We start from the raw sequence: 72,089 nt of genomic DNA, 5'->3' as shown, positions 1-72,089 counted from the left end.
TTTCTTTTACTTTGGATATTGGCATATTTCTTCTTTTTTCAGGCTCATTATCTTATATCCATAACTGTGATATTATTACCCACCCTAAAACTACGCTAAAAACCATTAAAAGTGACTACAATTTCTTTTAGCAACACTGTACAATATGTATTCCCTGTTTCTGTGTTACTGTATAAATATTTTATGCATAATAAGATTACTGTTGATTCATCCATCAAAATACACAAGTGTAGGTTTTATATATCTGAATTTATCGAATATGTGATGCCTTGTACATAAATAGCTTCCGTTTCACATCACAAGTTGGGGAAACGTGGCACCATTGTACACAGGTGCGGGCCACACCACAGCCGCAAACGTGCGCGAGTCCTACTATAGACAGTCTACAGCACAAGATGGTGAGTCCAGCATGTCCTTCTATTTCCTTAGTGTGATGTACAGTAATTTTTTTTTTTTTTTTTTTTTTTTTTTTTTGAGATAGAAAGCGGAAGGGTGAAACAGGGAGAGAAAGTGACAGGGGTGTTATAGGTACTGATATGAAGTAAGACCACGAGTATAAGTGTGAGGTTAAATGAAGGATTGCACAAAAATTTCAACGAATAGCAATGAAAAGCAGACAATGCTTGATGAGTATATATTCAGAGTGAGGATTACTAAGACACTTTATCATAGAAATGTCTATGGAATGACGTGAAAGTATATAGGAATTGTGAAGAATGGGGTGTATACGATAATGTTACTCAATTCATCTGACCAAAGGAAGTGAATGGAGAGTTGCAAGCTGACTGGGAGAGTATACTAGAAAACAAAAAGTTAATATAAAATTATTATTAAAATGGTGGGACAGAAAAAAAAATGGCAGTACAAGAAATGAATAAAGCACAAAAACAAGAGACAATCTGGGATGAGAGGAGATTCAGACTTCTCTGCCCATTACTCCACATTCTACTCACAAAAAGTTTAACTGGTGGAATGTAGTAATGAGCAGAGAACATTGAATCTCCTCCCATCCCCAGTGTCCTCTTGTTTCTGTGTTTTTTCATCTCATGTTCTGCTTTTTTTCCATCGTTACATAACATAGTAATTTTATGGAACATCCATTTGAACCTGCGCCAACCCTACGTAATAATCGCTACTGCATTTACTGATGAGTATAGGATGATGGCAAGAAAAGGAAGATCGACAGAAGGGGGACAGATAGGGTGAGGGTAATGGGAGGTGGTGTGCTGTGGGAAGTGGGGTCTATACTATGTGGGGCGAGAAAATGCCAGGAAGTCACTTTGCCTAGGCACTTACAGAGCACGGCGTCAGGCAATACTGTAGATGGGTGGACTGAGAGAAAGTGTCAAGTTTCATATTTAGTAACTTTTTTAGTGTTGTGTCCAGAGGTTTGAGAAGAGATGTGTTTCCAAAAGAAAGTGGGAAGAATTCCAAGCTGTGGCAAGGAACAGTATGTTTATCTGAATTTGTTTAAAAACTTTCTTCGCTGATCTCCCACGAGACACATCAGCATGTCCTAACACTCCGCTAATGTAATCGCACCAGTCCCAAGTAACTCAGCCCCAAAATGAATTAATTTAGGACCACAGTTATTAAAGCCAAAATGGTAATATGTGAAGGTGGGTGGCACATATCAGGACTACTGGGCTTCAGGGATGGGGCCATCAAGTCCATGCCAGCAGTAGGGAATAATAATAATAATAATAATAATAATAATGACAAGCACAAACATGACTCACCACTGCTGTGGTGAGTTATAATAATAATAAAAATAATAATTATACGGTAATAATAATAATAATAATAATAATAATAATAATAATGACAAGCACAAACATGACTCACCACTGCTGTGGTGAGATAATAATAATAAAAATAATGATTATACGGTAATAATAATATTAATAATAATAATAATAATAATAATAAGTAGAACGCCGTAAAAATGTCCAAGGACAATTATGATAAAATCTCCCCACAGTCATTGCTTACTAGAAGCCGAGCTATAAGGGGACCTTGAGGTCAAGGTTACTGATTCTGTGCTGGTCACCGTAGGTCATCACTGTCTGCCAGGCCACCAGGTTTGGTGGCTCTAGCATTGTTCTTTCATGGATAATTAGGTGACATCCGGAATATTCGGGAAAATCCCAATATTTGACCCAAGGCAATCTCGGAGGATATGCATCCGATTAAGATCCTACTCCATCCAGATCTGCTCCCCGGCAAGGGGAATATGCTAAAAAAATTCAGCTTTCTATCTTACCTGGATTGTGACATAGTGTCAACAATTTGGTTTCTATGTTGCGGATAATATCCTGAGATCCATATAACCGATTTCCTCCCAGTTTTGTCAGATGAAGCGGCCAGCCTGGGACTCAGCTGACAGAGTTGGAAGGCCTTCAACTAAATAACCTCCAAGTAATGGCCATTTACGTTTTAAAAAAAAAGATATAGACAAAAACAATAAAACTTTTCACGGGGATGTGGGAAGTTTTAATAATAATAAAGAATATTGACAAACCCAGTAAAGCTTCCCACAAGGATGTGGGTAGTTTTAGCAATAATAATAATAATAAAAATAATGCTGACCAGCTTGAGTCGTCCCACTCCAGTACAAGTGCAGCCGCCTCACTGGCTAATGTACAGTAGGTGCAGTCACTCATACACCAGCGCTAACTTCATTCCGAATATTTCATTTTATTCCTGTTGTCAGACGATTTTATTTCGAGTAAGGAGTGCAGTTGGCAGTAAAGAGGTTAATAATGTCTATCAAATCCTTCCAACTAGAAAACTCATCTCTAAGCCGGTAAAGTCCTATGGAGAGAGAATAAATAAAAATTGACGACCTCATCCTGAAGGGGCTGAACACTATTTCGATAACGTTGTTCTTATTTTATTCTCGTTTCTTTCAGGGATTTTTACTGACACTTAGAGGAGACTTTTCAAACTGGAGGGGAAAGTTGGAGACTTCTTTAACTCCTCCATCACGAAAGGGTTTTGCGTACGCGGATCACAAGCAGCAGGTGGTGGGAAGAAAGGAGTGGGAAGTAGGTAATTTTGTGGCAAGGGCTATGAGTCAAGAGTCAAGAGGTAAAAACTCGTTTCTTAGTATTCCTTATTAGTCACTGTGATGTGTGGAGAGTAAGGACAGTCGGTCATAGTTACATCCAGTCCTTATCATAAGCCAGAGATGTATTTTAAAACTATACCGGTAGCTTTCTTCTTAAAACTGGTTTCGTTAACTGACGGACATTGACAAATCTCTATTATGGGTAGCAACAGAATTCTAACAGGTAATCTTTGTGTAACTTACTGCTGACTTAAAAAATAAAACACCAAAAAAGAATACAAATGAGGATACCTTGCTGTAAGCTCCAGTAGTGCTCATCATCACCACAATAATGTTTTTATGTGTCCGACTCTAGGCATAGGTTAACGAGTCTGTTATCTGAGAACCAGCACTCCATCAACGTTCAACATTCAGTTTTGTGTCACCACTTCGGCGCTAACACACAACGTCCATATTGAATACACACTAGGGCTGCCTCACTGTGGACTGGTTTTGATTGTCTTCTCTGCCCCCTCACCTCCACATACACTGTATATATATATATATATATATATATATATATATATATATATATATATATATATATATATATATATATATATATATATATATATATGCAAAATAACCACAGGAGAAATGAAAGGAGCGACAGTGAGTATTTTCGTACAGCCTACTCGTATTACATCTTATTACATCTTCAGAGTGATACAGAAACGTAATGGGCAGAGGTCTTATATGCACACCCGCAGCAGGGAGTGACACACAGAACAAAGGATGACCTGAATTAAAACTGATCGATACACAGAACAATAGGTACGTGACTTTTTTCCTTAGCGATGCACCTGACAAAAAGGGGGTAAATGCTGTGGCTTAAGACCTACTGTAGAGGCTTAATGCTAGGTGAGTCCCACACAGGTGTGACTGTATACCTGGAGACGACAAGGAACAATCAATTGTTAGCCTGGGGGATACTGCTTTAAAATTAATTCAGTTAACAACTAATCACACTTAGAATGACCATAGCTCATCCTTACATTCTTTTCATATGTGCCAGAAAATAGGCAAGACTCTATCACATTTCTTTCATCAAAGCTTTTTGATCTTGCTAGAATCTTGGAGCCTGTCCAGTCAATATGGTGATCACTGGATGCTTTGTGCTGAAATAAACCACTAGTCTATTGGGCTGTCCTTACACTTGTGTTGTGATATACGAAAGTACTCACTGTCGCTCCTTTCATTTCTCCTGTGGTTGTTTTGCATACATGTCCTTGCGGTGAAGTAAAGTTTCTACACACACACACATATATATATATATATATATATATATATATATATATATATATATATATATATATATATATATATATATATATAATTACGTACCGGATTATAAAACATACAGTATAAAATAAAGTATCACCGTTGCAAACCAATATACTACTTTGCGTCCACTACGTTAATCCAGTCCAGTTCAGGAGCTGCCTAGCATGGGCCAGGCGGCCTACTACAGTTCTCCTCTCTTCTCATGTTCTTATGTTCTTATGTTCACATGGCAGGCATTAGAGTTACCGACCTGGGAATTAAATGTACATGTCGATATTTTCAGGAAGAGACCGAGTCAAGACGTTCTCCGGTATGTAGGTCGGAGTGACGTCATTTAGTATTTCACACACACACACACACACACACACACACACACACACACAGGTTAAAAAATACGCCCATTCACAGCTGTAATATGAAACTAGCATGTATGATGGTGCTAGGGAGGGACACTACATGGAGGCACTGATATCACAACAGGCTGACCACACTGTTCGATTTTTACAGCAGCCCCTCAACTCCCTTCCTATCCTCTGCAAGGAGAATGGTGAACTGCAAGAGAAGGACAAGTTCAGCATGCAGTCCAACGGGTGTGCCTGGATAACAACAACAATAACAACAACTGTGTATATGGTAGATAGAGTATTATGGAATGCACTTGATATTTTGAATACAGTTCCATTTACTTTATTGATGCGTGAAGCCTGAATGACAGCGGCAGGATAAGAGGTGAGGAAAGTGAAAGTGCAGACAGAAGATGGAATGTGTCACGAGTCCTCAGTCCAGGGGTTACTTAATAAGGCAGGAGCCGTCTCGAAGTTGGCGTAATAGTGAGAGGAGAAGTAGGGTGGTAACCTTAATGACGAAGGAACTATCCCGCAAACTGTTTCCTTAGCTGATTACAGGAGTCCAAGTGTGAAGAAAACCTGTACTGATAATGTACATCGATGCAAGAATCTTAGGAATACGTTAATTACCTCCACTAACGGAGCTGGAGGAGGGTATGTATTCACCTTTGTTTATTTGTCTACAAGATATCTTTAAAAAAAAAAAAAAAAATGATGGATTTCAGTGAAGTTTTGTGGATATGTGGGTCATGAGCCAAGGAAGAGTTTATTAAATATTAGTCGTGATCTCAGTTTCTGGTACAGGCGTTGGAGGAGGTATGCGCTGTCTGAGTGCTGCTTAGTAATAGTTTGATGCCGATTGAGTTTAGTATTCACGTGCTTAATTTTGATTAATCAGCAATCTTTCTTATACAACAACAAATGCCAAACAGTACGCAGTGCAAGTAGGTGAGGAAAATCTGGAATTAAGTATGTTAGGCGGTAAGACAGGCTAAAAAGTACTGTGTATTTGTTAATACATGGCTAGAGCGAACAACTACGTCGCCAACAGGTGCAGGCCACAATGATGAAAATCAAATATCAACAAACTGCAAGTGCACGGAGAAGAAAATAGAAATTAGTGTGTAATGTGTGGTTTATTATGGGCTATGAATGGATGAGTGATTTTAACAGCAGATAAACCGTCGTAACTGAAACCGTTAAAGTACAGTGAAATTCAACTGTATTAGGTCACTAAATTACACATTTTTGTACAGTAAACTTGCCTGAATGCTTCGCCATTACTTCTTAGTGAAATCTTCCACTCCAAACATTTAGTTACGCTCCTCCTAAACTGGACTGATTTAGTTTCGCCGATATTATAAAAATAATAATAATGAAATTAAAGAAAAACTGTTTTCGTCCCCGCTTCCTATGGTGTCCCTTGCAGGCTCACATAATTTACTCCAACCTCCCTATATAGTTAATACCAGGACACACACACACACACACACACACACACACACACACACACAGAATGACAGATAGATAGACTGAACAGTATATGGTGGTCCGTATGTGCTCCCCTCTCTCTACCTGCCAATTTCTTGTGTCTTGCGTGGACGGCTCAGTCATTGTTACCCATGTCAATCCTCCATTATTTACTCATTCCCCCCTTCCACGTCCACATCCACGCCCACATCAGCAGACTAAGCCTTCCAGGTAACACACATGATACCGCCCAAGGTCTATTGAGATACTAATTGAACCTTGAAACTGCCATGAAGAGCCACAACTGAAAAAATCCCTGATAGGAATAGGTAACATCATGGCTGAGATTCAACGGCAGTACAGGGCAGATCATTCACTTGATTAGCTCTCTAGTCGCTCTAATATACAAGCTACTGAACCTGAAGAGAAACAGCAAAGACTATCAGCAATATCACAAAGGCTTTAGTTCAACGTAGAACCTTATTCCCATTTGCGCAGACTTTGAACCACGTCTTCTTTAGCCATTTATTTTGCATATCACAGGTTAACATTGTTAACAACATAATTTGTATCAATAACGTACTGTACTTGAGAATATTAATCCCTTCAGTCTAATTATGCTTTATGCCCTTCAGTAAGAGAGGGTTTTCTTACTATTCATAAAATCATCTGGAAGTAACGTTAATAAAAAAGCACGTTATCGGAGTGATAGGTGGAAGATGTAATGAGTCGAAAAAAATACAGAGGAAGACTCATTGCGAAATTTCCGATTCCAGCGAGAGATCAACCCACATAACTGACAGCAGAGAGGTCAGGCAGCCAAGGCCTTACCCTCTGCCACCTAGACCAGCCAACCTATCACATGCAGTCATTAGCGCCTTCGTAGAAATTATTTCCACTTCACTTCTTCGGTTCGATGACGAATTTTCTATTATGGTCCAGCTCAAGACGACATTGTTTACCCTAGAAGAGACTTGGAACCACACTGGTTAAGTATGGTCTTCGTCCTTGGTAATTTCACGAAAATCATCAGGAGGCAGTGATAAGTAACTAATAAAAACATCTTCGACTTCAAGAACTCAGCTATAGAATAATTCACAGGTTGCATATGCAGTACGAACTTACACCTAGGAAGCAAGATGCAAGTATAATTAGTTATGCTTACCGTCACAGTGCACTGCTGACCTAAGTACTGATTCACCTCACTGAGATAATTAACAAGACTACAGCAACTTACTTACAAAACAGTGTGATGCAATCCTCAAGGCGCACCAGACTTTCCAGAATATAATGAAAGACTTGTATAATATCTTGAATAAAAAGTGGAGTGATAATTTTGTCTAACTTACTGCTCTGATACCACTGTTGGACTAATTGGTGGAGTCTCACTGTCAAATACTTGCCTACTTGTACACCAGTTTTGTATTACACTCAGCGCTCCATCGTATATTTACTCCAAGAGATATTCCCACCAGTCGCCAGCTATCCTACATGAATGGTTAGCAGACCGTGCCTAGAGAGAGAGAGAGAGAGAGAGAGAGAGAGAGAAGAAGAAGAAGAAGAAGAAGAGAGAGAGAGAATATGAATGTCCTCTAACTACACGAAGATCACTAAGTCACAAAATACCAGCCCCCAGTCTTTGCCTTAAACACTACTAGCAATGTTATGTTCAGGTCCACAAATCCACCACTGGGTAAGCATGGATACAGGGGAAATGCACTATATTCGACCCCAAACAAATCAAAATCGACCTCGGGTTCTTCCAGCTGCTAGCTGGACATGTCAACCCATAGATCCCAGTCTCCCTTCCGCGAGTAGCAATCATAGCAATTTCTTTCTCGCCTAGTTTAGCAAATTTCGTAGCGCCATCTTAAAGCTGGATAACAAGCATTTTTCCTTGCCTACTACCTTTTCTCAGAGGTAATATTAAACTGTAAGCAAAAATTTTAATTATACTCATTTCACGTTAACTTGGCCCAGATTTTTGTCCTTTTGCAGCTCATATTAGAAAAAGACAATGTTGCAGCTCTACATCCTCTTCGTAGCACTTCTTCATAACAAGGATCATATATTAATGTTAATGTCTTGTTTTAACTCAGCATTCAAGATTAGGTAAGGGCAGTTGTAGGTCAAATTAGAGTAAAAAAGGTATAACTAATGCACAAGCACCCTCTGGCACTGACACGGGTGACGGTGGTGCAGAGGTGACCACGGTAACTGGCACTTGCATGACGACCGACTGACCCCCATCCTCCAAGTGCCACTGTTTTTACATCATATTTAATTACACCGTTTAAGCTGATGATCTGTGTTTTAGTTTATTTTCTCCCATATCAGACGATTTTATCCAACAAAAGGACAGCCACCGGGTAAAGAAGGGATTGATAAAGTTTGAAAAGTTTATTCTTATCTGAAAATCATCTAGAAATAGGAAGAATATGATAAAAGTATGTCATTGTGTTGAAGGGGTTACGGCCATATGCAAAGACTTCCACAGCTTAGAGTATTATATTTTAAACACTTCAGCAAATTATACCCTTCAATTCCTTCTGCGATGATGTGGAAGGGATTCAAGCAGACATTTTACAAGAAAGGTGATCAATAAAACAGTGATAGTGTAAGGGGAAATGACAGCAACAAAGCGACTAAAAGAGAGACAGGTTGAAGGGAGTCAGTAAAAGGAGTTCATGAAGCGAGTTTCCTTTAACTCTGCACTGTTCAGAGGAGCTGTAAGTGGTGAGCCCCTAAACACGTGAGAGCTGTACCCCAAACACACATGGTCCCTGAGCAGTTTCAGCAAATGTGAAAGGTAAAAAAAAAAAAAATGCCTGAAATCAGTACAACACACGCAACATGCGGGAAACGAACTTTGCAAGGGAAGTCATATGATCTTTGCACGATAGGTCCCGAGTAAGAGAAACAAGAGAAACCTCGCGGATGTTGAGAGATGATGGAGTGAGTTCTGGCTTTGCACTAATTTAATCTTATTACTAGGGAACATGTTGTCCATTTGAAAGATTGAAGAGATAAGCTATGAGACACTAAAATAACAATCTTTTACTCCTTTCAGAAATAATAGACCAGCCTAAAATCAGGTGTGTCATGACCTCGGCCAGCGACTATTGATATAACTGATGTGAAAGACGCTGAAAGAAAGAGGTGAAAAACTGAAGGGAGGAATCATCAGTGAGTCAATGGTTAGGGTTAGATGTACAGCTCAGAAAATCACAGAGTTGGTGAAAGGAAAGAAACCTTACGAACACCACTACTGATTGCGTTGGAACGAAAGTCTACAACAGTAGCTACAGAATGACCAGAAAGGTGAATATATATGAAGGCACAGAAAAAAGATATAAACTTCAGGATGGCACTTGGAAACTAGTCAACTGTGCCAGGCCTAGTCGAAAAGCCCGTGAGATGCCGACTGCAATGGCAATCGTTTTACCAAAATCCCGAAGGAGGGTGACAAGGAATCCAAGAATGACAGAAGGTTCCATGGCAGAACCCCTACTAATGGTCAGAAAGATTACGACAAGAAAGGTACCGTAGAATCTTCTTACTGAAGATAGACCTGAAAGATTTGGAAATGCAAGAAATTATAGTAATTGGACGATATGCAGAGATTTGGGAGGGTGCCTTTCTTCGGAGCTGCCCGGTTATATCGGTGCCACCGCGTGAAGGGGTCCCTCTCAAGCACTCTTTCTATAATTCTTCAAATGGAGGGAGTAAACCCAAGAGGGAAATATTGTTGCAGAGGGAAGGTAAACCCAAATTCAGTACGTGAATATAATTCCTCCATGCAGGAGAATGTTAACGTGTCATGTAGGCATAAACTGGTAAGGAACAGGTGCTACAAATTCTCCTAAATCGAAGAGAATATGCGACCATGGGACACCTGACAAGGCAACTTCACACGTCGCTACCATTCCCTGACCAGACAGGATTATGAGCAAAAACTTAAAGTTTAAAGGCAAGTGCTTGCTAACATTTGATCCACAACCCTGGTAGAAAACTTACTTTCACCACAAAATCAGGTGCTCTTGCGAAGTTTATGATTATAATTGACGGTAAGATCTGAACAGACCCACCGTGCTCTAACCTAGATGAGGAATGGAAATATCTGTACACTCAAGTTATTCGTACTACTGCCAGGACACTAACTTTTTACACAGTGTACATCGGACTGTCTAAGTTAGCAATATATTCCTGCGAAAGTATAAACTACTTTAGCATAAATACTGAGCGAATGATTTAACGTCATCCATCACCATACCCACATCAGCTCTACGTCGTCATTTTCATTCTGCTGCAGTAGCTAAAGTCAGTACATTTTGGGATTTAGAGGACGATACTTAGCAGTGACTGAGTTGATGAAAGCTGACTCTAACACCTTCAGTTGGAAATGTCCCTGCTGAGCTAAATAAAATGCCTAGAGATAGCAGAAATAGAATGCAAAAAAGTATAACTACTGTATTGGCCACGTAGCCTTTTTTTTTTCTTTTCGTTCGTGATTATCCAACCTCCGTAACTCCTCTAAAAATATTACAATTCCATTTCCCTGAGGGCAAGTTTTTCCTTTTCTTTTTTCGTCCCTGTGTTTCTGGTGACTTAAATCTCTCATTGTCACTTTTTCTCTACTATTAAATTCCAGGGAATGCAAGACGATTTCATTCAACCGTAATTAAATAATGGAAGCTTGACTAAGTTACCACCGTCACTATTAGCCCTCTCATGGTAGCGACAATTCTAGCATCTCATTCTCGCTAAAGCCACACAATAAAATTCAAATAGGAGACAGTCATAGAATCCTTTGTGGTAGGTGGTGGCGACCATCATCCACTCACTTGATGTAGTGCTACCTACTTCTTCCTTAGCCTTTATCATTCTTTTTCTGTGCCTGCCCTCCTCTCTTCCTATTTTTCCCATCTTTCCTGTCACTTCTTATTGTTTTTCTTTCCTTTACAAGTGGCTTTACATTGAGTGACAAACCAAATGGTTTCCTGTAAGCCAGGAAACCATTTACAACGCTGAGTGGTAACCATATAACCAATTCATACGTGCTCCCTACGTGTCAACAAGTGGATTGGTGGAGGGTTAGTGCCCCTCCCCGTAAAACAAATAACTCAAAGTCAAGTGGCCATCCCTTACGGGATTATGGCGTCTGACAATAGATAGATAGACATAGAATCCTGAAAGTGTAAATAAAGGCTCCAGTTATTTGAAAGTGTGAATTCAGATGACTTATCAATATAAATGTATGGTCTTGCTGATGCAGTCCTTGATTCAATTAGTAACTGTAGGCCAAACTCTCATACCGTGGACTGTATTTAAAAATGACATGTTGCACTGCAATGGTACGTAAATGAATTATATTAAAGCCATGTACCATGTGACAAAACGTGACATAACTCACAATGACAGCTACAGACGAGAAACACAGACAAGTACAGTACATCGTAACGAGGTAACTGTTTTCATAATCGTTCCAAACTGATGTGAAGATTACTCAATTTCTTTGGTGTTCAAGTGCTGAATGTTCATAATATAGGTGACCTCCAATACGTTTGTCACAAGCCTGTAAAAACTCGGCTAGAGTAGGCGAAGAGCAGGAGGGGGACGCGATGACGAAAGTGTGGCAGGAGAGGGACCAGTGTGGGTATATATGAGGCTGAGGGAGGCTGTCTGATCAGTGACGTCTCCGCTTACCTACAGTCAACAATGAACGCCAAGGTACAGCTTGAGGTGTTCAGTCGAGTGTTTGGCTTGATGCACGGACAGGTTACTAGTGTGTGCCTGAACTGGCGGATTCTGCACCGTCAGGTTCATTTGAGAAAGAGGTTTCTGTGATTAGGACTAGGAAGACTGGATAAAAGAGTTGATAATTTAAGTCATTTTGAGTATATTACCAATGATTTTGTTAAAGATAAGTTTTGTTCTTAGTTCAGTGATACAAGTGGCAGGGAGAAGGTATCTTTGTGTGACGGTCTGTGTAGACTCAATGCTATACTTTAACTTTTCGAACAGTGTGCAATGCTGTCATCAAATAATGCAATATCTTCCTCTCCTCTGTCCGCAGATCCTCATCCTGCTGGGCCTGGCTGCCCTGGCTGCCGCCGGGAGTGTCGAGCCCTACGGCTCCCGTGTAAGTCAAAAAGGCCTTCCTGAATTTACTGGACATGAGAAATAGACTTTTGTTTATGATAAACTGCATGTCAGATATGTGCCTATGCACCGCAAAGGAGATTTCTTGCTGAATATTACAGTTTATAATTACTTCCATCAATGCAACAAAAATAAGTTCAGTAATTATTCCAGGAACAGTCTCGTGAGTATCGCGATTCTCGCGAGTCTTACGAGTCCGGTGAAGCCAAGTACGAATTCGAATGGTCCGTGAAAGACGACTCCTCCGGCAACGACTTCGGTCACCAGGAGGCCCGTGACGGCGAGCACACCCAGGGGTCATACTACGTGCACCTCCCTGACGGTCGCCTGCAGAAGGTGGACTACCAAGTGGACGGCGACTCTGGCTACATTGCTGATGTCCAGTACGAAGGTGAAGCTCGCCACCCTGACTCCTACGAATCAGCTTCCGTCGAGTCCTACAAGCCTCCTCGTAGGTACTACGACTCCAAAGAATCAAAGTAAACAATACACTGGACTCCATGGCAACGGAATGAAGGGGTCACCTGTATCGAGTGACCCATACTGACCTGATTCACACCTGGCAACTACAAAGCGTTGATGTATTTATTGTATTCTAGTTACATTGTTTATAAAACTCTAAACACCCTACATTCTCTTTTAACTGAGTTCCCATTACGTCCCACCTTGTGTATAGAGTTTTCATTTTTTTTTTTTTTTATTCTCAGCCGCCCGTTTTTCAGTATATTCAGCAGTACCTCTAATTTGTAAGTCTTTCCTCTATTATCCATGTCTAAGATTTTGTTTTGTAATCGCCCCAGCAGAAGAGAAACGTTTAATATAGCATCATGTTATAATTAGAACAGTACGGAAAAATGGCATTCAGTAATTAGTACCAAAAAAAAATCTATAATGTCTTATTTACTCATTTATTTATGTATTTTTTATTTTAGTTCTTAGAGGAAAAGTGCAACCAACACACGCCACTTTGCTATATATGTAAGTTCTAAGTGGGCGCCACGAATTTGATATAGCGGAAAGGTATTACCCGCGTCCCGGAAAGGAAAGGTCGTTGTTGTTCTCTCCCGTTCGAACAGACCCGTCAACAGCAGGAAGGCAACCGCCCCTGCAGAGTTATCCCGTCCAGCGACCGGATGTTGCCCTCCGGCAGAAAGCGCAGTGCTACAGCAAGGAGCGTGGAAAAGTGTGGAGATTTGGTTCCTAGATGGACGCCGCATATGCGTTTAACCACCCATTTATCAGGGGCACCATCGTAGGTGCTACATTACCCTGTAATTTGGTTATATGGTTACCACCCAACGTTGTAAATGGTTATCTGGGCTACAGAAACCATTAGGCTTCTCATTCAGTGTAGAGCAGCGTTTCTTAACCTTTTCCGACCTCAGCACCCCCCTTGTAATAAGGTCTCAGTCCAGCACCCCTCTACATCTGGTTACTGGGACTGCAGTTGCTGCACTACTGCAGGGTTAAAGTAAAGTGAAGTACTGCCTGACAGTTTATTTTATACTGTCTCAAAAAAAAAAAAATCAAGGTTGCCAATACTAAGCAAATCCAGTAAGAAAAAATATAATGCAGCATTTTCCAGCACCCCCTAAAATTTATTTCAGCACCCCCTGGGGGTGCTAGCACCCCAGGTTAAGAAACGCTGTGTAGAGGCACCTGAAGTGGAAAGAACAGTAATAAACGACAGGGAAAAATAGGAGAAATAGAAGAGAGAAGGGCAGATACAGAAAAAGAATGATAAAGACAGATTAAGTAATAGGCAGCACTATATCAAGCGAGTGGATGATGGTCGCCGGGGCAAAAAAAATAATCTTCTGCTCTTAGTCTGGAGGAATTTCACTGAACCTCGTTCCGAGACATATGTACAAAGTTTTATTGCATTTTTTGGTACATTGGATCCTACTAATGAAAATAAGAAAGTGCACCCAGTTGGCACACTTGAGCATTTTGTTATATGGGCCGAAATCCAAAATGACCGCCCGAAAAAATGAAAACATACAATATTTGATTACTATTGTCACTCGATTTACTAATATTACATTATTTAATTGTAGAATTATTTCAAGAAATTCTAGGCATAACAATGTATATTATATATGTGTCAGTCGTGAAAAGAAAAATTACTCAGTTTATTATAATTACTTAAAAAAGGCACCAAATGTGATTACCGTACCCTGTTAGACTATCACCAGGTATTACCACAATATTTCATTTTCTTAACAAACTATACAGGGAAAGGTTGGAGAATTAGGCCTTTCTGTCAGTAAACATTTTTAATTATTTAACATGTCTATTCTAACAAACATATTTAAACCATAATCTTTTTCACAACTAAAATGTCCATATCCCTTATATCAGAATGTTAGACCAATTACGCCCTTCAAAATTGATCAAAATGCTTTACATAAAAAATATGTTGCTTATAAATATAAAAACACTGATAAACTAAACACATTTACTATTAATATATTAAGTGTGTCATTTCCATGTCCATACTTTCCTCCATACTTTCCTCTTCTTCAGCTGACACTCTTGATTTACTTTGAGGATTGTGGCAGTCAGTTCCATGGCAAACACAGAACACTGAGCACGAATGTTGTGCTGCAGCACAGCTGCAACGGGCAGTCGAAAATATGGGATGCGGGATTGACACCCACACATGATCAGTTTTAGGATATCAAGTGGTGCAGGAGAAACATCAGGTGGCAAGCCATTTGGAACCAACATGTTTGAATCATGGTCCTTGGTCCACCCATAATGAAGAGGGTTATTTCTGGTGGCTCTGGATCAAGGGAGCTTCTTCAAATTGCTGCCTGTAAATGGGCTCTGCAAACATGTTCTTCAAATGCTTCTGTTGTTGGTGGCAAAGCTTTTATCTCTGGTGCTGTGGTGAGCCGAAGATTGACCATCTTTGATTGCCACACAGTATATCTTAAAGATGTCATGTTGTTTTCATTTGGAAAGCCATAACATGCTGCAATGAATTTTGTGGCTTCAGCAGTAACATCAGTCAGCTCTTCTTGTTGCCACCCTAATCTAGTAAGTGTCTTCCCACTCTTTATTGCCTTTAACATTGCTCCTTTACCAATACCCCATAAATATGAAACACTGTCACATCCTGTAAGAACATGGGCGGGTAACAGACTATTGAGAATATCTTGATTTTTCTCAACTGTTGCTTTGATATCTGCACTTGATCTTGAAGGGCTTATTCCAACCATTACAATATTGCAGGCAAGATTTTCTTGCTTATAGAAGTGGCATAGCAGGACAAATATGTGTGTCATCAGAAACCTGACAGAATCAACAGATCAGGGGAAAGTTTCTCTGAAAGTTTCTGAATCAGTTTTCTTTGTGTGAGCTGATTTCCACCATGTGAAATGTACATTTCATATACTTCATGTGCATTCCAAATAGATGACTGGTCTCCCCTCAGGATTTTAATGACATTATCAAATGCTAGGTCTTCTGGTGGTGTGGTATTAGATTTGGGAATATTACATCTGAAGGCTGACATACTGTCTTTATGGTACTGGGCATCTACAGCATGAAGATCACTCACAGCGGATTGGATTCTGCGTTGAACTTTTTCAGCCCATTCATCATTTCTTTTTTCACATATATCAATAAGTACATCTTTGAATGATTTTTCTGAGTATCCATGATCAGCTGTTTGACATTTAACAACACGCCGCCACCTACTTGGATTTTTTGGGTCTAACTCAACGCATTTTTCCCCACAGAATATACAGTGTTCCTTAAAGATAAATGTAGGCTTATCTGAACGACGACTTCTTTTGGCCTCTGGTTTATTACTGAGTTCCTCATCTTGCTGTTTAGATAAATGGTGCTTTATGTGATACTTGGATGTGTAAAAGGAAGCACATTTTCTATGACACTTATATCTAGTTTCACTATCATGAGTAAGCTTTTCATGCAGACTGTCACCTCTATGCATGCTAGCTACTCGAAGTCTTTCTACTCCTACATTAAGAAAAGCACCACCACCACTATCAATACAATTCATATAGTCTTTAAGAAAGCAGGTGTCTTCCATCATGACTTCTTTTCATAGAAACCTGGAACAAAAAAGCTTCTGTTGGATAAAATCTACTCAACATTACTCTATAATGGAATCGTGGGTAAAAGAAAAATGCAAGCTCCTCTGAAATTTTAATAAAGCAATATGTATAATTTGATATAGAAGTTTGCTCTCTGAATCTGTAATTAAGATATGTCCCTAAAATATACAGTAAGTAGCATTGAATAAGGAAATAGCACTCAAGTGATATCTTTATTATTTTATTGACTGATGATAGCAGTTTATTAACATACAAAAAAATCTTCTCTCGGCACCTGAAAATGATCATAAAAACTTAAAAATCGTTAAAATAAAATGTTGCAATGTGTAGTTTACAGGTGATCATTTTGTTTAGTGCATATTCTGATAGGAAAAGTTAATATTATTATTGTATGAAGAAAATTAGAAACTGAAAAAGATAGCTAAACATGTTTTATTAGCATCATCATTCATGCAGGCGACCATATTGGATTTCAGCCTCCATTTTGAAACGCTCAAGTGTATCACCTGGGTGCACTTTTTATTTTGATGGTTACATCCCCAAGTATCAGAAAATGCAATAAAACTTTGTATATGTCTCGGAACGAGGCTCACCCGAAAATGACCATTCTGCCACCAGACTGTCTCGATTTGTCTCTACATTTTCATTTGCGTCAAACTTGTTTAAAAATATAAGCTTCAACATATCAACATATTTCTTCAGTATATCATGTACAGTACCTCCAGTATATAAAAGAATGGACGTTGCTTTCATTTAAGAACTGTGAAACAAAACATGGGATACCGTTGATAGCCGCACTCACCCCTGCAACATTGTAAGGGGAAAAAACTATTTACAGGAAAGGCAGAAGGGCGAACCCCGGAGCTCAACCCTCTATAGACTCTGGTACAGGTAAAGGTCTACTACTATGCAAAATTTAGTGTGTCTATGTAAAAACTATGGCGATGGTCCTACTGGGGGTGGACATCTTGGGTCCCACCCTGCGTATACTATTCGAGCTTTTAAGTTAGAAACCATGGTCGTACATAAAAGTTTTTGACTAGGACCACCAGGGGCTGCCCACCCCTCCTGTGGGGAGTGGCTGTTGGGGGTCTCACCCTTCCTAATATGTGGCCCCAGGTAAGATTTACCACTACGCAGTTTCATGGTCTTAGGTAAAAAGCTATGCCCCGCCAGTGAGGGTTTATCACTGGAGGTCCAGCCCTGCCAAAAACATGGCCGGGGTAAAAGCCTACCAATATGCAAAACTTACTACTCCCAGGTTAAAAACTATGGCCGTCCATAATGGTTCTGCAGGCATCCACGGGGGTTGCTCCCTCCCCCGTGAAGGACAACCCTCCGTGGTTCCACCCTTTCCAAAATGTGGCTAAGAACATCATTCAGTATGCAGAATTTCATACTCTTCGGATAAAAACTTTGTTCGTACATAACGACTTTGGGCGAGACCACCGGGGGGCGCCCCTCATGTGTTGGAGGGGGGGGGGAATGAAAGTGGTCTCACTGCGCTTCTTGCCTGGCACGAGTGAAGCTCGCGCGAAAAAATTGTTTCGTAAGTTTTAAAACATTGGCCGTGTGTAATGGTTTTGGGTAGGACAATCAGGGACCTCCTCTCACCCCTCGTGTATCCTGAAACCTGGCCTAAGGGGAGGCCTACCATTGCGTAAAATCTCGTTTCCATAACCCTTCTACCATAAAACTTGGACCCCATTAGTCAAGAAAGTACATTAACTCAGTAACTGAGGGAGGGAGTGACACAAGTACTATGTCTGTCCATTCCTGTGGCTGCAGAAAAAATGGATGTGTCAAAGACTTCGTAAGGAACAACAGATGGCTGCTGCATAATTGATCAGCTGTGCATATACAGTATATACCAATCAGGTATGAAATTATATTCTTGTGGGGAAATGAATGTGTAAATACCGTATGCAAAATGATGCCTTTTATTAAAAACCCGACAGCATGCACCCAAACAGGAGGCATGTACTAAAATTGTATATTGTCAAATATATGTCACTTTCCTAGACATAAAACTTATTAGGCAAGATAAGAAAATAATTACTGACATTCACTATAACAAAACTGATACAAAACATTACCTAACGTACAGTTCTGATCACCCCAGGCACATAAAAACAACATACCATTTAATTTAACATGAAGGATATGCACGATAGTTTCAGAACCTGAGTAAAAGGAAACAAGATTAAGTGAACCGAAAAATTTTCTTCTGCAACGTGGATATCCTAAAAGTAAAACAGAAAATGGCATAGAAAGAGCAAAACAAATACCCATAGTCCACCTTCGGGGCTCGAGTAATAAAGAAACAGCCAGTGATACACATATAATACCATATATAACAACTTATAACCCAAATTATGATGACCACCTTAAAGAAGTCTTATGTACAAATATTGTTCTCAAAAAGGCATCTGAAACAGAATATATTTACAGAGATGTCTCACTAATTAAAGCAAAGCGACAACCCAATAATCTAATTTTAACATGGGCTAGATTTAATAATATATCTAGTTTCAAAGTAAAGAAATGTGAAGACAAAAAATGTAAACTCTGCATGGAAGTAAATGAAGACAGCCAATTTACTTTTCCCCTATGCCAACTATACATTCTAAATTAACGAAAACATGGGATACTCGACACAAAACTTCATATATGTAATTCTCTGCAGTGGATGCAAAGAGATTTATACAGGCGAGACCTCAAATCTTCGGCTCCGTACTAACCTCTCCCAAATTTAATATTATGCCCTTCTATAAGGTAAAAAAGGATAATCCTACATTAAGAAAGTCAAAAGAAAAATACTTCATAAATAAATTTAAACCATTATCAACTAGAGATGTATGAAATACCGACCCAATTACAGCTTCAAGCAAACGAACCTTTTTCGAATTACGACACAGTGTAGCAACTGATGCTTCACACAGCTAGAAAAGAAACTGACAACAGCGGACAATTCATATCAAATACCAGTGGCCATCAATCACTTACAGGAAGCACAACGCCTCCTTGGGCCACTGTATTTATATCTGATGATACAGGAAACTAGACAAATGCATTTTAACTAAACTTGGATTTTAGTACATGCCTCCTGTTTGTGTGCATGCTGTCGGTTTTTCAATAAAACTCATCAGTCTGCGTATATATATATATATATATATATATATATATATATATATATATATATATATATATATATATATTATAGACTCATAAAGAAAAAGAGTATTCTGAGTAGGCGAAATCCGAATGCGCGCAAATCTATACATATAAAAAAGCAGCGTTGTTTGTTTGTTTGTTTGTTTGTCCTTCAGTCACGCCCAAACCAAGGGCCAGAGACCCCCAGACCCATATATATTCTCAATCAGGGTGGCCCAAGGATAGCTTCAGGGGGGTCAAAATTCAGAGCTGGCCATTTTAGGTCACTGGTAGTGTTCACCCTTTTGGCCCTGGCAACGCCGGTTACCCTTGCAGCCCAATTTTTGGCATGGAGACTCACATGACCTCCAGTTCGGACACAGGCTATGTGAAGTTGACCCCCGAGGCCATTTGAGGTCACCAGTCGGAGGTCGTTTGAGGTCACCGGCAATAGTAAACAAGTGCTCACAATTTTTTTTCTTTATGCAAGAAAGAACCAAAGGCAAGGAGCTTGCATTACCGTTCCTTCCAAGAAAAAACAAAATCTATACAAACGTAAACCAAATTCAAGCTCTGTTCATTTCGAGATGCCTGGACACACTGCGTTTGAATGACTGGAGATAATAGGAAGTAGGAAATACAGACAGAGGGAGACAGTTCCAGAGTTGACTTCTTGCATAAATGAAGGACTGGGAGTAACGGTTAACTCTTGCATTAGAGAGTTGGACAGAAAAAAGATGAGAGTTTGTTGTCAGACCGGTGCTTCGCACCCGTTGTAGAGGTGGAGGAATGCATGCAGACAGTTCAGAGAAGCAATGACCATTGACTTAGCAATAGAAAAGAGATAAAGAGGCAACAGTGCAGCGTAGAGACAGAGGTTGAAGGGAGTCAGTAAGAGGAGGAGAGTTAATGAGACAAAAAGCCTTTGATTCCACTCTATTGAGAAGAGCTGTATGTGGGGAGCCTCCCCACACATGATAGTTTTACTCTACATAGGGACTAATAGAATCCGTGTATAAAGTCAACAACAGTGCAGGGGTAAAGAAGGTACGCAGTCAGCTTAGCACACCCAATCTCTTGGAAGCAGATTTTACAAGAGATGTAATATGATTTTTCCAAGATAAGTCCCGAGTGAATGAAACCCCAAGCATGTTCAAAGATGATGCAGGATTGAGCTGGATATCATTAAACTTTAGAGGGTACTCCTGTGGAAGATTTTGATGGGTTGATAGGTGTAAAAACAGAGTCTATGATGCATCAAAAACAACAAGATTATTTTTACCCTAGTCAGAGATACGAGCCAAGTCAGACATTAGGTGTGCCATAGCCTCATCCCTTGTTTGTTGAAGTAACTGCTGAGTTGGACGCTGCAGGAACCGAATGGAAAGGTGAAGGGTGGAATCATCAGCGTACGAGTGGATAGGGTTCGATGTAGAGCTTTGAAGATCATTGATGAATATAAGGAAGAGAGCTGGTGATAGGACAGAGCCCTGAGGAACACCATTGTTGATGGATCTAGGAGAAGAATGATGGCCGTCTACAACAGCGGCTATAGAACGACCAGAAAGGAAGCTATACAGTAATTGAAAGCACAGATAGAAGTATAGAAACAGTAAGAGGGCAGTTTGGAAATTAAAGATTAAAGCCAGACTCGATCGAAAGCCTTTGAAATGTCAAGTGCAATGGCAAAACTTTCGCCAAAGTCCCGAAAGGAGGATGACCAGGAGTCTGAAAGGTAGGTGAGAAGATCGCCAGTGGAGCGTCCCTGACGGAACCAATAGTGACGATCAGAAAGAAGGTTGTGATAGGAAAGATGCTTTAAAAAATTTCTGTTAAGGACTGACTCTAAAACTTTTGAGATACAGGATGTTAAAGCAATTGGACGATAGTTAGAAGGTTGGGAATGTCACCCTTCATTGGGACAGGCTGAATGAGAGCAAACTTCCAGCAAGAAGGAAAGGTACAAGTTGAAAGACAAAGGCGAAAGAGTTTACCTAGGCAGGTTGTATGCAGAGAAGCACAGTTCTTGAGGACAACAGAAGGGACTCCATCAGGCCGATATGCTTTGTTAGTATTAAGGCCAGTGATGGCAGAAAATACATCAACTGAAGAAATTCTAATGTCAGCCATGAGGAAGTCAGAGGGGGGAAGCGATGGAGGAACAGCGCTACAATGATCTAAGGTGGAATTGGAGGAGAAAGTCTGACCGAAGAGATGTGCTTATCAGTAGAAGAAATAGCTATAGAGCCATCAGAGTAGAAAAGACGAGGAAAGGATGATGAGGTAAAGATGTTAGAAAGGTTTTTGACGAGGTGCCAGAAAGAGTTGAAAGAATTCGAGTTGGAGATGAAATTATTTTTAGCAGAGCAAAGAACAGACTTAGTACGATTCCGGGCAGAAACATAAACAAGATGCGATTCAGGGGTGATTTGGCTCTGGTGCCTTTCATAGGCCCTCTTCTTGTTGCGGACAGCATTAGAACAAGCGTGCATAAACCAAGGCTTTTTTGCATTAGTCAAAGGATGTGAGAAAGGAATGTATGCTTCCATGCCCGAGAGAATAACCACCGTAATGTGCAAGGCACACTCATATGGCTCCCGCCCATCGAAGCAATAATCATTCCAAGGAAAATCAAAGAAGTACTGCCTGAGGGCCTCCCAGTCCTCAGCTCCAAAGTGTCACAGTCGACGTTTCTTTGGAGGGTCCACAGGCCGTACCGGAGCGATAGGACAGGTCAAGGTAATAAGGTTGTGATCAATCCGTGAAAGCTAAAATAGAGTTGCTGGACCTCTTATAATCCCTCTTCAAAAGCACAGGAGGTACTCTGGAGTAGAAAGACAGATTCAACTAGAACAAATAGGATTACAGTGTTCGCCTTTTTGGCCCGGCAACACCTAATACCTCTGCTAGTCAGTTATAAAATGCGAGTTATTTGACTGCCTACTAGCGTGCCGACCTTGCAACTCTCAGAATTATAAGATTCAAAGTTATTCTTTTTCCCGTCCTATATACGAGAAAAATGTCTACCGTTTTTCGAGTAGCAATGTTTTGATCCATACATCAAGTTAGTTCAGGCAGATTCAGGTGCAACTGGGTTAAGATAGACCACTTCAGGCTTAACATTTTTTTTTAATGTGTCCGACTCTGAGCGAAGGCATCAGGGGCTATTTCTCGGGGGTAGTGGCCTATCTCAAGGCCCAGTAGTCCTCCTACACCTCCACATGTCACCACGTCGGCGCTAACACCCACCGTCCATATTGAATACATGCTAGGGCTGTCATACAGGACTGGCGTGCTGGTATTAGCGGGAGTGTTTTTACATGTCGGCGGGTCTTCTGGTAGATCAGTATAGTCTGCTTTTATGAAATTCAATTCCTTAAACTCTTCCCTGCCCCAGCCGGGATTCGAACCTGGGTCCTCGAGGACTGCCGGCTGCCTCTCTACCGATTCTGAGATATCAATTCAGTTTCAGTTAGGTTCCTTTAAACTCAAAACTAGCCAGATTCAAATACATCATTTCAGGCCAGTTCAGGTAAAAGATCCGCAAATTCATTTAGTTCATCCAGGCACAGATACAGTCTTTCTTTCAAACTCTTTCAGCTTACTGCATATCCAGACAGGTTTGAGACTGCATGGGGCCCCACGAATAAGTGTTGTTACCAACACGGACATGTAGGTGCAAAACACTGGTATGGCATGAAGAGGAAAATCATGGGTTTAAACAGTGAAAATGGGGTTGTTAAGCAAATGTATTTTGTGGGTTGGGTAGCCTGGACATTATTCCAAATTTAGAGATTCGCAAGTCATGACAAAGAAGTCTACTGACCAAAGGACAGAGGAATGGGTGCTAAGATGGTTTTGCATAGGACAGCAGCCACAAGAATAGGATGTAGGACTATTAAGCCACTATTTAGTCTTAACAAAGGCTGGAAAAATGAATACTTAGCAGAAATGAAAGATTGGGAAGTGTTCAGGGTATATAAGTTACGGGAAAATGGTAATAAGAGAAATGTAAGAGAAATGGTGACTAAACTGTAATGGAGGCACCTTATAGGCGAAATTAATATAGTGGATGGTGTATGAAGAATTTTATGGGCGGTTGTGTAAGCAGTATTCAGAGAACTGTGAAGTGTGGAGGAGAGGTGGGACAGTTAAAGAAGAATGGGTTGATGGAGCTAAGACGTGAGAATGAACGTGGATATAAAGACGATTCCATACAAAGAATGATTACTTTGGAAGGGGGAATGAAGAGCCAGAGAGACAACTGAGATAAGTATTTTTTAAATGAAGGATAATATGAAAACTATGAAAAGTAAGTCAGAAGTTAAATGAGAAGTTTGGCAGACAGTTGAGAAGCAAGTGCCATTAAAAAATTAAAAAATAAAAATGGAAAAAGGTAAAGGAGGTTAGAAATGAAACTGATAAAACTGATAGTGCAGGAATACCGTAAGGAGATGAGATATTTAGAGATGGAAGGAAAAAAATCACCCACCTGTTAATGTGGTAACAGAAAGGAATGCTGTGACAGGAGGTGCGGGTTGACAGAAGTTAGAGAGGAGGCTGTGGTGACGCGGTGGCAGAAAAATAATCTCATAGTAAACAGTGATGTGGAAGACCAAATAGAAGACTGTTTTACATGTTAACTGAATGATTGGGAGGTAGATATACGGACGATGAGGATTTTATTGACGACCATGTTGAGATGAAAATCCATACCTTAAAAGCAGCTTCCTCTCTCTCTCTCTCTCTCTCTCTCTCTCTCTCTCTCTCTCTCTCTGTGTGTGTGTGTGTGTGTGTGTGTGTGTGTGTGTGTGTGTGTGTGTGTGTGTGTGTGTGTGTGTGTGTGTGTGTGTGTGTGTGAAGTTGCAAACCATATTGTGGAGATCAAGGCTTGGTTGCAGGGTAGGTAGGTTGGTGGGCGAATGGATGAGGTAGGTGGGTGGATGGGTGGGCAGATGGGGTGGGTTGGGTGAGTAGACGGAGTGAATGAGGTGAGTAGGGAGGGTATGTGATGGGAGAAGTGGGTGAATGGAACGTGTGGGGGTGGGTGGGTGGAGAAGGAGGGGTGGGTTGGAATGGTGGGCGAAGTGGATGAGGTGGATGGTAAGAGGGATGAATGGGTGGAGTGGGCAGCGTGTGGTGAGTGTTCGGGGTGGTGTGGATGGGCTTACTGGATGGGTGGGTGGATTTATGGGTATATGGGTGAGTTGGTTGATGGGTAGATGGGGGAAAAAAAGATTCATTGAGGAAGAGGTCTAAGAAATATACAGATCCATGGTTAGAAGTGAACCTTGTGAGAAACTAGGTTCATAAGGGATACGTCCTTGAGGGAAATGGGCTCAAGTGGAAATACAGGTTCACTGGGTAAAAGAAATCCATGGAGAGAATAGGTCCATGAGAGATAATAAGTCCATGTGGGGATTTTTTTTTTTTTGGGGGGGGGTTCACATGGGAGAAAAATGGTTCTATGGAAAAAAAAAAAAAAAAAAGAGTGTATGGAGAAAATGGGGTCCATGAAGGGAAAATCAGTCCATGATGGGAAATTGGGCCAAAGGGGAAAGTAGGTCCACAGAAAAGAAATAAATTTATGGGGTAGAAAAGGTCCATGTGAGACACAGGCTCATGGTCAAGATCGGTCAATGGGGGAAATATGCCCATGAGGGAAATAGGTCCAAGAGGAAAATGAGACAAGGAGGAAAATGGTCCATGGAGGAAAAAAGGACCTTAGGGTAAAATAGATGGGTGGTGAGGTGACCGCTGGGAGGTGTAGCCAGAGATGAGCTCATTCGCTAGTAGTAACGATAGTATTATTATCTGAAAGGTCACATCCAGCTTCCTTATATGAAGTGTGGAATTACCCTCCTGTTATTTCGCCTGTCTATTTGTCTTTTGCTTCCTGATAGACCATTACACATCTAGGTAAATGAAGTTTTAATTTTTGATGGCTTTGCTTCTTCAGTCTGGTGACATCTTTTCACCATCATCATCATCTGGACCTCCTTTCCCAACCTAGGGCAGGGAGTGGAGTAGCAATGGCCAGACAGCCAAAGTTTGCCAATTCAATGGGCCACGCTTCCATTCACTCTATCATTCAAGCCCTCGAAATCCTGGCACCATCACATAGGCCACAAAAAAATTTCACAACGTTCTGTAGCGTCACATATACCTATCTGATAGAGCCAATCTTTTATGGTTATTAATGCTGTCTCAGGTGATATCATGCAGCTTCGAAGAGGCTTTCAAACTGGATGGATCTGATACATGTTTGTACTACTACAATTGAAAAAATCGCTTAATAAAATCGTCAAGGAGGTCAAGAACATTGTGGAGTTGCTCAGTTATTATGGACAATTAAAAGATAAAATTGAAACTACCATTTATTCTCGTGCGATAAGTTCATGATATAATTGACCTTTACCGCTTTTGTCACAATTCAATGAAACCTCAGCCAGAAGAGGCCAAGAGGAGGAGGGGGAGGCGGTGAGAAAGTGTGGCAGGAGAGGGGCGAGTGTGGGTATATATGAGGCTGTGGGAGGTAGACTGGCCAGTAACGTCCCCACTTACCTACAGTCAACAATGAACGCCAAGGTACATGTTAAGTGCTTTACTGAGGGCTTGGGTATCTGCTCTGTTTATTTTCATTTGGAGAAGAGTTTCATTCCATTGCAGTTTGTTTCCGTAACTCAGTGGCAAGATAAGAAAATGCTGCGATTATGCATCCATTCCTTAGCATTTCTTTGTGACTTGCACCATAGTGCAGTGTTAATCTATTGCATTGTTCAGCATTCAAGATCGAGAAATGGCTGTTTTAGGCCAAGTTAGAGTAAAAACACTATGATGTGTGCGTGGACTGACGAATTCTGCAGGTTTACTTAGTAAAGAGGTTTCAAAGGAAATTTAAAATTGTAACCATATTGGGTAAAAAGAATGATTAGCTACTTTTGGTATTAATTCAGTCTTATAATAATGAAGTTTTCAGTACGTAATGATGCTGAATGGTCAGAAAGTGGAGATTATTGCGCCTTTAGGTAGGTTGATGAGCAAAGATGTTAGCTTACAGGATATTATATGAGAGAGGCAAAGAAGGGACGAAGGGTGACAGGTACTGGAGGGCGGTGGCAATGAATTCCGAGATGAACATGAAAGTAGAAAAAAATTATTCCATGACAGTACAGTGATCGCTACATCAATGCATGGCGGTGAATACCAGCCTTTGCCAAAAGGACGCAAGACTTGAGTGAGAGAAGATTAATAATAGTTGGGAGGAGTGTGTGGAGATACATGGAAACACTGACAGATTAATGAGAAAGTTCAGGAGCATTGTGGTATTGATATGGAGGTGATGCAAAGTGTTATATAGAGGACCCTTAGATGGTCTGGCCATGAGGAGCGAATGAAACTTTAAAGATTGACTAATAGAGAAAATGTAACTACCATGGGGAGAGGGAGAGGAAAACCAAGTGGTGAATTGAAATGATGAGGTGGAGAGGTAGGCTACGTGGGAGTGCATGATGTAAAATGGAGAGAGAAACGCCTGATTGCTTAGGATAGAAATGTTGTGACGCGATTTTTTTTTTTTTTTCGTGGCAACATCCTCCAGGGTATAGGCGTCTAACTGTAGATGGAGAGATAATTAAATGCATACTGCTTAACAAACCTGTTTTGATGTAAGTTAATTAATAAAGCTGATAAGAAAATTGTCTTCTTGTTCTGAACTTTTCTTTAATGATTGTGTACACTACCTTTTCCAATAATGTGCAGTACTGTCATTCATACAATATCTTCCTCTTTTTGTCCACAGATCCTCATACTGCTGTGCCTGGCTGCCCTGGCTGCCGCCGGGAGTGTCGATTCCTACGGCTCCCGTGTAAGTCAAAAAGGCCTTCCTGAATTTACTGGACATGAGAAATAGACTTTTGTTTATGATAAACTGCATGTCAGATATGTGCAAAGGAGGTTTCTTGCTGAATATTACAGTTTATAATTACTTCCATCAATGCAACAAAAATAAGTTCAGTAATTATTCCAGCAACAGTCTCGCGAGTCTTACGAGTCCGGTGAAGCCAAGTACGAATTCGAATGGTCCGTGAAAGACGACTCCTCCGGCAACGACTTCGGTCACCAGGAGGCCCGTGACGGCGAGCACACCCAGGGGTCGTACTACGTGCACCTCCCTGATGGTCGCCTGCAGAAGGTGGACTACCAAGTGGACGGCGACTCTGGCTACATTGCTGATGTCCAGTACGAAGGTGAAGCTCGCCACCCTGACTCCTACGAATCAGCTTCCGTCGAGTCCTACAAGCCTCCTCGTAGGTACTACGACTCCAAAGAATCAAAGTAAACAATACTCTGGACTCCATGGCAACGGAATGAACGACTCATCCGTATCGACCAGATGCCGACCCAGCAACGGTGACCTGATGAGTAGCACCTTACAATGTACTGTACTGCAAGGTGTTCAAGTATTTAATGTGTTTTGTTTTAAATATTTATTAAACTGTATAAAGACTACCCTTAGTTTAAGAACCCATCGTCTGCCATACTTTATTTATAAAGTGTTTTGAGTGTCAACAATTCTGTAAATAGACCTTTATTTGTGCATAGTCTCCCGCCATGACAACATTTTTCCCTCCCAGTTTATGGAGCTAACTGACTTCCAAGGGAGAAAGCAGACTCTCTTTCAAATGTCAGAAAAAAAAAATCTATCTATCTATCTATCTATCTATCTATAGCCCGACGCCCTAATCCCGCAAAGGGTGGCCGCAGACAAAACGCCTCCAAGTCGCTCTGTCACCCACCATTTGACTACCCTCCCCCAAACTCACTCCCCCCTCCCTCATATACCTCTCAACTCCATCCCTCCACCTCATCCTCGGTCTACCCCTCCCTCCACCTCACCTACATACACCCTCTTAGTCAGTCGTTCATTCTCCATTCTCTCCACATGCCCAAACCACCTCAGTGTATTTCTCCTAATCTTCTCAACCACATCCACATCCACCCCACAACGTTCCTTCACTTCTTCATTCGTCAACCTGTCCCTCCATGTCACTCCACATGCTCCTCTGAAGTAACTCATTTCCACTGCTCTAACTCTTGACTTGTTCCCCTCTTGCAATGTCCACGCTTCGCTTCCATACGTCAGAGTAGGAATCACAATACTATCATGCAGTGACTTCTTAACTTCCATACTCACCTCCCTATTTCTCATCAGTGCTTTCAGTGTACCAACAACCTTCCTTCCCTGCTGTACCCTTTCATGCACTTCATCCCCCAAAGTTCCATCCTTACTCATCACACTACCCAAGTACTTGAATGCACTCACATTCTCCATATCCTCACCATCCAAGCTCACTGTACATTCTGTGACTGCATTCCTTTCAAACACCATAATTTTACTTTTGTTTACATTAACTTTCAGCTTCCTCCTCCTACACACTGTCCCAAATTCATTCAACAAACCTTGCAACTCCCATTCATCTTCACTCAACAATACTGTATCATCAGCAAACAGCAACACCGGAATCTTCCAAATCTCACCCTCATTCATTAGAGCCACCTCCACATCCACTGCCCTACCTTGCACCTCCTTTACAACCCCATCCATGTATATATTAAACAGCCATGGAGACATCACACAACCCTGTTTCAGTCCTACATTGAGATCAAAGAACTCACTCAGCTCACCATCCACTCGCACCGTAGCCCTAGCTCCTTCGTACATACTCTTCACAGCACTCAACAACTTCCCCTCCACTCCATATATACTTAATACCTTCCACATACCTTGCCTATCTATTCTGTCATAAGCTTTCTCCAAGTCCATGAAGGCAGCATGCACTTTCTTTCCCTTCTCTAGATACTTCTCCACTAAACATCTTAGAACAAATATCTGATCTACACACCCTTTTCCCTTCCTAAATCCCCCTTGTTCTTCTCCAACTAGCTCCTCTGTCATATGCCTAACCCTATCAATGAGTATTCTACTATATATTTTACCAGTCACACTAAGAAGGCAAATACCCCTATGGTTACCACATACTTCTCTTTCCCCTTTTCCTTTGTATAAAGGAATAATTATACCTGATATCCAGTCCTCTGGAACCCTTCCCTCTTCCCAAGCCAATCTACACAACTTCCATATCCACTCCACAACAATCTCACCCCCATACCTCAGCATTTCACCACACACTCCGTCAATTCCTGGGGCCTTTCCCAACTTGATCTTCTTCATTGCTTCCACTACTTCCGCCCTACTGATCTCTTCCTCCCTCCTCTCATCTCTTCTTCTCCCAGCCATTTCCCAACCACTTATACTCGCACTGCTCTCACTTTCTACATTCAACAAATCTTCAAAGTGCTCCTTCCATCTCCTCAATTTCTCTCTCTTCTCCACCAACAATCTATTATTCATATCTTTCATTCCCTTACTATTTCCCCTTTCACACTGCCTTACTTTCTTTACCTCCTTCCAAAACAATTTCATACTCTCCCTCCATTTCACACTCAGATTCCTCCCAAACTCTTCATCCACTTTCTTCTTACTCTCCTTCACCAGTCTCTTCACCTCACTTCTCCTGCTTACATATACCTCTCTCTTCTCTCTCTGATCTTCTCCCCTACCTCTGCTCGCTAACCATTCACTATATGCCTTCTTCCTTTGTTCCACAGCTCGTTTCACCTCATCATTCCACCATCCTGTCCCTTGCACACCCTTGCATCTCCTCCTCACTCCACAAACCACCTCACACGCAGCGCCTATCTCTTCTGTGAATATCTTGCATACATCTTCCACTCCTTCCATCTGCTCTAGCTCATACCTTCCCAATCTTTCTTCCACTATCCTCTTATACTCTGCCATTTTCTCACTCTCTTGCAATTTCTCCACTTTTGTCAGAGGAGCTGTTTCCTCCTGTCTTCCCCTTCGTCTCCTCAACCATTTTCTTTGTAGCTTTACCTTGGCCATCACTAAGTAATAGTCAGAGACTCCATTCCCCCAACCTCTCCACACTCTTGCATCCAACACTTGTCTTCTTAATCGCTCATCCACACACACATAGTCTATCATTGCCTTTAGTTCAACAAGCTCACCATCCATCCTCCTCATTACTCTCCATGTATACCGGTGGATCATCTTATGGCGAAAGTAAGTGTTGGCTATTGCCAACCTCTTACCAGCACAGATGTCCACCAAAGCACTACCATTCCCATCTACTTCAGCTGGCACACCCCACTGACCAACCACTCCATCCATTCGTCCATTCCCAACTTTGCCATTCATGTCTCCAATCAAAAACACTCTCTCGCTCCTCTCAAATTGCCATACATGCTTCTTCTCTCGCCCAAAACTCATCTTTCACTCTTGCCACTCGGTCCTCTATCGGAGCATACACACATACCATCGGCCACGCTTGTATACCTACTTTCATCCTCACCCATACAATCCTTGCACCCACTGTTCCATACTCTCTTATATTCTCCTTCCACTTCTTGCTTATCATCAGACATACTCCCTCTCTTGCCCTCTCATTCTCATTAACTCGCGCACATATACCTAAACTATATTCCCATTCTCTCATCCTTTCACCTTCCCATTTAGTTTCAGTCAATCCACATATATCCACTCTTGCATCCTCAAGCACCTGAACAATCTCTCTCTCTTTCACTTCATCATTCACTCCTCTCACATTCCATGTTCCCACCCTAAGAATGTCCTTTGTCCTTTCCATAGTCGTCAACGTATGGTTCGTCCGAGTCCGAGGCGCTTTATTCGCTTGTTTAGTTAGTTCTTTTTACGAGGAGGGGCACTAACCCACCACCAACCCTTTTCGTCACCTCGTACGACAAGCAGGGATACTGGGGGAGTATTCTTGAAACCCCCCTACCCCCAGGGGTAGTACTGATGTCTGACTTACTGGAATATTGGACTCTTTTGCTCCTTAAAAGAGTACTAACAAAGTTATTTACCAGGGAAATTTGATGGATTTCTTTAGTCTTTTCCAGGTACCACTGCAAGAGACAAAACAAAGATCAAAACTTTCTTAATATATAAGCAATGGTCTTCATTTTTTTTTTATTCTTTTATGATAACGAGGTTCCTTTACATTCAATTTCGCAGCTTTGTTCTTAGATGATCTTAATGAACGACCCTCAAAGTTATCAAAGTTTAGATTAATACATTCATATAGTGGTTCACAGCAGCTAAGCTTACAGCAGTTTCACACGCTTCATGGTCTCATCTACAGAGTGTGTGTTAACTAAAACTTATCGAAATTCCGATACAGAATGCATTGCTTTAATAACTTTAATTCGAGTACATCTTTTCTCACATTATTCTTGATACATCTATGCGAGTTTATTCACTGTAGGAGACCAATCGAACTCAAGGGTTGGACAGATTCTCCATTAACCCTTTCTATACTTTGCGCTATCATAAGCTGAAAAGATTCATATGAAAATACCTTTTAGAAAGACTAAATTAAAAGAAAAAAGCAACACTGAAAGAGTCCAACACGAACAACCATCAACAGGTCTACGGAACCAAATATTTGGCTTTGCCTTGTAACCTTGACTTTCAACCGACTGTACTCAAAATCGAATTACTTAATTCTTGCCTGACCCCCAACAGTTCCACTAAGTGGTGACATGTATAGGTGTATGGTATGTAGGAGGACTGCTGGGCCTTGATAGCAGGCTGTGAAGCCTATGCCCAGAGTCGGACACACACACAAAAAAAAAAAAAGTTAAAATTAGGTCATACCTCATTCAGTTAACATTGTCCTGCAGTTTAGAACTTCAACCTTTCCTCGCGACCTTGGCCTTTGATCGTTTCCAAAATCAAATCCCTTTATCCTTATTGAAAATTGAAGCTTTCTATGAAGCTGGGTGACAAACGGATACAAACTGTTAAAGTTAACGTTGCTATGTGACCTTGATCGCCAAGCTATTATTTTCATAAACACAGGATCAACTCAAAGGCTGCTCATCACGTATTCCATCTGGGTTGATCCAGATCAAACACAAACCATGTTAGTTATTTTCTTTCCACTCGATCACACAGGTCGAACTTTGACCTTGCTCTGTGACCTTGACCTTTGTCTGGTTGTTCTTATAATTGATCACCTTCGTTCTTCCATTACTTTCTGCTGTTCCCTAGTGGGGACGCTCACCATCCACTCACTCGATGTAGTGCTGCTGTCGGGTGTCTGCTCTTTCTTCTCCTCCATCCGTCTTTCCTTCCATCCTCTTCTGTCTTTCCTTCATTCTTTCCTTGTCCTTCTGCCTATGGGTGACTTTAGACTCCCTCTTCTGTCCTTCTTTCCTTCATTCTTTCCTCTTCCTTCTGCCTGTGGGTGACTCTACACTGAGTGCAAGCCAAATGGTTTCCTGTACACTAGGAAACCATTTACTACTCTGGGTGGTAACCATATAACCAAATTTTGGCGCCTGGTGGTTTAGTGCGTAATTATTGCGCTCCAGTCGGATTCAGCCGGTGAAGGTTTATATCCAAGGGGTGGTTGGGGTTGATTGCTCATGTAGTGCCACTCAGGGATGAGTGAGGCTGGTCACTCTCATCTTAAATGTCGGGACCGACTGCCTAGCCCCAGGCTCCTACTCTCCTCCTGGGGCAATGTAGGGTTGGATGATGGATGGATGAAAAACGGTTAAGACTGACCTTTAACTGGTTGTTCTCAAACCGAGTCTCTTCGTTTTTTGCATTATCGTCAATCCTGCCACCAAGGTTGGTCTAAACAAGATAAAAACTGCTAAAGTTAACCCTTGCTATGGTATAATTTGATCTAGCTCTACAACCTTAACTTCTGACTTACTGGTCTCAGTGACAACAGGCTTACCCTTTGGCAGTCTCTCTACACTTCGCAAAGTTTGGTTAAAATCAAATAAAAACTGAGTAAGTTACTTTGTTCATACACGACAAACACGTGCACACTCGTCGAACAAACAACATCCGCTTTCTCTTGAGAAGTATGAGTGTACAAATGCCTCACCAGATCGAAGGTGTTAACATAGCGGTGCAAGTTGTCTTTAGGATACACTGTATTTGTATACGACATCGTTCACGTAAGCTAATTACAGTATAATGAAAAAATCCTTAATTTTTTGTTACTCACAGTTATCAGACACTCTAAAGCACAAGGAGAGAGGAAACCACCGCGATATCTAAGCAGACGAAAATACGGTCTATAGTGGCCTATTGTTCACAAGAGCATTTCTGTAAGGGAGGGGGGGGGAAGTATTTTCTCCGTGTTTACAAGCTCTTCAAGAAATGAAGCAACAGAACTACGAACTTATTACTATTTCTTACTTCATATATTGTCACTTTCTGCGTAATATTCATTGGTACCTTCCTAAGACTATAAAAATAAAAAAAATACAAGAAGGAGCACAGAGTGCAACACTCATCCCAAGCAACTGGTCAAAGGGCTGAATATTTCAGATCATTACTGACTTTCGAGTCATTATTCTCAAAATCAAATTATTTATGCCTTGTCTGACTCTCAAGCCTTCCGCCAACACTCCCTGCTTAGCTCTCGTGGTGAGCGGACCTCTTGCCAGTCTCTCTCGAGTATTGGACTCTGCCTCAGTTACTGAGAAGCAATTTTCGGGAGTTTTTCCTGTTTTTGGCCATTGCAGGACTTAGCCTAATTTACTTAGGCGATTTTTCTCTTTTTTTTCTCTGTTTCTGGGTGGACTCTGTCTCTGACAGATAGCCTTGCGAGCTTGTGTGTGTGAGTGTGTGGGTGTTTTGTGAGTGTGTTTGTGAGTGTGTGGGTGTGTTTTTTTTTTTTTTTTTTTTTCCGGCTGCCGTTAGTGTCTCTCTGCGTGGTACGAAGCCGAACCCTGAAGGGCTGTCGTTAGGGCAGTTCCATGAGGGGGGGCCTTTAGGGCCTGGTTATAGGAAGCGCAGAGAGCGGCTCTGATAGATTAGGGAAGACCCGAAAGGGGCAGTGGCGGGGCCTCCCACGTCGCCCTTTAGAGGGCGGGGAGCATAGGTAGCCCGTCACTTTAGGGAACTGCCGGCTTTTTCTTAGTTTTTTTTTTTTTTTTTCCAGAGTGAGTGTTGGTGTATCTGTTTGGGTGTCTGTGTGAGTGGCGTCTTTGCGTGTTTGTGTGACTGTCCCTCAGGGACATGAGACGCACCCAGATCCCCAGGCCTACGGGGCCACCGCGCCCATCCCAGTCCCAGCAGAGGACGACTCGCCCTGCTGCTACACCAGGCGTGAAGCGAGAGCGGCGTCTCTCAGATGCGAGCTCTCACTCGTCAACGTCTGGTGACGTCTCCGCCTCCACTTCTTGTCGTCCTAAAGGGCAGGCTCCCCGCGCGAGGGCTGTCGCCTCAGCCTCCCCCCTTCCCACTTTGGCACGTGCAGCTAAGGTTGCACGTGTCCATGAGGCTATGGAGGAAGCTGCTTCGGCTCCGCTTCCCGTCCCTACCAACGCGCCCTCTGCTAATGCCCCTACTGCTGCCTGCCCATGCCGCCAGGCCCTTACCACTGCCATGCCATCTCCACACAGTGGAGCCCGTGCTGCACAGGCACCCGGTGCCGACCATTCTCCCGCTGGAGCTGCCCCTGCTACTACTACCGAGGACGCTGACGGCTTCATAACTGTGGCGCGCAAACCACGGCGAGCGCCGCAGGGAAACACCGCTCCTCCAGCATCAAGGACTTTGGCGCCACGGCAGCCTTCCTCTACTCATCGCCCCTCAGTGTCAGTCGTGCCTCCTCCACCTCCTCGCTCGTCCTTTCCAGCCTTCCGCGTTCCCCTCCAGGTGGGGTTCAGCACGAGCTACGATGCAGTAGCCGCCTTAGAGCAACACCTGCCGGGCCTAGTGGCTATGAATCGTTACGGCCGCGACGACAGCTGCGTGCTGATCCCTACCGAGGAGGAGTCTTATCTGCGCCTGAAGGCAGTGGCGGAGGAGGAGACCCCATTTGTCAAGCTCGTGGAGCTCACACAGGGCGCCCAGACTACAAGGGCGACGGTCATGGGCTATCCTCGGCGCATGCCGGTGGACATCCTTCTGAGGCATGCGCTAGTAGAGGCAGCAGAACGCTGTCAAAACCAGCGCACCAGGGAGGAAACACTGCAGGTCTGTGTGACTCTGCGAGGGCCTCTCGTGCCTTCCCTCGACCTGGGCAATTAGGGAGTTTTCCATCTCCGCCCCTTCACGCTGGAACCGCTGCGCTGTTACCGGTGCCAACGCTACGGGCACCACCGTGCCAACTGCAACCGCCCCGTCATCTGCGGCATGTGCAGTGGCGCCCACGATACGGACGAGTGCCTGCAGCGGTTCAAGGCAAAGCAACCAATTGCGGCCAAGTGCCCCAATTGCTCAGGACGACACCACGCCTGGCACCGCAGCTGCCCCGCGAGGGTTCAAAGAGTGAACCAGGGTCGAGAGAGGCAGGTTGCTTTTGTGAAGGAAAATCAGGCCACCAGCGCCACTCCAGCTCCCCCCGGCACCTTCATCTGGGGACAACAGCGCCGCCCTCCCAGTCAGCGTCCACCACCTCTCAGCGACCAGGAGTTCCCTCCATTGCCCTCGGCTCTTACTGTGGTCCAGACCACAGCAGAGGTTCACCGCCAACAGCCGCCTGTCTCGCCACCACTTCCCACGGTAGCGCCAAGTCAGCCCCTGACGCTTCCGCCACCAGTACCTGGCTCCACACCCAGCCCACCCACTGCTGCTGCTCCACCAGTTCTTGCGTTCACGGCGGAGGATCTGCGGGACCTGGGTTCCCAAATTGCAGTGGCCGTTGCCCAAGCAGTGTCCCTCAAACTGGGGATCACCCTCAAGGCGGCCTCAATCGCCTCCGCAGCCGATTGCATCATCGATCGCGCAATTGCCAGGAAGCAGCATGGTCCCGACACCCATCCTGCCCCTCGACGTCCGGCTCGCTCAACAGGGGGACCACGGACTCCCCCCCGCAAGCCGGCTCGCTCTTTCAAGCGAGCCAAGCCCAGGAAGGCCACTGCTCTGTCTTCCACCCCTCAGCAGAGTCGGCCTCGCCCCCTTCCAGAGCAACAACCAATGCACGTCGTGGCACCCTCGACAGCCATGGCCTCACCTCCGTTGCTGGAGGACGTCCGTCTCTGTCTGTCTCCGGACGGCGGGACGGCTCCCCCCTTCGACTCCTTCAGTGGAACTGCCTAGGAGCACGGAGCAAGCTCCCGCTCTTGCAGGAGGCGGCTGCAAGGTACCGCCCACATATCATATTACTGCAGGAGACCCTGCTCCCAGACAGTTCCACATTTCGTCTCACGGGTTACACCACCCATCTCCTCCCGTACGTTCGTGGCGTCACACGGGGATGTGCCGTTCTGGTTCAGGACCACATTGAGTGCACAGACTGTGAACCTCCTCCTTTCTGTGGACCTGATGTGGAGGTTCTGGGCGTGGTTCTCCATCTGGCTACGTCGTCCCTGACGGTATACAACGTGTACCGAAGTCACAGGGGCTCCCTGGAGATGGGAGATTTGTTCTCCCAGGCTGCCAGGGGCACTGTGTATGTCGGGGGCGACTTTAACGCCCACCATGCCTTGCTTTCATCGCCTCTCCCGTCCAATGATGCAGGGCGGCACATCTCTTTGGTACTGGAGGAGATGGATGGTGTATCTCTCTTAAATGATACAAAGGTCGCTACTCATGTGGCTGGGGGCCGTCTCAACCTATCCTTTGTGTCGTTCCCTCTGGCTGGATCTGCGACATGGTCACTTCACCCCCACCTCACTAGTGATCATTTCGCAGTTGAAGTTACACTACCACTGCCTCCACTCCCACCTCCCCCTCTCCCTCCACCGAGGTGGGATCTCCGCAGGGCTGACTGGCCGGCTTTTGGCCGTGTGTTAGCTGCGGCCTTTGAGGCATCTCCTCCTGCCCCGGACCTCGAGAGTCGAGCAGATCAGGTAGCCCGTGCTTTTTCCCAGGCTGCCTCTCTCACTATTCCTCTGCAGCGACGATCCACGCGGTGCTATCGGGACGGCTGGATTTACTGCGACAGGGTCAGGGAGCTGAATCACAGGCTCAATGCAGCATGCAGGCAGTACCGGCGGCGCCGTACATCCCCTCACCGTCGGTGCTTGGCTGCTGTCACACGCCATGTGACGTTGGAGAAGCGTCGCCTTAAGGAGGAGGCGTGGATTAGATGGTGTCGAACCTTAGATTCTCACTCCACTCTCCGTGAGATGTGGAGGAGGATCCGGTCCATCTCTGATCCACGTCCACCTCGACCACCGTCACACCCTGACCCTGCTGCTGAAGCCAACCGTCTTGCTCAGCATTTCGCGGATCGTTCTGCTTCCCACAATCTTCCGCAACCTGTCCGAGCCCTACAGGAGCAGCTGTCGGCTTCTCGTGTCGCTGCTGTACAGGCTGCTTGTGCCAGACCTGACCCCGCTGATCCTCCCATCACCAGCAGGGAGCTTCATAAGGCGCTGCGACACAGAACCGACACTGCACCTGGCCTCGATGGGCTTGTCTACTCTCTCTTGTCTCATGCTGGAGATTGTGGTAGTGAGAGACTGCTTGGTCTGTTCAATCTCTCGTGGTCTGAGGGCCGTTTGCCGAGGTCGTGGAAGACAGCTATCATCCACCCGATTCCAAAGCCTCGCGATCCCGACGCCATGCGCCCTATCTCGCTCCTTAGCTGTGTGGCTAAGACAGCAGAAAGGGTTGTGCGTGCCCGCCTTGCCTGGCGTTTGGGACCGTTGCACCCGAGGACTTTTGCATACCATCCTGGCAGGAGTGCTTCTCACTGCCTTGCTTCCTTCCTCGGGGAGCTTCGAGGTGGACGGGGGATGGCAGTCTTCCTCGACCTCGAAAAAGCCTTTGAGCTGGCAAGCCCTCTAGCCATCCAGGCAGCCTTTGCGGCCCGAGGAGTTGGGGGTAGACTTCTCTCATGGGTGGGGGATTTCTTTTTGCACAGGTCGGCAGGGGTCAGGTTTCAAGGGGAGCTCTCACCGTTTTACCACCATCTTAACGGCACGCCCCAAGGGAGTGTTCTCAGCCCCTTGCTTTTCAATGTCCTTGTTGAAGGGCTATTAACGGTGGATTATGGTCCCGGCGTGACTCTGCTGGTGTATGCTGACGATTTGGCACTGGTCTTTTTCGAGGGGGACTGTTTCACCCAGGCACCCGCTGCTCTTTCTCGGCTACACACCAAGTGTAATGAACTCGGGCTGAAGGTCAACCTCGGGAAGACCAAGTGCCTACCTTTCGGTCTCCGCCCTCCAGACCGTCCTCTCTTGCTTGATGGCTGCAGCATTGAGCTGGTCAGGCTCCACCGCTACCTGGGCGTCTATTTTGATGCTGGCCTCACTTTCGCCAAGCACGTCAGGTACCTGCGGGAGCGGGCTGCCACCCGAACTTCTGCTCTGCGTTATCTGTCTCGTCGCAGTCTAGGGGCATCCTATAAAGTGTTACGCACCTTTTTTGTCCACGCTATCCGCTCTCTTGTGGACTATAGTGCCATATGTCTCACCAGCCTTGCCCCACATGTCTCTCAGTCCTTGGAGGTCCTTCAAAATGAGGCACTCCGCACCATGCTACATGCGCCACGCTGGACAAGGTTGGTTAACCTATGTCTGGAGAGTGGTTTTCCTTCACTGGCTCATAGAATTGCATTGCGTGCAACAGCTGAAACACTCCGGCTTGTGCATCGCCATCCGCACCTGCCGGTCTCGGCTTTACTGCGGCGTTTAGCAGGCCGACCCCCTGACCCGCTTACTCGCCATGACTGGGCTCGTGCCACTACGGCCCTACTACAGGATTTGGCCGTGGCTTCGGAGGTGTGCAGTGATCCTGAGGTAGACTGTCCAGGTTACTTGCCTCCTCCCCCCTGGTCGCCCCCCCCTTTCACTGTTGTCTATCCCTCAGTGCCTAAGCCTCGCCACTCCATTCCGGCAGTTCTTCGGCAGGTCAGTCTTTGTAGCATCTCTACTGTCAACTCAACAGCTTCGGCAGTCTATTATACGGACGGCTCAGTCTCATCCGATGGCTCAGCGGGGGCGGCTTTTGCTTTGACTTTTCCTTTTGGACCATACACTGAATCCTGGCGCATCTCCACGGGGGTCTCAGCCTTCCAGGCGGAGCTGGTGGCTCTTCTCGGTGCCTTGCGTCATGCTTACCGGCATCAGCATCAGCGAGTCGTTCTGCACACTGACTCACTCTCTGCCCTTCAGTGTCTGGAGTCTCTCGCGCTTACATCTCACCGTTTCCTACTAACGGCTATATATACTGTTGCGTCTTTCATTGAGCAGCGTGGTGGCTCAGTGATTTTTCACTGGGTCCCTGGACATGTTGGCGTTTGGGGGAATGAACTGGCAGATACAACTGCACGTGCGGCTAGCACCCTCCCTGCTGTCACATTTCCGCTTCGCCCCTGTGCCACCCGTGTCCTCTCAGAGGTGTATGCCACTATCTACAGGCGTACCAGGGATGAGCATGAACTCTGTATTGCCAAGGGATCATGCTCGGCTGCCTGGTATGCGGCGGCCACATCTTATTCACCTCTTCCGATACCAACTGGATTACCCAACTTTATTCTAGTTAGGATTAGGCGTCTCCGCTTAGGTTTCCTGTGCTACCGCCAGGTTGCCGGCTTGGAGCCTGACCCGTGCCCCCATTGCCATGCATGGTCCGCCGATCCTTTATCCCATTACTTACTAGACTGTCCGGCCACAGCGCTGCTTCTTGCAGGTCCTGGCGGAGGCTTCCCTCGTACTGGGGATGATGTCTTTGATGCAGCTAGGGTTGTTGGCAATGCATCTTTTCGGAGAATTTTGCGCACTGTGCGGGACTACCCTCCTCCTCGGTAATTCTCTCAGGCATTGATCCTGCTTTTTTTTTTTTTTTTTTTTTTTTAAGGCTTTTCTCTGACGGGCTCTTAGTTTGCCCGTGCCCCACCAAGTGTGGGTAAATATCAAACAACAACAACTTCCGCCAAGTTGGATCAAATAAGCCCAGAACTAGGTTGACTTTGCCCAGTGACCTTGATCATTGACTTTCCATGTAACCTTTACCTTTGATGAATAGTTCTCAAAATCTAATCCCTATAGCTTTGCCTTAACATGCACTCATCCACAAAATATGGTCCATGTCGAATCGAAACATCTGACCTTGACATTTTACATAATCTTTAAAAAAAAAAAAAAAAAAAAAAAAAAATCAATCTCTTGGGTGATCCTCAGCCTATCTACCAAGTTGGATCCAAATCAGGTCAAAAGAAAATTTAGATGCCTTGTTAACACAGACACATGAATTTAAGTTTGATCTTGCCTTATGACCTTCAACTTTGATGGATTGCTCCCAGAAATGAATTCTTTCGTTCTTGCATGACCCAGCGTTTCCATCAAGTTTGGTTCAGATCAGAACTAAGTTGTTTGAGTTGACCTTGGCCTGTGACCTTGACCTATTACCATTCCGTGTGACCTTAACCTTTGATTGTTCTGAAAATTAAAACATATTATCCTTGTTTTATCCTTAACTCCTCCACAAAAGTTTGCCTTAAACTAGACAAAAAAAATAAAAATGATCTTGCCATGTGACCTTGATCTTTGTCCCATTGTTATATAAAGTAGGTCAATCCGCTGGGGGATCCTCAGCCAGTTCACCCAGTCTGAGCCAAATCAGATCAAAACTGTTTTATTCATATTGTTCACACACAGACACACAACTTTGATCTTGTCCTGTGACCTTGACCTTTGATAGATTTTTCTCAATATTCAATCATAGCAATTTTCCTATATCCTCAAACCATCCCCAACTTTGGTCTAAATTGGACGAAATCTAGTGAAGCCGATTTTGCAAGATCAGATTTTGACCTAGCTCTGTGGCCTTCACCTTTGACATTTAAAAAAGAAAAATAACTTAGTATGTCGATCAAGTTTGGTTTTAAAATTTGTGACTCATTTAGCTGACACACATACAGACACAATCGCAAACACGTCACTCAACACCCGTTTTACGATTTTTAAACTTCAGGTTTGGTATATACAGGGTGGTCCATAGATTGCATTCTTCAGTACTGTGTTACGGGAACGTCTCAGTCAGCTTAGGAGGCTGAATATCTGGTCGTTTCATAAAACTGATAATGAAGCATACAATGAACTGACGTAAAAACAGAAGATATTATAAACCAGGAAATGTATTATGTAGAGTATGATGCAGATCAACACTGGTAAATCATGACAGAGCCATCCCCACATCATCTTGGAATTGGGTTACGTAATATATGAACCACCTGTACTTTGTCTCATTTATATTTCAGTTTCATGGCAGCTTTCGCAAATTATTTCATGAGCACATTATTCTCCATGTCAAAACTGGCACCTGGATTTGAAATAATGTAAGTCAAATATTGCAAAATTACTGTGACCTCTTTTTACTGACTGCATTAAAACCCTCCTTTTTTCAAGGAAATTATTTATTCTAAGAGGAATCTCAATTTTAAAAGCTACAACTAATGCTGCTTTGCAAAAGTCTGATATATGCAAACTCTTGCCTGTATGTAAGAGCCTATAAATCCTTTCCTTTACTCTTAGTGTTGTGCTATTTTTTTGATATTATAAGAAGTAGAAAATTTTAAAATTAATAATTGCAATATAAATCCGTAATCTAAGTAGACAATATCAGAGAATTTCGATAAATGATAGTCAGGATCGTTAAGATTAAATTTTAATCATTATTTAAACATGTATCAAGTACAAGATTTAGTCTAACAAAAGAAGGTTCTGAAGGATTTGGTTGATATTTGGTTAGTGAGCTTACACTGATACAATGCAAATAACGTGAAAATTTCATGAAAATCGGTGAGTTAAAAAAATTATGTCCACACAAAGTGCCAGGATATATTTTACAATCTTAAATATTCACCATTTTTTATTTTAGTATACCAGGACAGTGGAGTAGCTTCGGTATTTAGCAGTATTTTCACTGATTTATTCACGTTGTTTACTCTGCTCACTTTATTACTGCTTTCTTTATAGATTTTCTCTGTTAAAATATACGCACAGTTATCTGAGGAACTGACTTTATTTAAATGATATATATACAGTACGGTGAAAGAAAATACAACTGAACATTTTATACACACATCTTGAACAACACATCAGCATATACTGAACGATACCAGTGATAGCACTAAAACAAGGGAAAGACGTAGCTAGATGAAATTCAGTGTCAGACATCTCATTGAAAATATTCGTCTATGATTGATGTCTGGAACCTTATTATAACACTAGTCCTATTTTCAAACACAGGCATACGTGATGTAATGTGGGAAAGAGAAGAAGAAATCGTCTAAGGTCTCTCAGAAAGGCGCCTGAAAAAAGACAAGTAAATGGACACAAACGACCAAAAACATAAGCTACTCGGTACAAAACGATGAGTGACAAAACATCTGTTAATGAAAGTACTTCCAACACACACACACACACACACACACACACACACGTGCATGCATCAGCATATTATCAGTGTTTAAATTTCTGGTAATCAATACATGTTGTACCAAGTTATCTTGAGTAGTACCCATGTGATCCCTCGCCAGATTCATTTGAATCTTCTTCAGACTCGTCTGACTCTTCTTCAGACTCATCAGAGTCTTCTTCAAACTCGGCCTCGCCCTCGAACGTGACCTCGGGAACGAAGCCGGAGTATCCGTCCACGTGGTAGGTTACGGTCATGAGGCGACCGTCGGGCAGCTGCACGTAGTACGACCCCTCAGTTTGGTCGCCGTCGCGGGACTCCTGGTGGCCAAAGTGGTTCTCGGAAGAGTCGTCCTCCACCGACCACTCGAAGCTGTACTTGGCCTCGCTTGATCCATACGGGCCATAGCCCTCACCACCCTCATCACCTCCTTCATCTTCATTGTCGGCGTGTTCTTCGTTAGCTCCCTGGTGGATTACTGATCATTTACACTACTGCACATTCAAAAATTTATCTGCTTCATTAAAATATCTTTATTCATTAATTTTCATATTTACACTAAACTGATCTTATGGAAAGTGCCTTGGTCGCCTGTTCATTGTAGATAGACAAACACAGTGATATATATATATATATATATATATATATATATATATATAAAATGTGTGTGTGTGTGTGAGAGAGAGAGAGAGAGAGAGAGAGAGAGAGAGAGAGAGTGTACGGTGAAACGTATTTACAGAAGAAATGCGAAAGATTTAACATCAAGCATTATATAATGATGTAACCTAACCTAACACAATATCTTACCTCCTGCTCCCGATATCTGAAGGATGGCCTCTGATCTGCTGACACCATCGCCACCCCAGCCATCAACAGCAGGGTCAGTTTCATCTGTGTAATATGAGAATGATAAGTCACAGGCATTTTCCTCTTTTCTGAAAGTCAATACGGATATTAAATAGCAAAAAAAAAAAAAAAATCTTAATTCTGATTGAAGCTGATATTATTCAATTTTTACATTTGCCTTTCAGTAGAGTGATTTTTTGTTTAGTGGTTGTATCACTTGTATCATCTGGTTATCACTAGAAAGTGGAGATAAGTTCAGTACAATGCACAGCAAGTATGGAAACACAGATCACGTGCCTATCTATCCATCTATCTATACATATATCTATATATCCACCATCCAATTACTCCTTTGCCCGTGAAGACTGTTGGGATCCGGCGTTATGCTATCTAGTCCAGACATTTTATTCATGCTTTGCTCCTCGAGCATGTTTGAGTGGAATATTTGTACATGACATGAACACTAAACCCTAAATCTCTCAGATGTAAACCCTTATGAGCCACATCCAGTAGAAGTGGCTTATCTCGCCAGACCACTAATTTTCTATTTGACTATGTGTTTACCTCCCAAAGTAGTAAATGGTTTCGTGCGATACAAGACACTAGTTTGTGACTCAGTGTCGAGTCACCTGAATTTATCTTTACTATGAGAGAGTGGACGGTAAGTTTCCCCATATTCTCTATAACTAATTAATAAATCAAAGAAAAGAGTAACCACAGAAAATACGTCACTACTTGAGAAACTAGTAATTTGTCGTTGCATCCGTACCTTAGCGAGCATGGTTGTTGTTGTGACAGAAGCGACTACTGACCCCTTGCTGGTTGAGCGTGCCTTATATATCCTGAAGTTGCCAGGATAATTCGGGTCAGCCAACCTGTCTCGCAACCCAGCAACCGGAGTCACGCCAGGCCAAGTTTTTATCCTCACTGTGTTGACCCGACGATATTTCACCGCCTCCACGCTCAGTATCCCTTTGAGATATTTTCATGTCAGGGGGAAAAGTGGGCCTGTACATTACCGTGGACATTGCAACATAATTTTTACCTGATTCGTGAGATGCAATGACAATGCGACCAACACGTGTATACTTTATTGTCGTCGTTGTTGTTGTTTGGTTACTTTTTTGGATGAAACTGTCGGCACACCCATACCAGCTAAGCTACACTGCCCAATCCTACAGGGTGTATTACCCCATCCTACACCATCACCCACCGATGCCCTCACCAATCCTCCTAACCCATTTCCCCTTCCTAACTTCAAGAGTAGTATGCTCCCAAAGATAGTACCACCATCCTCTCTCTCTCTCTCTCTCTCACACACACACACACACACACGCACACATCAGATCTTTAAGAGAGATCTGTTCTCTGTGCCAGCTCTTCCCTCAAATAATACTCATCTTTCCACAGCGTAATCGTCTAATTCACCTCACCACTCGCTGCCACTCATGCATTTCTACCAAGCTTTCCTTTTTTCTTTTTTCTTTTTTTTTTTTTTTTTGTTCCCCCACGTCTGACTTGCACCATACTAGTCAACGTGCAGAGACCTTCATAACACACACATCGCCCAGTATTCTACACTACCCACCAATATCAGCCCATCCCACTTACCCCACCAGTTTAATGAATGTTTCGATTACGAGCCGAACTGATGGTAGGTATTGGCGACCATCATCCATTCACTTGATGTAGTGCTGTCTACTGTATTTCTTCCCTCACCTTTATCGTTCTTTTTCCTGGTCTGCCCTCTTCTCTTCCTATGACTCCCATCCTTCCTGCCACTTTATATGTTTCTTTCCAATTCAGGTAGCCCCACACTGAGTGACAATCCTAATGGTTTTCCGTAACGTTGCAAATCATGTACAGCGCTGAGTGATAACGCTACAGTCAACAGGTGATGTGGAGCCTACTACGGTGCCCCTTGTAAATGGTGGAGGGACGTAAATACAGCGTTCATCCGGGATTTTTCTGCCACATTCTTCTCCAGCAACTTGCTGTGCCGAGACGCTTTCTATCCCAAAGTAAAACCATTTCATTTCATGGACGGCCCTGCGGTTGCTTGCCTGAGGTTCATGGGTCTGCTCGCCCAGACAGACTAGGGTAATACAAGAACAGCAACAGCCAGCCTAAGATTGCGTCCATCCATCCATCGTCATCCCCCTCAGTCCAGCTCACTGATCTAGGCCTACCCCACCCAGTCTTGAAATGCGCGAATCGACCTATCACAGAAAATCATCACTGCCATAGGACTTATTTCTGGCACTACCCTCACTGCACAGTTGACCCTTGTGCTGTGTGGTGCGGTGAGGATCTGTCCCTTCTCCCCTTGGGGCTAAGATGCGAATGAATGTGTGTGTGTGTGTGTGTGTGTGTGTGTGTGTGTGTGTGTGTGTGTGTGTGTGTGTGTGTGTGTGTGTGTGTGTGTGTGTGTGTGTGTGGATGAGTAAATTGGGAGTGTGTCGTCCTGTCTCGACTACCTCCCTTTCTTTGGGGGAAGCAGCCTAGGTATATAGATAGATAGACTACCCTCACACACATGAACTAAAATGATCTGTGTTACTGCGAATCAATCCGATGGACATAAAGGGAACGTAAAGTACCTGAAAAATTTTAGACTGCATTCTTCCAAACACCATCACATTCATTTAACTGTTTAATTACGCAAGCCTTCATTGGTATGCTGAAACAGTCGTAAACTGATCTTGATTCTGAATATGGGTGAAATGATGTAGGTTGGTTAGAATGGATTTAGACTGAACTGATTGCACGTGGGTGGACTTAGGCACATCTGGTTGTGCTCTGGTGCATGTAAATAGACGTCACTGGTCCTGAAAGCCACTGAACTAGCCTAAACTCTCCTAAAATCACCTGATTGAGTTTGAAGGTAGATGAAGGACTTACATGAATGCTAATGACCTCAGAAGTGATATAAACTGACCTAATATGGCCTAATCACTACGAAATGCGTTGAATGAATCCAGCTGGACCTAAATGGACTTTACTGGCTTAAAAAGTCCATCCCATTCATTTGCGCCTAGTCAAAGCATCAAGGGTCATTTTTGGGTCAGTTTGGTCCTTTTGGGTTCAGTTATGTCCACTAAGATGACGAAGATAGTTCAAGTTCTTCACAACTCTTCATTCGCATTTAGGTGGGTTCTGGACATGTCAGGACACTAACATATCGTAACACACTACATAATAGCTAGTAACGTATATAAAAAGAGGTTAGATGAAAGCCGTGCCTAAGCAAGAAAGCTAGAGGAAACAGCAATGCATATTCTTGTTAGGAAATTCACATACAGCACAATGACGCCTGATGGGAAACTCCCCAGGCTTGGAAAGTTCCACAGACCAGTGCCCTTACACGTGACACAACCAGTCATATACATGGGAAATGGGAGAGACAGGGCAGAACGGGTTAGGAGAGAATAGAGGCATGGTGAGGCGAGGCAGGAAGGAGCGCGCGGGGTTAGCCAGTATAAAACCGCCTCACCTCAGTATTGCTCTTGTGAGATACTCCCTTTGAAGAAACACTCACCTCAGTACTGCCCTTGTGAGATACTCTCTTTGAAGAAATAAACTGCAGTCAAACCACAGACTCATCTTAATCTTTCTCCCGCCATCTGCGACAAGTACAACGAACATTCTCACCTTTTCTCAACATCCCTACAATTCAACACACGGTTGCGATAGCTCGGCGACGACTTGACCGGGAATGTCACAGAACCTAAATGGGCTCAACTCATCCAGAAAGGTCGTGAATGAACCTGAATTACATTGGTTAAACCGGGCAGAGTGTCATGGTCGTTAGTGAACCGTAACTGTTTAAATTTAGCTGAACTTCAAAGGCCCTAAATAGGAATAATTGCATCTGATTTATCCCGAAATGACGTGTAATGACTTGACGAACCCGCGTTGGATGTGTTGAGTCTGACCTGACGAAGTGACATAGACTGTTTCTGCGTGGATCTGTGTTTCTTTCTGTCTATATCTGTATTACTTCATATGAGATCCATTACGGGACCGGACCTTCTTTATGGACGGAGAGTGATAGCCATAAAATACGCCTTACTCATGCTGGTGAGGTATGAGAGGCGACGGACATGTAGTAAGATTAACGCTTGCGAAAGTCAAAGTGTTGTATTGGGCATGTTCCTGTACGTTAGAGATTCACTCAGATCAATCTCCGTTCATTTTGTTCTCTGGTTAACCACGCTGGAAAATTCTAGGCAATTTCGACTGCTGTAGTGTATGGCCACAGATTATTATGCTGGCACGACGCAGGCACGCGGTCAACGAACGCACTTCTTACATTCAATCACCATTGTCATTAAGATCTGCTACTGAGGTAATTTCCTAGTGGCGGTACTTTAAACTCTTCTAAGCAAGTAATTACGTGCACCAGCATATGCTACTACCAACTGCACTTTCGTGACTTCTCTTTATTAGGTAAGCATAGGAAGTTTTCCCCTCCTCTAAAATGAAGTCGTTTTGTACATTATTCTTGCATTATAATATAAGGTTCCTTCAGCTTCGGAGAACCCACTGGTGTCACTGGATTGATAAACGCTGTATCAAAACATTCATCTACGAAAAGTCTGTCCTAAGCCGAATACAGTTTTCAGTAGATGGCATAAATGCATTGAATATGATGTCCACAACAACCACCAGCGATTGTGTGTGTGTGTGTGTGTGTGTGTGTGTGTGTGTGTGTGTGTGTGTGTGTGTGTGTGTGTGTGTGTGTGTGTGTGAGACAAAGTCAGGTATACGAGTATATAGAAATATATCTATCTATATAAATATAAATATATATACGTATATACATATAGTTAGTTAGTTAGTTAGTTAGTTAGTTATATAAACACAAAATTAAGAAAATAATTGAAAAAAAAATCTGCCACATTTTTTGTGACCTACTTTCCTCATGGTACTTGACCCTATGACCTTCCAGCATCAATTATATCGTGAAAATATCTCAACCTCGGTCAGAGGCAAAACCTGTTCTTGTATGTGGGGGCAAAAACACAGAGGCCAACAGTGGGTTGTGTGGCGTAATATATGAGAGTGAGGTCAAGTGGACAGGCTACTTGCTGGACGACGAGTTCAAGGTCTCTAAGTAACTGCCTTAATCTTCAACACCGGGTCTGTATTTTTCTTTTTCTTTTTGTGTATGTGTGTGTGTGTTTGTGTGTGTATTTTTGTATGATTTGGTATTATATATATTTTTTTTTACTGGAGAGACCCCTGATAGTGAAGGATTTACAAAGGCTACATCTAACCCCTCTAGTCTGAAAACTCTCTACACAGCAAAGAAAAATCATCTAATGTCATCTGCACCGTTTATGAAAGCGATTCGTCCTCATTTTCGCTTTCTTGTCGCTCTGGTCGGGGAAAGTTTTTGAGTCAGACCAGTTCACCGCCATACTAGTCAACCCGCAACACTCATTTTGAAAGGGTATATTAATCGTGCCCTGCTTCATCACCAACCCAGGACCTTTGCCTGCTAATCCCCCTCCATCCACTCTATCATTTTACACTGCTCCCTCCTACATCAGTCTATTAAGTGATCGTTTACTATTCCGCCTCTCACAACGCCGATCTCCACCAGGTGTGCTTCCTCCATCCTAATCCACTACTCACCATCATCATCACCCATTTCGGGCACCCATTTCCACCAAGACACACTTTTTCTACCCCTCTTCCCGTCACAACCATCATCAAATAAAAAGAAAAAAAAACTCATAGCTGCCATGGTCACTGCTCATAGAACGACCAGATTGTGAGCTGTAGTCGTTACCTTGTCCTACCACCTCCCATCATCTTAACCATTCCCACCCTCTACACCCACTCCTTTGTGCCCCTCCTATTAATTTCTTAGACACTCTCCTTCGACTCCCAAATTGCATCCTATTAGTAACACCCCTCCCCACAGCACATACTTTCACCAACATGCCCCACCACTCACCACTATTTCAGCCCATCCCGCCCACTCCTCTCCACACACCCCACCCATAAATGTTAAAATTTGGTGTTATTATGGTGAATTTGGAAATGGCAAGAGAATGGAGGATTAAAAAAAAAAAATATATGAGACAGGCATTTTAGATTAAAGTATTCCACTGTGGTGCAAATAATTTTGTAAAAATATTTTATGTTGAGCACTGAGGATAAAATATATTGTGCTATTACTGACTACAATAGCATTTTTTTATTACAACTGAGCACGATAGCCAGTCAGTTGTATTGTTTTACAATATGTGTGTGTGTGTGTGTGTGTGTGTGTGTGTGTGTGTGTGTGTGTGTGTGTGTGTGCCAGGAGCAAAATTCAGTCGGTTTTTGTCTAGTGTTAGCCCAACTTTAAAGAAGTGTTAGGAGAGAGGTAGAGATGAGATTCTGAGGACAGACAGTCGTAGGTCAAGGTTACATGGTAAGGTCATAATATTCGATTCAACAGCAAAAACTTTCAGTCCAATGTGAATGAAACTTGGTGGAAATACTAATGATCAGCAACACCCGGTTTTGAGAACAATAGGTTAAAGGTCAAGGCCACTGGAGAAGGAAAAATCAGATAGTTTTGATCCGATGCGAACCAAACTTGGTGGGAGGGTTGACGTTCAAGCAAGAGTGAAGCAATTCAATTTTTAGAATAATCCCCTAAAGGTCAAGATAATGGGACTAAATGGAATGGTCAGACCTTAGACAGAGTGTTGAATAGATGTTGTCCTTTCTGAAATCTTTTTCTTATGTATGAGCGAGAAAGAGCTCAGGTAAAAAATAAAATAATATAAAAATAAAAAAATAAGTCAGGAACACGTAAAACTTGTTTGTTGGCATAAAAAGAATTTACAAAGAAGTCATGTGTGGTAGTCAAGGGTGTCAAACAAGCTTTTTTTTTTTTTTTTTTTTTTCGGTTCCTAAGATGTGTGGCAAGGTGAATTCGTATCTCCAATATTATTTTTTTATTCGCTGTTGGCAAATTATTTAATTGATCTCTTCTAAGTAAAGGCAATAGTTATGTAATCATGAACACTTATGAAATCGTTAATAGCTTTAATCTCATTCTGTTGTATACCAATGATACAGTAGTTATGAGAAGCACAATGGACAAACCACAGAAGGACAGAAGTACGTTCAGCAATGCTAGAAAAATTCGAGATTTTACATTAATACTGACAATGACAACTTATATATTGCAACACCTTTACCCTACAACTGGTCTATCGGATGAACTTTTGGCATTGTACTGTGACCTGAATCTTTGACTGAATGTTCTCAGATCCAAATTACTTTAGGCGTGACTACCCTTCTTCAGCCTTTCCACAGAGTCTGGTCCAAATCGGATCAAAACTGTGTGACTTGACCTTGACCCAAGACCTTCACCTTTCACCAGTTACTCTCAAAAATGAACTTTTTCAGCACTGGGTGACACTCCATCCTTCCACCTATATTGATTTAAGTCGAAAACTGTATCATTTATAGAGTCACAAAGTTTAACCTAAATCGAAAAAATTGCCTACATACATCTTGCCATGTGACCATGACCATCAACCTATTATTCTGAAAATCAATTGGTTAATCCTCTCGCTGATCCTCTATCTTTCCGCAAAGTTTGGCTGAAATCAAAGGAAAACTGTTTTAGATATTTTATTGACAGACTCACAGTTCGAACAGTGACCTAGCCTTTTACCTTGACCTTAGGCTAGTATCCCTTAGACTATCATCCCATCTTTCTTGTTGTACCTTCAACCTTTCCGGCAAGTTTGATCAGTATCACACAATATCTGTTCCGTTGGCCTTACTTGATGACCTTGACCTTTGACATTTCCCTTTGATCTCGACTTTTTGACTAATTATTCCCAGGATCTCAAAAATCAGTTCCGTCGTTCTTGCCTTACCCTTAACCCTTCCACAAACATTCAACAGGATTCAGAACTCCTTAAGCTGATCATGCCATGTAACTAGTCCTTCAACTTACTGTTCTCATTAATAACAGGTCAGCCCCTTACCTGATCCTTAACCCTTCATCCGATTTTGGTCCACACCATTTCAAAACCATCTATCTATCTATCTATTGCCAGACGCCTTAATCCTGTAAGGGATGGCCACAAACTAATCGCCTCCATGTCACCCTGTCCCTCGTCATTTCATTGTCCTGCTCCCAGCTCACATTCCCCTCAAAACTGCCTTTACTGTACGGTAGTTATTTTGTTCTCACCCATGGGCCGATCTTTGACCTTGCCCTATGAGCTTGGCCTTTGGGTGTCCTAAAAATGCTATCCCTTCGCTCTCGCCTTACCCTCAACCCTTCCACAAAATTTGGTCAAATGGATAATACCTGTTTAATCTGGCCTTGTTATTTGACCTTTACCTATGACCTATTGTTATAAAAAAAATGGTTGACCACTTGGCTGATCGTCAACTATTTCACCAAGTTTTGACTAAAATATGACCAAACCTCTTTGAATTATTTTACACACACACACACACACACACACACACACACACACACACACACACACACACACACACAGACGTAGCAAAATTAATCACACCCTCCGTTCTGTCGCTCGCACATGTAAAAACTGACTCTTAAAAAAACTTCATGTGACCTAAAATATAAAGCAGAGAATTCACTCGATATTTGCCAACCAATTACAAATGTCATGGTTTATCAGCTGACCTACAGATGAAGCTATTTGGTGTCACTGCCTTGCCTGTATCAGCTTTAATTTGTACAGTATAGGGGACTGACTCTGAACGATCGGGTGCTTTTTGCAGAAACTTTTGAAAGATACTTGATGTCAAAATATAAACAAGAATACCAATGATATAAGGAGAAACCGAGCGATATCCCGTCAAAGTAATAATTAAAAAGGAAACTATATTTTACTAGATTCGCTCAAGAGTAAAGTAATTATCTAAAGTAATGTGTGATTCTTTACTGAGGAAAAATACTCATCTGGGATATAAGATAACTTGGATGGTACTCGTATATAGCAGGGACAGTATTGGATCGGTGTGGGTTTTTTTACGTCTGGGTTAACAACACAACCTTCAGGGGCCATTCTTTAATAACGTAACACGGAGGGGTATCAAGCCAGGTGTTACGATTTGTTACTGGAGGTGGAGGGTTTCGAAAAAGTTCTATGTAACAGTAAAACATAAAGCTTAATTAATACAAATTTAACTTGGTGTGGAATATATCACCTTATCTAAGGTTACAGCACAAAATCACCTAAGAGTATATTAACAGATGCGATGGCCGAGATGATAGTGCTCCCTCCCACAAAGAGACCAGCCTGGTACTTACGGCACCGGCGCCACCTCGGTTTAGAATTCTAGGCAAGAGGGTTGGCCTAGTGTTACAGAGTTTAACAGGAAAGTGTGGTAGTTATGCTGCCAGAGCATGTGTCTGACACAGGGAAGATGGGCACTTCTGCCCCGCATAGTATCACATCGACCAGGGAGGTACTACCGTGGGAGTGAAATGGAGCCAAGACCCGGTAGCTGGCCTTGCAGAACACTCCCAGGCGGGGAACTCAACAACATTTACCAACTACTTTAGTCCAGTCTGAGACTGTTATCTCTAAACACAGATCATGCTCTTGGGGGCAATGCCTCCTCCATTTTCCTGCGCTTCGCCATGTGGAAGGACCCTACTCCGTCCCTGGCGAGTTGCTGTCTTTTACAAGGACTGCTTGCTTGTGGTCGATGGGGTCTGCTCGCCAGAGAAACCGGGGTAGAGCAACAACAACAACAGAAAGGTGGGTGGATTAAACTTTTGATGGGAAACGACTTTACGTAATTTTTAATGAACTCAACTAATGAAGCAACGAGGGAACATTTAAAACAAATCGTAGAACAAAGCAGGACTAATTTATGCAGAGAGAGAGAGAGAGAGAGATGGGGAGGGGGATTAGAAAAACGAAGAACGGGAAAGAAAACTTTTAAAAATGTAACAAGTGTGACCTTTATGAAGATTATATATTCTAGTTTGGAGTGGAATAGGTTATATCATCTTCGCTTGACAGTAATAGAGTTCTTACGAAACTGCTAGCGAACACATAATCAATATATCTAATAACATATAATACAAGACCTTGCCACAAAGAGCCATAATGATGTGCAGCATAATTACAGGCTAAATAATATACACTTCAGAGAATATATCAAAGGTGGTCAGCAGGATATTATGAGTTGGTGGACAGACGTGTGAAGGAAAGGTTGGTTGCTGTGAACGCTGATCAAGAGGGCAACGGGTGGGATATCAGTCTGGTTAAGGCAGCTGTGAACATGTCCAGTGGCTGTGGTAGAAAAAAGGAAGAATCTGGGTCGGAAAGAAGTGATAAAGGTGAGTGAACTTTCAGGTGAGGTAGGCGTGGTAAAACTGGAGAGGAGATAAGAGTGGTTTACATAAATGTTGCATGATGGGACGAGGAAAAATAATTAAGGAATTCGAGGAAGCTGTTCTTACAAATATTATGGAGTGTGGTATGAGAAGGTGGATGAAGGGAAGAGTAGAAGGGTTAGTGAGAGTTGGACTGATGTTAAAGACCAGGTGAAAAAGAAATGGGCATTTTAACTGCAAAAATATAGAGTGCGAGAGCAGTAGGAATAGTGATGGAAACGAAAAGAAATGAAGAGAAAGCTAATGGATGTTCAAAGTAGCAAACAAAAGATGATGTGAAAAAATATAGAAAATTTTCCAGCCGAATAATCTACTCTGAAAGAGAGTGAACAGTGTGAGGAAAACGAGAGAAGAAAGGGATGACGTAAGGGATGCGCATGGAGAAGTAGTTACAGACTTTGCTGAGACGAAAAAGAAATGATGTGAATAATATGAAAAACTTTTAAATGTAAAGGATGTTTGACTGGTAGTGGAGAAAAACTTGCTCGGAGCAGATCTTCTAGTATATGGTGAGGAGGTCACTGGGTGTGGTTGGGTGAGGAGGCAGGAGGTGGAGAAAGTTTAACAGAAAGCGAAAGGTAGGAAAGTAACAGGAAAAGATGGGACTGCAACAGATAGCCTTAAAAAAAAAGATAAAAAAAATAAAAATCGGGGAGATGGCGTCATGTAGTGGAAACTCAGATTATTTAAAGTATTATCACATTAAGATGAGTCTCCTGAAGACTGGCAAGGAAAATGTATTGCGCTACTGCATAAAGGAAAGGATGACATCAAGGAATGCTCGAAATTTTGATGTGTAAACCTTTTGAGAGCAAGGTGGTCAAAAGAGTAGCTCAGTAAAAAGAATAATATTTTAATAAGGAACAGGTAGGTTTCTCGTGCAGCAGGGCCTGTGTGGAAGAGAATTTTGCTTTGAGAAATGCATGTGAAATGGATAATGAATGGGGGAGTGATTTGTGCGTAGTATTTATTGAAACAGGGAGTGATCTGTGAGTACCTTTTGTGAGCCTAAAGAGGGAATAATTGAGAACTAATAAGGATGTTTTTATAGCAAGTTTTACAGATGTATGTAGAATAGGAGGGAAACTTTAAGATCCAGTGAATTATTGATCAAAGGAATAAGGAATGTGTAAGGGTGAGACTGGCAACGGGTAAATGGTTTAAGGTTCAGGTGGGGTTACAACATGGATGTGGTATGTCTCCATTGTTGTTAAGTCTGCTCATTGATCAGTTGATGGGCTGGTGAGAGAATAGAGGGCGGAGTACTAGGAAGAGGGGCTAGTTTACGGGATGCTGGGGGAGGGGAGACTGGAAAGTTCGCTGACGACGACCACCTTGTTCGTAGACCTAGCAGATCAAAGTTATCTGAATTTAGAAGATTTTGTGAAAGAAGGAACCTGAGAATGCGAGAAAGAGCAGAGTAATGTGATGTACCAGGAAGCCAGAGCAGAATAAGTCTGGCTGGGGAAGATGAGGGGGAAGTATGCTTTAGGTATCTGAGGGGCATATACAAACAGATTGAACTCCGGGACGTGAAGTAGACTATAGTACAAAAGAGGCTTAACATTAGCGAAGTTAGAAATTGTGTGGAAGGAAAGATCATTGTCTCTTTATGTAAAAATGGTTATGTATGACTGTATGGTATGGACGTGAAGCGTTGGTCCTTTATGCAGAGGACCAGAAAGTGGCGATAATGTTGGTGATGTGGTTAAGGTTTAAAGTTTCAACGTTGCGTGAGATGGGCTGAAAGGGTGAAACCTGACAATGTTTAAAGAGATGTGTACAACCAAGCGAAGTAAAATATAAATGGAAAACTGGGGTGAGATATAGTGGTGCGGGCGTATGGAGAAAATGACTGATAAAATACTGAAAATGATGAGTAGTTCAGATACAGAGTGAACAAAAGGAAGAGGAAAGATGGGGTTGAGACTAAGAAGGTGGAAGGACGGTGTGAAAAGGATACTGAATCACAGAGGTCTGGGTACCCAGAAGGGTAGGAAGTATGTATAAAACCAAACCAAACTGAAATCAAGTGATTTATGGAAGACTAACTGATCCTCAAAGATCTACAGAGCGCCAATGGTAATCCAAAAATCAGCAGGGCCCGATGCTGGACGTTTTAAAACTGCCTTGTGTAAACCAATACATATAACAACAAGGCAGAGGCTGAATGTGAATGAATGAAGCGACTTCTGCTGCAGTTGATTGTCATCATGATGAAGATGGTAGCAACGAGCATAATAACAGGTTAAAGAATTAAGCATGTCTATTCTTAACTCCTCTAGTTTACTGAAGCGACTTTTAAACTAAACAAAATCGTTTTAAAAATCCTGAAAAACAAAAAGACGTCTTTGTACTAAAGAGAGCAGCATCAGTTTCTGCTTCCAGCCCAATACAGACGACAGCCATGCACTGTACTGGGGTCCTATCTTCGTCAGGAAAGGCTCACTAATATCGTATCCCAACCTGTTTATTTCAGCATATTAAGAGAGAGAGAGAGAGCTAGACTATATATATATATATATATATATATATATATATATATATATATATATATATATATATATATATATATATATATATATATATATATATATATATATATATATATATATATATATATATATATATATATACAGTATATATATATATATATATATATATATATATACAGTATATATATATATATTACGTTCTCCCTACGTGTCAAGTGGGGTTGGTGGAGGATTAGTGCTCCTCCCTGTAAAACAATTAACTCTAAGCCCTTGGCCACCCCGTTAGGGATACATGGTGTCTGGCAATGAATGAATGAATATATATATGTGTGTGTGTGTGTGTGTGTGTGTGTGTGTGAAAGTTTCCCGGCTGTCAGAGTTAATATGTCTAGTGAGTTTTTAATGGAATCAGCGTCAATACAAAAAATAAAAGCAATAAGAAGTAGCAAACTATTAATGAATATTACACAAAATAATACAGTAACCTCAGGGTGATCAACGCTTCTCCAGAATCTTCAGCTGTGAAATACAGTCCACTGCCTGTTAAACGAGCGTCCTTCAAATATGAAAATAGCCACAACCAACACGACTAATGTTTCTTTATCTGACTTTTTTTATCTTGATGTCCATCTTTCTATGTTTATTTTTTTTTTTTTACCGTCTCAGCACGTGGGACCCTTTTAAGCAACACTAAACGGGAATAATGTAAAGATATTCCCACTTCAAAAAGCTATCATTTAGAAGGGATCAGAGTTGCACGTAAGTGAATGCGATCATTTGACAGCATTTAGAATACGACACGCACGTACGGCTATGTAAAGGAAAACTTGACTGAAGGATGCAAAAGTTTTTACTTTCCTTCCGAGTAGTGTTGCATAATATGTCGGGCCGCAACAGACAAGTACTTGCCGCCGACCTGAATACCGCTGCTCCTGAAGTCATCTCCACCTCCCATCCACTCGGCCCTTTCAAACCGAGGCCTGGGCCGAGTGGGAGTAGACGAGGAGAGGAAGAAGATGGAGAAAGGAGAAGTGGAGAAGAAGATGGAAGTGTAGGAGGGGGCGATGGATCCATGGACAGGCAACGTCGTAAGTTCCTAAGGGCAGCTCATCAAACACTCCGACGTAAGAATCGCGCCGAAATTGTGGAACGTGAAGAAAAGGCGTGGGACCAGGCAGAGGGGGCTAGAAAACAGTGAGGGTTGGAAAGGATTACAGAGGAAGAAGATGAAATACAAGAATAGATGAAGCGAATGAGGGAATGGTGGGAGCAGGAGGATGGTTAGGTAAGGTGCAAAATACACCCAGGGCGTAGTGTTTTTAAACAGCCCTTGAGAAGCCGGAAAACACTGATACCGGGCCTGAGTGCAAAGGGTGATGTACTGGAGGAGTAGGTTTAAGCAACTGTCATCTGCTGAGGATGCAAAGATCAGTGCACTGGTCGTGTGCCAGTGAGTGAGGGTAGAGTCTCAGGGGAGGAAGTAAGGTAGTCAAGGGGTGCATCGGTGGCTCGGTAATCCGTATGAAAGTGTATATAAGTATGCTTATAAGAGAGATGCAGTCAGAGAGTGTTTGGCAGTCAGGCAGAATTTGCCTTGTGTCTAACTTGGACAGACGGAGAGGAATACAGTCAAGACCATGGACATCGGGGTTCTGATGCGTAGAAGTATTTGAAGAACAGTTTTGCGAGTGTAACGCAAGGTGAATAAGTGCCGTTAGTGTGACGTAAAGTACCGGCAGTCATTACCCAGAGAACCAGCAATATTACTTGGACGCGTATGTCCCTGGTCGTGGAAGTACTAATTAAGTCGTAGAATTAATTTAGTGTAAGATTAATATTTAAGTAAACATTAATTACTCAACGGATGAGTTACCTAGTCAAGTGACTGAGTTGCACTTAAGTCATACATAATTATCAAGTTAAGTGACTGAGTTGCTATTAAGTAGTATATAAGTAGTTGAGATATCCCTTGTGTCGAGTTGAGACTCGGTATATTAAGTAGTTTGCCATGTTCGTATTAAAGTAACTGGCTTGTATAACCTGTTTGTAAAGCAGCGTAAATAATCTGTATACAATTGTTATATTTAAGATGAAAATCGTTTCTGTGTTTTACAGCCTTAATGTGTGGAACAGTTATTTTTGGTAGTCCAGGAGGGAGTCTGGGGCAGAAAGGGATACTTAACATCTTGTTGTCCTAAGCTACGAGGTTGTAGGCCCCCTCTGGGCTTGTCTGCGCACTCTCCGCTGCTACTGTTAAACGCTACCAGCTACAAATTATTGGCAGCCGTTCACCGTGCTCGGCGAGACTGAGTGCGAATTATACCAAGGGTTATGTAGGGAGTGTAGGCCACGACACATAAACTGGTAAATATCACAGTAGGCGCTTCTGGTCATACTGGGCATTCTAAGTGCAATATTATACACCTGAATAACCACACAACCTAATATAGCCACCAGTCAGGCAGCTATTTTTTCTTCTTGTCGCTAATGTTTACCGTATTTGTATAATACTGTGTACCTATGATCAGATGTCAGATCCGTGGAGTTGCGGGAGAAAGTTTCCGCCATGAGGGCAGCTTGCTACATTTTTTTTTTCATGCAAGAAAGAAGGAACCAAAGGCCAGGGGCATGCAAATTGCTCCCTCCATGGAAAAAAAAAAATTAACAAAGTCAAATTCAAGATCCATTCATTTCGAAATGCCTAGATACATTGTGTTTGAAAGACTGGAGATCGTAACCAGTAGGAAAAACATGAGTATTGGTGTTCAAATAACCAGGATAACGTAAATTGAATTCTGTAAGTTTATTCTTCAATACTTAGCTTTATCACTTCAAAGTTGGCATAAAATTTACCCTAATGTGAAGCTCAGTGCAGTTAATGGAAACTTTCAGAATGTATAGCACACATGTTTTTTTATTTGCAAATAACAATTCCATGCTCATTGATATCCAAAACACCTACGATAATGCAAAATGATTATCAAAAGCTTCAATGGCTGGTTTATCAAAAGTAAGTTTATTTTAACTCAGACTAATATAACTTATTTTTTATGATAATTCTTTGCACCTATTGCCATACTGATAATAAACCAAAAGCATATCATTTTTATGCTGGTTTTATATATTCATAATTAAAAGTACCAGTATTTTATATCTCATGTTTTGGGTGTGATTTAGTGTTTTTTTAACAAATAATAGATTCTGAAATCATAATTTATATATGCAGAAAATATACAACTCTCTAAGACACCAGTAACTATAGATGTGTCCGTCCCTTAGCGAGCATGTTGGTTGTTGTGATGTCACCTACGACTGACCCCTAACTGGTTTTGCTTACCTAATATACCATGACCAGGCCAGGCCAGGTCAGGTCAGTCCTTTTGTGCAACCAGGCAACCGAGGTCACGCCAGGACAAGTTTTTCTCTTCACCATCCACGTTGCACTGTCTCGCTCAGTGTCACGGTGAGATGTATCCACAAGTCAGGGAAAATGTTGACTTTATTTTACCACTCGCTTAAAAGCCTCCTTCGGCGGCCTCCGCTCGAGGTCAAAAGGCCAGAAATGAGTCATAACTCGGGAACCGGTGGCCCGATTGGACTGGAAATTGTTTTATTCTTCAAGTTGGAGCATTTTCACGGTACCTTGCTCGAATAAAAATTGCGCTACGTTGCTCCTTTTTTGCTGTGTTACGGTAACAAACAAACCAACAAATATACAGAAATCGGATCATTATAATATGGTTGCCCACTGATAGAGAATTATTTCATTTAGTAATCATTTTCATTAAAAACTTGCTACTGAAATTTTAAGTAAGAATTCCACTTTTCCTTGCCGAGTACCGAACAATATATTTTCACCCTAGGAGACTATCTAGTGGAGAATAATTTGATGAAGGTTGTATCTAAACAGTAAATGAAACGTCTGGCAGTAGAAAGAATAGACTAGAAAATAAGACATCACACCGAATGAGTTAACAATTTAGTGTTAAGACTTTAAACATTATATCGTACTGAGGACTAGCCTGCCATAGCAATTTCGAGAGTAATAACTTTAGCTGAGGACAGGGATGCACAACCAGCAGTCCGCCAAATGAAATATACCAGCCTACAGTTTTTATATCTTAGGGAAATATGCCTCATTTTTACAGTGACATTGGTGTTTAAAATTTAGTCATTAATGTCTAGTGATTCTCGAGTCATTATTGTGTCTTGTGGCCAGTGGAACAAAGAAAATGATTCACTCAGTGGTTATTCATACTAAGAGGGTAACACTATCTATCTATATATTTATCTATTGCCAGAAGCCATAATCCCGTACTGGGTGGCCATTTGACTCTGAGTAATTTGTTTTACAGGGAGGGGCACTAACCCTCCACCAACCCACTTGATACGTAGGGAGCACGTATGGTTTGGTTATATGGTTACCACCCAGCGTTGTAAATGGTTTCTTGGCTTACAGGAAACCATTTGGCTTGTCACTCAATGTAAAGCCACCTGTAACGGAAAGAAAATCAGTAAGTAGTGACAGGAAAGATGGGAGAAATAGGAAGAGAGGAGGACAGGCACAGAAAAAGAATGATAAAGGCTAAGGAAAAAGTAGGCAGCACTACATCAAGTGAGTGGATGATTGTCGCCAACACCTACCACTAAGGGTAACACGTTGTGATTTATATTGCCCCTGGACAAGTTTCAGGGCTCTAATTTTATTCATGCTTGCAAAATACGAAGAATGAGTCCCAACAAGTCTTGCTGAATGTAAAGGTCGGCACTTGAGCCTAAAATGTTGAGCAACACTGTTCAGGATTTGCAACATAATAATGCCTTTGCAACAGAGCCACATAAGGCGACTGAAGGGGTATAGTTGTTCAAGGATGTCCTCAGAATTCCGACGTTATTAGAGACTGGCTGAGTTCATTATTTTATATGTTTGAGGGGAAAAGCAGAAACGACTGTGTTGATGAGCTAAAAATTATATCTATCTTGCATTTAACTAAAGATGATATATCGTATACCAAGACCATCATATGTCAGTGGTGACAGAAATACGCCAAAGACTCGCATTAATTTTAGTCAATCTTAATCTCTCCACCACGTTGACATCATTAATTTAACCTTGCTACCTTTAGACGATTTTGTACAGATATAAAAGAACCAAACTGGAGTAGGTTGTTGCAGTCTTCGGTACTCCCTCCGCTACCAGCGTGTCCTCATAACTCAAATTCATTAGCAACAGCAAAAACATATCGCAAAGGCATCGTTTACAAGTGACTCAGGAGGCCATTGACCGAGAGATATGAAAACAATATAATCGCGACCTCCTTTTCTCATGGCACAGAGCCTATGACCTTCCAGCACCATTTAATTTTATCAGCTGGAAATATCTCAAGCTGCATCTGAACCCAAACCTGTTCTAACTCTAGTGTGTGGTGGCAAAAACACTGGGGTCGGGCCAGCAGTCGGTTGTGTGGTGTAACATAGGAGGGTGAGACGTGGCTGGACAGGTTACTTGATGGCTGGAGAGTTCAAGGTCTATATGCTAACGTTCTTGCCCCTTCACCTCAAGAATCTATTACTGATCTCCACCTGTTACCATGGGTGGAGATCTTTGTTTCCGTCATTATATTATTATTATTATTATTTATTATTATTATTATTATTATTATTATTATTATTATTATTAATATTTCTATTATTGTTCTTGTTGTTGTTGTTGTTGTTGCTGTTGTTATTCTCTCTGACAAAGTATGTTTTCACCCCTGTTTGTTTGTTTGTTTGTTTGTCTGTTAGCAGGATTACTCAAAACTAGAAAAAGAGATTTGGACCAAATCTGGCAGGTAGTCCATGTCCAAGGGAACAATCGATTAACTTTTAAGGCCGATCCGGATATTATAACAGATTCAGGATCCGGAAAACACTTTTCACGAAACCCACATTACTTTGCCCATATCGGAGAGATGCGCTTCACTGAGAGCCCCACTAATTATTATTATTATTATTATTATTATTATTATTATTATTCCGTCACTCTTCGTCTCCGGTTTTCATCATATTTACTGAGGATGTACAGCACATGACCCTATGACACTGACGCAGTTTCAGTGACCTTGACCTACTTTTCATGGTCACAGGTCCAAAAATGTCCAAAAATCGTGAATTTTCAACCTCAGTTTACTCCAGAACTATTATAGGTACATGAACATGGAAGAAATCCCGTGATAAAAGCATTTTCCAAACATTTGTATGGAAAAAATTCGACTGTCACTTATGCGTAACGTTGCGATATTTAGGACACCCAGCTTTCCAACTGCTCTTCTACACAAGAAAAAAAAAAAACATACATGAGGCACTTCTTGGCCCTAGGATTTTTTTTTTTTTTTTTGACCAAGTCTGTATACTTTTTGGTGGGAGTTTGACTAGTGGTTTTGAGTTATTAAAAAAACGGGTTTCAGAGACCTTCGCCTACTTTTCTTGGTTATAGTTCCAGATGTGTCCAAAAAACAAGATTTTTCAACTTCAGTTTATTCCAGAAATATTGCAGATACATAAACATGGAAGGAAATGCGTGACAAAATTACTTTCCATTCTTGAATGGCATTATGATACTTCACCTCACTTTTCAATTGCTCTTCCATATAGGAAAAAAATCAACACATACAATGAGGCACTGCTTGGCCCTAGAGCAGCTTTTCTTAACCTTGGGTGCTGGCAGCCCCAGGGTGGCTGAAATCAGTAATAGATGGTGCTAGAAAAATGATCCATTATTGCTTTTTCTTATTGGTTTTGCTCAGTACTGTCATCCTTGATGTTTTATTTTTAGACAATGTATGAAATAGTCAGCCAGTACTTTACTTAATCCTTCTAGTAGTGTAGCAACTATAGTGATGTAACAACTGTAGTAGCGTAGCAACTGTAGACGCAGTCAGTGGCGGTTCAAACTTGTATGGCATCCTGGGTGCCCCCCTCCCCCCTCCAACAACAACAACAAAAATCTGCACTAACTGTAATTTTTATTAAGACATATGGAACGACACAAATAAATTATAACATTTAAAACTTTAGAAAAGTAGGAGCACGGGGTGCACAAATTCACCACTACTAATGTACCTCCACCACCATTCACCATCCCTACCACTACTACTGTATCCCCACCACCACTCACAATCACCACCACTACTGTAACTCCACCACTATTATTGTATCTCCACCATCACTGCTACTGTATCACCACCACTACTCACCATCACCACCACTACTACTGTATCTTTTTTCCTGGGAATCGATGGAACTTTACTGTTGTTCCCCTGTCTGTTGTGCAACCATACACAGCGCACACCTTGGATGGTGGAGGATTAGTGCCCCTCCCAGCAAGGCAAACAACTCAAAGACAAATGGCTACCCTTTCTGGGATTATGGCGTCTGGCTATGGATGGATAGACATTTGACGATGGTTTGTTTCGTAAAATATCCAAATTCGGTGATGATACGAAAATTGGTAGCAGAACAGATTTCCCTGAAGAAAGGCTGAGGATTTCAAAGTGAACAATATGAGGATCGCTTGGAAGAGCTGAAGCTGTTTCACTTATCGGAGTGCAGATTGAAGGGGGATTTAAATCGAGTATCGGTACTCAGAATTTTTGAAGGACATGATATGGTAATCGATATGGTGGACGAGGCATCAAGTGATTGGTCTGTCCGTCCGTGCGTGTTGCGTGCGTGCGTGGGTCCGTACATCTGTAACACTTCTGTGGGCGCGATACCTCCTGAACCCTTTGACGGATTTCCAACAAACTTTTGTCATAGATGCAGTATGCGGTGTTGATGAACTGATTTGGTCAGCTAGGTCAAAAGGTCAAAGATCAAGGTCATGGAGTTGACTAAATTTATCACTGTGGGTGCGATATTTCCTGAACCCCTTCCTGGATTTCGACCAAACATTTGTCAGTGATAAAGTATGAGTGGACAATGAAGTGATGAGGTCGACAAGGTCACGGGGCCAAAAGTCGAGGTCATTCAACTTAGTTTATCCTTGAGGGCGCAATATCTCCTGAATCCCTTGACGGATTTCGACCAAACTTTTGTTAAGTGATACACTATGAAGGGATGATGAGCTGATATCAGCAAGGTTAAGAGGTCGAACGTCAAGGTCATACAAGTGGGCTCTTTTAAACCCCTCGACGGATTTCGACCAAACGTTTGCCAGTGATTTAGTATGAAGGAACAGTGAGCTGATTAGGTCAGCAGAGTCAAGGGGTCAAAGGTCAAGGTAATATGAGTGTGGGCGCGATATCGCGAACCCTTAGACAGATTTCGACCAAACTTTTGTCAGTGATACAGTATGAAGAGACGATGAACTGATTAGATCTGCATGGTCAGCCAGTCAAAGGTCAAAGTGATATGGGTGTGAGAGCAAAATTTCCTAATGCCTTTGACGGATTTCGACCAAGCTTTTGTCAGTGATACAGTATGAAAGGGCGATAAACTGATTAGGTCAACAAGGTCAATGTGCCAAAGGTGAAGGTCATATGGGGACAAATTAGATTATCTCAATGAACCTTGTAATAGAGGTTGTATGGTGAGTCTGTACTGAAGGCTTGGCGGAAGCATACCGGGCGATGCTTTGCGTCGACAGTGCTTTGCCCGAGTTCGCGGCGTTTCATTGGTAAATCTTTCCAGTCAAATGAAGCAAAACATTTTTCTCTTCAACAGGATCATGAACAAACAGAACAGGCTGACTAGGAATGTGGTATACAGCAGTACATTCGTAACATTTAAATGTCGTTTGGATTAGTATCTGTTACTAATGATTTCTTAGTAACGGGACATTGTATAACTTGTTAACCTTGTTTAATTCTTACGTAAATGTTAATGTGGGTTATGTAGTTATGTGTAACAATGTGTAGCTGTAAGAAGGGCTACGTGACTGAGTTCGTTGACTTAGATCTCGCCGCTGCTTGGCTTTTGATTATGTAGCATTTTTTGAAAGCTAGACTTGGGAGCGCGACCGGCACTCTGCCAGTTCAAACCAGGGCGACATTCAGGGCAGAGCTGTTACAACTAGTCAAGAATAAAGAAGAGAAACTAGCGAGGATTTAGAGTTTATCCTTGCCATCAATCTTTGTCTCAAATCCCCAGTTTAACACATTCATGGCCAAATAATGTGAAAAACTGATAGCTGTTTTCCTGTTTCTAATCGTTGTGAAAGCTGAATCAACACGATTTTTTGAAATTAATGTTACTTTTCCGTTCCAGATTATCATGGAAAAGAGAAGCTTCACCTTCCAATTTTTACCAATGAAATTCATATGACAGTTTTTCTATGTTGCATGGTTGTACGTCTCTCTTTTCCCTGCCGGCTTCGACTTGAGGGTTTGGTGGGCGGGGGTAAGCCTTCTTGCTTTTCTAACATTATTTCTACTCATAGAAATATGTATATTCATAGACCCTCTAACAATTGGCCTGAATGGACAACTGGGACTATTGCTGTTTGCTTTCCTATGCACTTCTTTGTACCCCTAACCCATCAACCGACCTCGGTTCATATCAGATCAAAATTTATTTATTTTACCTTGCACTTTGACCGGACCATTTCAGTCTTCCCAGTGATATTGGTCTTTGGTATTTTTCCGAAACCTTGTTCTCGACTGATTGGTCTCAAAATCGAATAGTTTTATTCATCCCTCACCCTCAACCCTTGTACAAGTTTGGTCTAAATCGTTTAATTACAGTTTAAGTAAATTGCCCTGTGCCCTTGATCTTTGTCCTATTGTTCTTGAAAAAAAAAAAATAACAGTATTGTTCCTTGGATGACCTTCAACACTTCCCCCGAGTTTGGTTAAAATTGGATCAAAACTGTTTCAATTATTTTATCAACAATCACACTTACTGGCCAAACTCTTTCACCGGTAACCTTGACCTTTGACTGAGTGCTCTCAAGTCAGATACACTTCATTCTTGCGATGCCCTCAACCCATCCCCCAAGTTTGGTTCCAAATGAATAAAAACTCTTTAAGATGGTTTAACGAGATCAACGTAGGACCTAGCCCTGGGAGCTTGACCTTCGGCATATTGTCCTATTAATAAAAAAATAAAAAAAATGACTAAGTTTGCTGATTGCCTGTCTCTGAACTTTTCCACCAAATCTAATTACATTCGACAGAAATAAGTTACCTTCTTCACACACACACACACACACACACACACACACACATTGCTCAAAACATAGCATTCACAAGGCATTTTTAAAGACTGCTTGGTTGGTTATTCGCGCTGAGGGTTACCTGTACTGACAGTTATGAGCACAGAGTAGGTATGTGGTCGACGAATGCATTGTTTTGTAGTTACTTCAAGGGAAAGTACTATTTTTAAACTGGTGGGGATCTTCGCAAATGTCCTGGTGTTGTCAGTGTAACGATGACTGTGATGACACTTGGTGAGTCGGGGAAAAAGATGCAAAGCCGTATTTTTCGTCACTAAGATGTACTAACTGATCTTTGGGGTAAGCTTTTTGCACCAGCGTGGACCGGGGCACCTAGAATATGCGTGATCTTATTAACAGGAACTAGTTGGACGTCTGAAATTACAGCTATATAGAGGCTGGCTTGGTATCGGAAGAAGAGTGAGACGCTTTTTATCAGGCTCTAGCATTGCAGGAATAGAGAATGGTGTCAGTCTGGCCCTGTAATTTTCTGACAATGGTTTTGATGACGAGGAGGCAGCTATCCAAAACTTCCAAAGCATGTTTTAATGGCTAGATAATGTTACGTTGCTAATAAAATGTTTGAATATAGGATGGTAAGAGAGGAATCTGCTGATCGACGTAAATATAAGTCTTTACGCTGAGTTAATATCATTACGCTGGCCAACTTCCTTGAACTCAATAGGAATGAGTGGTCAGTGTCATAACGGTGGATAGTTATCTATTGCCTCAGAAACGGTAAAGATGAGGATAAGGAAGGAAAAGTATGATGAATATAAAGAGACAGATGGTGAGAAGGCGATGACAGTAGCATGGCATTTGAGTAAACGGTATACACATGCACCTATGCTGTCAAACCATAGTTTTTTCTAACCATCAGTCACAACATCTGATAATACTTAACCCATTCAGTATGATGGCAATTTTTTACTTCATTCTTACTATATCAAGACAAGTATATTCAACCTGAGGGGAGACTGGAATGAGGGGACAATAGTATAGCCTTCCCTAACCCCTGCACAGCAACAAGAGAGACAGACAGACAGAAAGACAGACAGACAGAAAGACAGACAGACAGACAGACAGACAGAAAGACAGACAGACAGACAGACAGACAGAGACAGGACAGAGACAGAGACAGAGAGAGAGAGAGTGAACTGAAGGGGTTAATGTGCTTGCATATTCCTCACTCTATTCCATATATAAAACAGTAATTGGCTAACTGACCTAACCTTTGTGGCAGCCTCGGCCTCTTGTCCAGCCAGCAGGCCGGTTGCACCTCACCTCCCTCTCACCCTTACATATTACGCCACAACCCAACACAATAAACAGGCTAAAGGAAAAAGGTATATAACAGGTCAGCTGGTGTTAAAGGGAACAACATCCCCCCCAACCTTCCATCTCCCCACACACAACAATTATGAAGTGATGAAGTGATACGCGAGAGATGGGCATATATTAATAATGGGAAAAAAAATAGTGATGAATGCATGAAAGGAAAAACTCTTGCTTTGATGAACACTAGTGGAAAACATTACTCCGCTTCTTAACTCTATGTTATAAAAAAAGGAGGCAACAAGAGCATCTGCAGGCTTTTTTGTTGCACCCAATTCTAAATATAAATATCAACATAATTATCAATCATTAGTACCATCATCAATGTCCAGCTCTACTTTTCCATTTTACGGTTCGGCGAGGCAGGGGTCCAGAGTCAGAAAGAACTTGACAGAATGATAAACTAACCAAAGATCGCCCATTGAATGAGTCACACTCCCATTCACTCACCATTCAATTTCCTGGAATCCTGGCTTCACTTGATAAGCTAAAACTTCCTATCCAATAGAATCAGTTCGACGACTGTCCAGTTACAAAGGGGTGTCAAACCCTGGCCATGCATTCGCTCACATAAAAACCCAGCCAGCTAGGTGGATCTTTTGTCAGTTGCCTAGCGACAACAGTTTTCATACCTCTCTTTCTCAGATACTCATTTGTCACATCTATCCTCCTTCTTGTTCTATCGGACCTTCTTCCATCTTCATACTCGCTCATATATACCCTTTTCACCTCTCTATTCACACCCATTCTCTTCACATGACCATACCGTCTAAGTACACTTTTCAGTTCTATTGTCCACAGACTTCCTTATTTTGCATCTTTCCTAAACCACTTTATTACCTACCATATCAACTATCCACACCCCACACACAGTCCTCAACAATATCATATCCACTGCTCTCTCTCTGGACGTTTTATTTTCATGCCACACCACAGTCTCACACCCGTATGTCTGAGTACACCATAACCCTTTCTTACAAGCCTTTCGCTGCCACCACACTCAGACCTCTGCTGCAGGGCCTTCACAATACCAGCCACTTTCCATCCCAGTAACACTCTACTTTCCATTTCTTTTACACATTTATCTCTTTTCCATAACTACACCAGTCTACCAAGAACTTGTCTGCTATTTCCAAGAATCACTGCATCTTCTGTACCATCACATTATTTTGAGATACTCCATCTTTCTCCATTTATTACCAGTGCCATCCTTCTCTCAAATATTACAGTGTTTCTTCCTCTCATAACCCCATCCACATATGTACTGAACAAACTCACTTCACGCATTACTGATCTTGAACCATTAATTTTGATGCCGACCTACCCTTATGCCTGCCACACTAATCCTCTTACTTATTATCCATTTCATTCTTTTCAGCTGACCCTTGCACAAGTATTCCATAATTATATTGTCAGATAAACCTTCACATTGTCCTTTCAAACCCCTTGTATCAGTCCCACTCCCAAACACGGTTTGCTCTAGCAGCACGCAATCAATCAGGCTCCTTTCACCACGGTCTCCATTCCCTCTGTACCATGCATATTCGTGTGCCTGTTTATGTTTACAATATAAATTACAAATACATAATTCCTTTCCCGATTTGTTCCCTTCAGTTGCCTTCCATTATCGGTCTCCCCAAGTACTCCATAATGACCCACTATTCACTTACAGGACCAGTGTCGTATCTCCCACTCATCCCATTCACGTCACCCATCATAAACGCTTTACATTTCTCTGGCATCTGTCCTCTTACTACATCCAGCTGATCCCACAACCTATCATTTTCCCCCTCACCCCTATCGTCTCAAGCAGCATGCGCAATAATCACTGCTGCTTTCATCTTCTTATACTGAAACTTGACATATTTACACCTCAAGTGGACACATTTGTAATTTTTATTCCTTTCTGCCACTCTTCACTCATCAACCAAAGCATTTTCTTTTTCATATCGTCCACGCACATTCGTTCCCGATCTTACACATTTCACACCCTCGCACTCCACGACCATTCACCCATTCATTTCGTTTCACACAGTACCATCAAGGTGTACCCAGCACTCTTAAATACATTTACCACACTTATTGATTTTTTTTTTTTAATGTCTGCTTTGTTTACTAGGTGGGAGGTGGGAACACTCACCAACCACTCAATCTATGAAGCGTTACGTTCAGGGGACATTGCACTGATTGCCTAGTAAAATGGTTTCCAGTACTGTATCAAACGAAGTATTACCTTCAGTGGCAACCATGTAATCAGTTAAATGAACACCGGGTAATCTATTGGATCGCTACTTCTACCAGACAGGGGCCATACTTTTTAGAGTTTCTTACACACACACACACACACACACACACACACACACACACACACACAAACAAACAAACAGTGAAAAAAGGAAAAAGGTGAACAGGGTGCACCTTCACAAACATAAATTGCTCTGTAGAAAGCTGTGTTCGTGACATTGAAGCAACCGGGGAAGGACTGCGTGAAACTAGAAGTAAACACCGGCTGTCAGTTACAGGACAGGTTGGGTGAGCAGAACTGGCCAAGGTATATAAGCCAAGCAGAGCCGGGCAGCAGCAGTCACAAATTATAGCAGCTGCCACCACAGCCACACCTGACATGCTTCTTAAGGTACCAACCATGTGTGTTTTAGCCTGTATCTTAAACAGCTATTTAAATTACTGAACCGACATATCCTGTTAACATTCAGGGTCTTGTGATTCACTCTCAGGCGAAATCTCTGCCTTTAGTTTTAAGAGTTGTAGAGTTATAGACCTGCTCGGACCATAAGAGGGCTGAAAGTGGAAGTATTTACTCAGTAAGGTTTTTGTGACTCGTTCTCGGCTTTAAAAAAAAAAAAAAAAAAAAATCGTTCCATACTAGCTGGAATAGAACACAATCGTTTTTCCGATAATGAGAGGGTTCATAGCAACAGTACGAGCTCTCCCAGACTGCTATGATTCACTTAGCTTAATGAAATCATGTGAGAACAGTTGCAAGAGAATACCAGAGTTGTCCCGATCATAAGACAGTAAGATTACCATAAAATTCCCTCAAATATCCCTAGGCGAAAAGAGAGGAGAGAAACTAAACCAGCCTTATATCCCTGGATGTCCAAGAAAGCGACTAAAATGACTAGGAGCTGTGGTTAGGAACCTGTCCTCTCTTGTATTTGCTTAAGGATGTATTAACCTCACCGACTAACAACTGTATAGCAAATAGCCTTGGACCTACTAGTAACCTAGAAGTATCACAACACAGGAGGGCGGGAAAGTATATTTGTGTCTTTCATCCACGGGTAGCCCATTTTGATCTAAAACTGCTGCTCTTGGATTGTGTGGGGAAGAGCACAGCGAACTCCCCTTCGTCTAAGGCTACTATTCTCGAGGCTCTTCATTAGTGTCCCCAAAGCTGTCAAAGAACTGTGCTGTGACTTCATCCTATATCAACGTGGAATGCTCAGATTTTGATGATGAAAAAAATGCTAGTAGGGAAGAACGTATAAGTACTTTTTATACCAATATTTACGATAAAAAAAAAACTAAACTTTTTCTTTCCTTAGTGTGCTATATACCTGTACAACGTTTTCAGTTTACAAATACAGTATATTATCTTCAAATCAGGTTATTACTACCAGGTTCTTTCTTAAGCTAAAAATAATCGTCCGGCCAGTATCAAAAATGTAAAACAGGTGCAATATTTTTAGGTGGCTTCAAACTCTCTTGCCGAAGTGCTACATCATTTCCC

At 42.3% G+C, this 72,089-nt stretch overlaps 3 protein-coding genes across 3 annotated transcripts; 2 read left to right on the top strand and 1 right to left on the bottom strand.

Annotated features, from left to right (window-relative positions):
- The first annotated feature begins 11,928 nt into the window (after positions 1-11,928).
- On the top strand, positions 11,929-12,855 carry LOC145403150 (pro-resilin-like). Its single transcript, XM_080274971.1, has 3 exons — positions 11,929-11,940; positions 12,287-12,331; positions 12,526-12,855. Exons 1-3 carry the CDS (start codon positions 11,929-11,931, stop codon positions 12,853-12,855), a joined length of 387 nt encoding a protein of 128 aa, XP_080131097.1.
- Positions 12,856-26,186: 13,331 nt separating this feature from the next.
- Positions 26,187-27,951, top strand: LOC145403148 (cuticle protein 21-like). Its single transcript, XM_080274970.1, has 3 exons — positions 26,187-26,198; positions 27,412-27,477; positions 27,640-27,951. The coding sequence occupies exons 1-3, from the start codon at positions 26,187-26,189 to the stop codon at positions 27,949-27,951; spliced, it is 390 nt and encodes a 129-aa protein (XP_080131096.1).
- A 15,194-nt stretch (positions 27,952-43,145) lies between these two features.
- LOC145403109 (uncharacterized) lies at positions 43,146-43,950 on the bottom strand. The gene is made up of 2 exons (XM_080274938.1): positions 43,867-43,950; positions 43,146-43,526 (listed from the first exon to the last, which is right to left on the bottom strand). The coding sequence occupies exons 1-2, from the start codon at positions 43,948-43,950 to the stop codon at positions 43,146-43,148; spliced, it is 465 nt and encodes a 154-aa protein (XP_080131064.1).
- Positions 43,951-72,089: the final 28,139 nt, after the last annotated feature.

The sequence above is a fragment of the Coenobita brevimanus genome, chromosome 60 (genome assembly GCF_032717465.1).
Source record: "Coenobita brevimanus isolate Jiangsu-jjx chromosome 60, ASM3271746v2, whole genome shotgun sequence".
Lineage (NCBI taxonomy): Eukaryota > Metazoa > Arthropoda > Malacostraca > Decapoda > Coenobitidae > Coenobita > Coenobita brevimanus.
Note: the sequence above shows the minus strand (reverse complement) of the source record. Positions and strands in the feature narration are given on the sequence as shown.

What these genes read in the sequence shown, in the direction of transcription:
- LOC145403148 (XM_080274970.1), top strand. An exon ending in TCGATTCCTACGGCTCCCGT is followed by an intron (nt 27,478 to 27,639) that starts GTAAGTCAAAAA and finishes TAATTATTCCAG; the next exon opens with CAACAGTCTCGCGAGTCTTA.
- LOC145403109 (XM_080274938.1), bottom strand. Translation starts at nt 43,950, where the DNA reads ATGAAACTGACCCTGCTGTTGATGGCTGGGGTGGCGATGGTGTCAGCA. An exon ending in TCAGATATCGGGAGCAGGAG is followed by an intron (nt 43,527 to 43,866) that starts GTAAGATATTGT and finishes GTAATCCACCAG; the next exon opens with GGAGCTAACGAAGAACACGC.
- LOC145403150 (XM_080274971.1), top strand. An exon ending in CCCTGGCTGCCGCCGGGAGT is followed by an intron (nt 12,332 to 12,525) that starts GTCGAGCCCTAC and finishes TAATTATTCCAG; the next exon opens with GAACAGTCTCGTGAGTATCG.